At 37.5% G+C, this 63,098-nt stretch overlaps 6 protein-coding genes and 1 long non-coding RNA gene across 8 annotated transcripts in view; 4 read left to right on the plus strand and 3 right to left on the minus strand.

The window, feature by feature from the left end:
* Positions 1–827: 827 nt before the first annotated feature.
* On the minus strand, positions 828–20,981 carry LOC105386394 (NGFI-A-binding protein homolog). The gene is made up of 8 exons (XM_011556951.3): positions 20,612–20,981; positions 7,043–7,144; positions 4,615–5,372; positions 3,990–4,117; positions 3,517–3,586; positions 2,123–2,175; positions 1,654–1,729; positions 828–1,211 (listed from the first exon to the last, which is right to left on the minus strand). Exons 1-8 carry the CDS (start codon positions 20,736–20,738, stop codon positions 1,095–1,097), a joined length of 1,431 nt encoding a protein of 476 aa, XP_011555253.3. The 5' UTR covers positions 20,739–20,981; the 3' UTR covers positions 828–1,094.
* Positions 20,982–24,222: 3,241 nt separating this feature from the next.
* Positions 24,223–27,444, plus strand: LOC105386395. The gene is made up of 4 exons (XM_011556952.3): positions 24,223–24,300; positions 24,365–24,600; positions 26,065–26,187; positions 26,681–27,444. The coding sequence occupies exons 2-4, from the start codon at positions 24,420–24,422 to the stop codon at positions 26,908–26,910; spliced, it is 534 nt and encodes a 177-aa protein (XP_011555254.2). The 5' UTR covers positions 24,223–24,300; positions 24,365–24,419; the 3' UTR covers positions 26,911–27,444.
* A 666-nt stretch (positions 27,445–28,110) lies between these two features.
* Positions 28,111–32,545, plus strand: LOC105386396. The gene is made up of 5 exons (XM_011556953.3): positions 28,111–28,325; positions 28,657–28,815; positions 30,266–31,517; positions 31,644–31,712; positions 32,018–32,545. Exons 1-3 carry the CDS (start codon positions 28,244–28,246, stop codon positions 30,490–30,492), a joined length of 468 nt encoding a protein of 155 aa, XP_011555255.2. The 5' UTR covers positions 28,111–28,243; the 3' UTR covers positions 30,493–31,517; positions 31,644–31,712; positions 32,018–32,545.
* LOC125488720 lies at positions 29,093–30,267 on the minus strand. Its single transcript, XR_007266437.1, has 2 exons — positions 29,944–30,267; positions 29,093–29,615 (listed from the first exon to the last, which is right to left on the minus strand). It is a non-coding gene; the product is annotated as an uncharacterized LOC125488720 (long non-coding RNA).
* LOC105386399 lies at positions 32,539–46,020 on the minus strand. Its single transcript, XM_038106542.2, has 8 exons — positions 45,661–46,020; positions 44,940–45,126; positions 43,621–43,725; positions 38,374–38,508; positions 36,561–36,689; positions 35,760–35,928; positions 35,317–35,459; positions 32,539–34,415 (listed from the first exon to the last, which is right to left on the minus strand). The coding sequence occupies exons 1-8, from the start codon at positions 45,810–45,812 to the stop codon at positions 34,326–34,328; spliced, it is 1,110 nt and encodes a 369-aa protein (XP_037962470.2). The 5' UTR covers positions 45,813–46,020; the 3' UTR covers positions 32,539–34,325.
* A 319-nt stretch (positions 46,021–46,339) lies between these two features.
* On the plus strand, positions 46,340–54,508 carry LOC119690786 (chromatin target of PRMT1 protein). Of its 2 annotated transcripts, XM_048622008.1 has the most exons (6): positions 46,340–46,760; positions 47,306–47,460; positions 47,727–47,828; positions 49,444–49,622; positions 51,172–51,292; positions 52,789–54,508. In XM_048622008.1, the coding sequence occupies exons 1-6, from the start codon at positions 46,521–46,523 to the stop codon at positions 52,826–52,828; spliced, it is 837 nt and encodes a 278-aa protein (XP_048477965.1). In that variant the 5' UTR covers positions 46,340–46,520; the 3' UTR covers positions 52,829–54,508. The 2 variants fall into 2 exon arrangements, with proteins under 2 accessions (XP_048477965.1, XP_037962471.2); XM_038106543.2 differs by lacking the exon at positions 51,172–51,292 and having other exon boundaries at positions 46,341–46,760.
* A 4,013-nt stretch (positions 54,509–58,521) lies between these two features.
* Positions 58,522–63,098, plus strand: part of LOC105387637 (protein masquerade) — a 22,738-nt gene continuing 18,161 nt past the window's right edge. Inside the window, exon 1 of the mRNA XM_048622206.1 lies at positions 58,522–58,718. Coding sequence (XP_048478163.1) covers positions 58,619–58,718 — 100 coding nt within the window. The 5' untranslated portion in view covers positions 58,522–58,618. The remainder of the gene's footprint in view (positions 58,719–63,098) is intronic.

Genomic DNA, 63,098 nt, shown 5'->3' on the forward strand with positions numbered 1-63,098 from the left:
TGGCTTCATATTTCATATTTACATAGTATTTATAATTTTAAGCAATACATATCTAAGTATCCAAAATTAAATACAATATTTAATGGAACGCCTAAGTAGCACTGTAGTACAGTCGGGGCAAACAAAGCTGACCCCTCTTAGATGAGTCAGGTTTCTTTGACCCAGAATAAATAACTGATCCTCTAAGAAAACTGAAAAATATTTGTTACTTTGATTTGATAATCATCCGGTTGACTGAAATGAGGATTGGGCACTGTATGGAGTATCAGATGATGATGGTGATGATAAGGATGGCACAAAAACAAATAAGTTGTAATCATGATGTTGCTTTAGAGCTAATTTCTCACCGATGCTTTAAGTACCTATGGATGAAATTTTTGGATGGTGAAACCTACATTTCTAATTAGATTATATAGACCTTATTTTATTACTCATCCATTATTATTATTATGACGGATTGTATGAAACTAGTGAATTTTATTTTCATGATACAAGAAAATATTAACAATAATTTTAGTAAACAATCTGTCATTTGAATGTTCATATTTTTTATCACAATCATCATCATCTATATCCAAAGCACTTTTGACATCAAACTTAACTTGTATTTTAAATTTTGCTGTGTTTTACTTTATTAGTAGGTATGTTATGTCTGTTATGATGCTACTCAACTAGTCCCTTATGTAGGACATGTAAGGAAGTAGATGAAACGGTTGAACATATTCTGTTAGCTTGTCCACCTACTACAGAAACAAGATTATCTATTCTTGGACCAACAGAGCGCCTATCTCAGCTATGACAACATCCAGGCTAGCTGCTCCAGTTTACTCGGGAGCTAGGCTGGCTGAGCTGAAATCAAGGGGATATGTACAAAGGTTCCACTCGAGAGAGCCACGTACAGGAACTTCACCCCCTATCAGAATAGAATAGAATATATCTGTTATGTGTTATACAAGTTATCTTCATCATCACGGCAGTTGGAATAGCACAGACCGGGACGCCTGACAACTTTATCAATGTAGTCAAAGTCTACACGTCCCATCAATCATGAAATCGCCGTGGATATCCCCTGGTATGTCCTCTTCATCATCAGGTCAGTTGGAGTGGTTCCTAGCCGGGTGCGGCGCGGCGGGCTGCAGGGCGGGGTTGGCGACGGCTATGATGCTGTCTCCTCGGGCCGCTACTACTTGAGGGCGGGACTCTTCTGTGTCCTGTTGAGGAAGGTTAATAATGTTATATTTTTTTATTTCTATATTGAGTAAATAAGGTATTTTTTGTTGCTTTATGCTTATTCTAGGTCTAGGACTGTAGGTAGAAATTCTTTTCTTACAGTCTTTTAAAAACTTTGATTAGGATCCTTATCAAAATTCGTAGCTCTTTTAATCAGGATACTTTTGATGACAAAAGATTCTTAAGTAGTAATGCGTTTGCAAGAAGTCTCGGATGCACAAAATATGAGTTGCTTTGTGGAGATCCAGGAACGAAAACCATTCCTTCATTGGAAAGAGACCTTTGCCCCAGCAGTGGGGACGAGATGGGTCTTTATGTGATTATTTGGTGACTTCGTAAGTATGTCAAGAAGTTGTAACATCGATTCTAAAGCAGTAAATACAAATTCTCAAGTAGCAATTCCGATTCTCAAGTAGTACTTACAAGCGGCGGCGTGCTGATGCTGGAGTAGGAGCAGCGTGAATCCGCATCGTCGCTCTCCACTTTCACGCCCCACCACCTGGAATACACATGAATATTATTTACCAGCTGTTCCCGCGAGCTTGCCTTCGCCTTAAAAAGTTTTACTGTGGGAATTCCGCGATAAAAAGTAGCCTATGTGTTTATTTATTTAATCCAGGGTGTCAGCTAACTCCATACCTTTCATTAGTATCGGTTCAGCCATTTTGACGTGAAGAAGTTATAAACATAATAGTATCATTTTTTTATAAAACATAATACAGATATACAGAAAACAAAACTTTGTATTGCGAGATAAGTAATATTTTACTTATCTCGCAATACAAAGTTTTGTTTTCTGTATATCTGTAGGTATGTTTTGTTTGTAGGTAAGTTTTGTTTTGTGTATCTGTAGGTACAATAGGTAGGTACACTTGGGTACACTGGCACATACCCGTGGTTAGAATTGTTTTTCGCTGTATCCGGGCCATTTCCCTCCTCACTTTCCTGTAATATGAAATCACAATCAGACAAGGCATTGGAATTATGAACAGTATACCATGCCTTATAAGAAAAAGGAGACTAAAGATTATTTTGGTTTAGAACCGGTTGTAATCCAGAAATTTCACACATATCAGTAGTCTGAAGCCGGTTCTAAACTAGAACTATCTTTAGTATTCGTTTCATAATAAGGAGTTCTAGGTTTAATTTCTGAGATGTTATGAGTGCTGTTTAACGTTAAATATAAGCAGTTTTGATTGTCATGTCTACTTATTTCGGTCACTGTTAAGAATTGGGAAACTTGTGTTTAGTAACATTAGATATGGCTAAGTACCAATATTTAATAAGATACTTAACTAAATATAATCAGCATGCAAATTAAGTACAGATGCAAGAACTAAAAGTAAAATTAAAATGTGTTTCTACTTACCGAAAGAATACCAAACCTGTTAGTAAAAGCATAGGAAATAAAAGTTGCAAAAGAATAATATATTGTACATAGGCTTTTGATTCTGATTTTCATGCTTACCTTAATCATAATAAGCAATACTATATTGTCTAATTTGAAAGATTTAATTACAATACTATGAATACTACAATATAAGTATATCCAAGAAAACAAATAGGAAATAGGACGGTCTTCTGATGAGATTCTAAATAGGGGCACCGCAAGGAAAAGTCTTACGCCCACGCTTATTTATATTTTTTCTCTAACTAGAAATTGCTTTAACCGTTGTAATATCTGTGAACCTAATAAGAATACTTAAAATTTCATAGGTCCACAAATCATTTCAACAGATTAATTAATTTAAAAAAAAAGACGTAACTATTGTCTTTGAGCTAAATGCTAGGTACACCATTTTGAGAATAACCATGGCCGTACCATAAAATTAGTGGTAAGCCCTATGTGGATTAAGTTATATTAGTCCATAAACCACTGATTAAAGAAGGTATGCATAGTGAAGGTCAAGTATTAGTCCATTGGTACGTTAATGCCCAACACGGTACGATACAGCTCCGCACTAGTTTTTAGTTAGTGAGTTCTACGTTCTACATGACTGGCGTTATGTGTTAGTCCATGTCCTTTAGGCCTTGTCCACCGGTCTGTTAGTCGGTGAGGTCTACATGAGTGGTGCTATCTGTTAGTCCACCAGTCTGTTAGTCGGTGAGGTCTACATGAGTGGTGTTATGTGTTAGTCCACCAGTCTGTTAGTCAGTGAGGTCTACATGAGTGGTGCTATCTGTTAGTCCACCAGTCTGTTAGTCAGTGAGGTCTACACGAGCGGTGTTATATGTTAGTCCACCAGTATGTTAGTCGGTGAGGTCTACATGAGTGGTGTGCGGGACCTGCCGCGGCCGCTTGCTCGGCGCCTCGTCGTCGTCTCGGTCGGAGCCCGTTGAAGCCGTGGGAGGGAGGCTGGAAGGAGACAGATTTATTCTATTAGGAATTGGGTAATAATAATTATCATGATTGTATTTTTGGCATGCACAGTGAGTTTGTCAGTCATTAAAAGGATTGGCTGGTTACATTTGATACAATCGTGGACTGGAGGTTTATAAGGAGGATACAATACACTAGAGGAGACTTTAAAGCCGTTTCCGTGTCGGCCTTAGTGGCCACCGATAGAATCACAGATATACTGATGGGAGTGACGGTAAAATCTACAATATCGGTAATGTCTAATTATTCATCCATGTTATTCTGATTAGCGTGAGCCGCTGAATGTCCAGTCGAGGATGCTCATATGCCATTTCCGTTTTGGGATAACTGTCCACAGATAGATTTGCAGATATTTATGGAGTCAAGGGTAATTCCTCACCCATGCTTAGAGTAGTGCAGGCCGGCTCTCCTGACCACCTGCCTCGCTAGTGGGAACAGCTCGTCTCTCCGAGTAAGTAGCGCCGGCACGTAGCGGCACATCTGCGCGGCTGCCTCGTTCACCATCACCTGGGGAGAAGGGGGGTGGGAGTTTGAGTCTGATGTGATTGTGTCGTCTTGTTTTGATGATGACGAATTTCTTATTCACTTGGGGAGAGAGGAGTTTAATTCTGATATGACTGTATCATCTTGTCTTGATCATAATGGTGATAGGTATCATCAGAACGTATTAAAAATGGATACCTTGGATGGTGTAATAATAGTCTATCAAAATTTAGAAAGGAAATAAGATATGTAAGAACTTCAAATCTAATTTGTAGAACGAGACTTATCCTATTGGAAGGTATGTATGATATAGTGTTCTTATTAGAAAATAATTGGTATATAAGGTATATGTAATAAACAAGATACAAATACAACATAGCCACATTACTCACACATTAGTATTTTGGGATTGTACTAGTTACGTAGTTTCAAGATAAGTGTAAAATAAATCATTCTGCACACCTTGACTAAACTTTCTAGTTGCGATCTTAATCATCACACAACGATTTCCTAAACCTTACCTCATGCAACGTGAGCGGTTTCTCCGGCTTCCGCTTGCAGTCGAAGCGTCCGTAGATGGCGGCGTACTTCCTGATCTCCTCCATGCGGCGCGGGTCAGTCTCCGGCATCTGCATCACCAGCTCCAAGTCCTTGCACATCTTCTTCTTAGTGTTCTGCGGCTTCGGCTCCAACTGCGGCAGATGTTTGCTCAACTTCTCCGCCGCGGCCGCTAGCTTTGACACCTGGACGTCTAGGAGTACTGGTGTGAGTTGGACTGGAGAGGTGACTGAGGAAGGACTGGATCCAGCTGAGGCTGGCGGACACGCGCTTTGAGGAGAAAATGAACGGGTCACTGTGGACGAAATAGGAGCGGTGGGCGCAGGGGAGGTGGGAAGGACTATTTTGGTGAACGTTGACGATTGATTCTGTACAGGACTGGTGGCTGATGTGGTGGAACCACAGCTGTTGTCAGGAGCTCCGGGGGACGGACTGTACATTGGTCTACTACTCTCTGGTGAGGCTACCGTTCTGGGTAAAACATTTGGTATTGACGCTGGCATGTTTAAAAGTCTTTGGTTGCATTGCATGAAGGGGTTTTCTGTGGGACAGAGGTTGGGGACTATGGGCATTTGGAAGAGGGCTGGGTTGGTGACCCACTCCTGCAGAGCTTTTTGCAGCCGTCTGACGTGCAGCGGCTTGGACGCCATGCCCACTAAAGCCATTATTTCGAGGAATTCCTCTTCACCGGCGTCGCATAGTTGCTGGACGTCATCGCCACCTGAAATTAAGACATAGGAAACAAATTAATTTTTTCTGTACTTTTATGTGCATAAATAATTAATTTATACCTACTTACTAATAGATTTACGTAAGTATTTTTTTGGATGCTATACAACAATGATTCAAAATTAAGAACGAGTCAAACAAGTCTTCAAGAAAGTTCAAACATTCCCAAGACAAAAAACATCCCTCAACTAACTAACAAATCCTGGCCAGCATTAATATGCAAAACCATCGCAACCAAACTACATTTCACTATCATTGTTGAAAATAAAAACGTGTGATTTGATGAAAAAAAGCAACTCGAAGACGAATTTAATTTAGGCGAAAATGCAAATGAGGTTACGTGACCATTTTGCGAAGGGGCCGCAGAAAAAAAAACAAAAGGCAGGCCGGCCAAAACCCTTGCCGAGGTAATTGACGGAATTAAAAAGAAAAAATAAATTTGCATCGAGCGCCTTGCTCCGTTCTCTAGCTCAGTTTTTTCTTCGCTTATGAAAATGAGTTTTTTATTTTTAGGACGAGCAATGATGAGAAAGTGTTTTTTCGGATGTTCCTATGGCGTAGCTAGGGGCTTAGTTAATGTATTACCATATTGAAACACCTTTTACTTTTTCATACCTATCTAATAACTCGTCAAGTTGAGACTTTTTAGAAATTAAAATTAAAATAGTCCGATAAGTCTTATGGAACCTAAAATTCTGATTTTCGACCATTCGCACTAAATATTTTGTTAAAATAATTAATTGACATATTATAAGGCTTGACTCGCACAACATTAATAAATAATTATGTTAATTTCGATAATAAGGACATTTTTGAAGTTTTACAGTAAAATCACATACTTAGGTAAATTTTGTGCAATGACATCTTCTTAGGGTGTCGATGATAAATAAGCAGTAGGTTACACCAGTTTTGGCTGATGGCATGTCTTTAAGAGACAAAGACAATACCTACCTATGTGTTTATTATGAATGGAAACTTACTTAATGAACACTTATTCATATTCTTTGTCACAACAACACAATAGGACACTCAGAAAGCTCAAAACCCTAAAACAATGTTTTTCATAAAATAACCGGGGATTGAGTTCAGCACCATCGGCATAGCAGTCAGGATCATTAACGACAACACTATCCGATCGGCGTTATTATTAATGTTACGTATAACATGGTAGAAAATGCTTTTATAACTGAGTCAACATTTTGTACGGTCAGGGGCAGAGAAACTTGACCCTCCTCTCATAATAACAAAGCTTATGAGTGGGGTCAGGTTTCATTTGTGTACATTTATATATATTTGTGCAATAAAGAATCAAATAAAGACCGGTCTAAAGTAAATACCTAATTCGTGCTTCGGACGGCACGTTAAGCCGTGGGTCCCGGTTGCTGCTTCGGCAGCAGTAGCAGCCTAGTCAGAGGCCTCCGGGCGGCTTGAAAACATCTGACAGTCGGGTTGCCCACTTACCCGACAACTCTCTCAGCACAAGCTTGCTTGTGTTGAGGTCCACCAACCCGCACTTGGCCAGCGTTGTGGACTAGGCCTAAACCCTTCCTTCATTGGAAGGAGACCCGTGCCCCAGCAGTGGGGACGTAATGGGTCGTGATGAATGATGATGATGACCTCATTATAATGATAAAATTGTTTTAAATAATAAATAATACTGACCCATTTCCAACAGGGTATCATAGTAGGCGAGCAGGCTGGCGCGCTGCATGACGCGGTACAGCTGCAACTCCGCCTCGTTGGCCGGCGCTGACGTCACCACCACTGCAATGAGGAGAGACGTTTGAGTTTATGCTGGCCTGGTACTTGGTAGCTTGAGGGTTAGTCATTGAATTCTTAAGTTATATGTACTATGTAGGTTATACACTCACGGGCAATGAAAAAGTTCCAGTGACATAGCACCAAATTACTCCTAAACGGAAAAGACTAGTATAATGACGGCGTCTGCAGTATGGGAGTAGTCGGGAGAGCAGTTGCAATGACCCCATTTTGAGAAAATAAGAAAGAAAATACATTTATTTCACACACACACGGAAACAACACAAAAAATAAATAATAAAACAAATAATTTAAAAAAAAGGCAAAGGAAAATGAGCAAGGGTGTTGCTTCCCGGTGCAGAAACGGGTTCTAGCTCAGCTTGGTGCTATGATAAACCATAGCGCTGGTTTTCAGCTATTTTGGTGTCGATATTTTGTAAGTGGAACATTTTCATTGCTCGTGAGTATATTCGAGAAGCCGTGGTGTTATAAGGCTTATATCTAGGTATAAAGCCTCGTCTTCATTCGCGAGGCCGAGTGTTCAAATGCTGGCATATTTACCTAGTTACTAACGAATTATTTTCAATTAATCCAAGAAGTCCAATCACATCACGTAGGTACTGTTACGGTGGAGGAAACAGTGACATATAAAGTAAAGGGCAAAATAATATTACAATATACCTAAGTAGGTACTGCGAAAAGCGAGTGCCTCACTTGCGATTCACCTCTGACTACACCTTCGGAGATTATAGTCGTGAGCATGCATGTAACCTATGTCTTCAATGTGCATTCTGAGCATTATCCAACCGTGGATATATATACGAATTTATGATATCATCAAATTAAATCATTTCCGTAACGATCTATTTCCGAAAAGCAGCATTAGGTAGGCAGGCCGATGTAGCGTGCCCCAAACCAATTTCGTACCAACGAAAATCGCGTGAGGAGAAATACAATGGTCGAAAAAAAACTACCAACCCCTTTTTAAAGTAACCCTAGCTATTACCGAAAAGAATCGCTTCAAACCGTTACGTTAGACGCGAAAAAAATTAATGAATAAGTTCTACATAGAGGGGGAACTCTTTTGTTAGTGGAACGGGTTCAAATACGCGCCAATGTGATGTTTGCGCGGGAACATTATCGATTCGGGTAGCTGCATTAAAAAAAAATGTTGCCACCCCTCGCGTGCACTATAGGTTTTCGGGTTGAAAAAAATGTGGGGTTGGTCTAGTAGGCCCCACCCCTGCCGCAGGTAAAAAAAAGTTATGTGCTTAGAAAAAAAAGGTGTGGCTGTCTAGGTACATGTTTTTTTCATTATGTTTTTAATAAATTTGCGATTTTTTGCAGTTTTAAATTTAGTTACTGTAGGTTAGTTTGTATCTTATACATTATGAGAATTATAATTTCTCATTTCTATTGCTTATTTATTATTTTATTTTAATAAGTTAGTATTTTAACGTTTATTCAGTTAAACAGTTACCAACAAATTATGTATAAACCCTTAGGAAATATTAAAGCAAGTACTTACGACATTTTAATTTTAATTATTATTTCACTAACTACCTATTTCTCTTCCTAAAACCTAAAACATTTCTAACAAATGAACCCTATAATAATTAATGCAAAAAGTTTGCACTTGTAAAAAAAAACTTTCTCACTAGACGGCAAGATGTCCAAAAAAAATATTAGCATAATCTCTGACACGCAAAAAATAGCCAGTAGGATATGCAAATTTCGTTTTTTGGACTTCAAAGGGCTCTGAAAGGGCGATCACTATACCGCTTTGTTTTTTTCTACTTATTTTAGAGTTTTACTGTGTTAAAAATGGTCACGTAGTTAATTTACATACTTGTATGCAAATGTGTTAACTTTTTTTAACTCCCACGGTGTTGGTTTTTTAGAGTAACTAAAAAAAGTTTCTTAGATTTTTTGTCTTTTGAAAGTCTTGTATTTTTCTTTAGGGTACTTTTTTATCTTACACTAAAATAATTATCATAAAAGTATTTCATTTAAGTAAGTACACAAAATATATAGACTTTTAAATAGTAAAGCTTACCTATAAGAAAAGACAAAATTTTAACTTACTTTATGTAATAAAATAATCTAAGTACATTGAGGAAATGTGCACGGTTAGATTGTATAGTGTAAGTACTTAACTACTTATAGGTTTGATCAGGAATACATATTTTTAACAACGATACTATAAAACATTGCCAAAAAAAATATTACATCAACGGAAATAAAATTATACCGGTTATTAAACACTGTGCATAACTAGCTGTTCATTAAGCTAATCTCAAAGAGGAAGTTAAACTTTGGTATCAAACTATCAACCCAATAATTATCATAACAAAATGATCACTCTAATTACCTTCTCGTTTACCACAATTTCCAAACATCACCGTGCGAAAATACCATCAAATATACGAACCTAATTACGACTTGAAATCTGAGGATCCTTTCTCTGAGCGTCTTTAAAAAACTCACCCTCTTATCTATGGCTGAATATGCCCGCGCATATCTTAATCTTTAATACAATAATTTCTTTAGCGGATAAACAAAAACAGCTTATTGTACAACGCCTCACATTTGAATAAAGTGTGCAGTGACAAAAAATCGCCGTTCCCAGCGCTGGCAGTGGTAAAAAGGCGCTAATGACAGTACGGTGATAGAAAACAATGGAACGGGATGTGCACTCGCATACGATTAGGTATTTTTTAGCACTTGCACCGTGTGATTGATATGCGCAATACTGTCTCCGTTATGAATATTTAGCAGATAATCCGCGCAGGTTAAAAAACTTTTTAGAAGAAAAAAGTCTTTGATCCGTGCGAATACTGGCTGAATATCTACATGGTGGTTGTAGAAAAAAAAAAGTTGATCTCAGGGAATATGGTAATCAAACCTCATCAAAGTGGTTGTTAAATTACGTTACTTTTAAAATCAGAATCCTATTCCCATATGACTTCCGTTGTATCGACTTTTTTAAAAGACAATGACTTGTAGATTTACATATTGAATATGTGTAAAAAAAATTGGATTCAACAGAAAAGGAGCTTAGGATGATAATTATTTAGGATATCTTTGTTTTCTAACTTAACACTTAGGTCTGTAAGAAATACCTACTTACCATTTTATTAAGTAAGTTTAAGTTTCTGAATCCAAATAAGCACATTAAGATAATTATATTATCTTAATATTATTATTTTTAGTTCGAATAGCATTGATTAAAATTTCAGTTCATACAAAAAGTACTCATACGTACTGTGTATGTTTTTGTACTTTTAAGGAATCTAATCCTATCTTTAAAAAAATCATACATTCATGGGTCTAAGATTAGGAGCCCAATCATTGATTTTCAATCTCGGACTTGACCATATTTTTTTCCAAACAATGAAAGCGAGATTTCGACCGGCAGGTGGCGCTGACCCAAACACTTTTTCTTGTAATTAATCAGAAATACATCTGTTGCATAATTACTACCCACAAGTCCGGGATTGAAGGGTTAATCAAATATAATAAAGAAATTAGAATATTCTGACGGACATGTGTATAAAGCATTTTTTTCACATAAAAATCTTTTTTGTTTAATTACTAAGTCAGTAATTACATTTTTTGTGTAAAATTTTATGTCATGATTAAAATGATTAGAACAAAAAGGCATTTGGTCTTTAAAATATTGCACACCTGCCAAAATGAAAAGCACACACGCGTACAGGGCAGAGAGATCATTATTAATAAACATTTCTATTTAATCTTAAAATAAATACAATGGTAAGATAATCATAATTACTTAAGTACTTATTTGAATTACAATTCTAGACTAAACGTAAACAGTACTATCTAATATCCTTCCACCCAAAGGTTATCTGGAAGAAATCGCTTTAAGCGATAAGACCGCCATTTGTACACGAGTGTAAGATTTAGTTTCTTTTGTAATGTTGTGCATGTTTTTGTGTACAAATAAAGAATATCTATCTAACAATTAATTAGTTTTATTTCTAAAATTATAAAGAACCGTGCAATGCAAACACTACTTTATCAATATCAATATTATACAAAGCAAACGTAAGGAGTCCAAATGTCCGTTACCATCAAAGGGTTGACTGACTGGCAGGACAGATGGCTCGACCACGCTAGGGTTGATGCGGGCGCCAAATAAAAACAAACAACGGAAGTCTCTCTATCTATGGTTTGGGAAGCGGAAGGACCAGCAGCGGGTGTTAGAATAAAGAATACTTTTATTGGATAAAGTAAGAGTATTATGAATATTTATTAGTGAATCCTTTTTATTAATTCACAATTCATTATTAGGTAGTAGGTAGATAGGTGTATATAGAATTTAGCCCAAGTAGTAAAGATGTTAAACGGAAATCGAAACACGGAAAAAATCTGGATAACTTTTGAACTATGATCTTGGGAAATTCGCCAAGGTGCTGATTTATATTAAGTTTTTTATGTCTATAAATAAATCTTCAGATTGATATTCAAGAATTATTATAGTAAATTGACAATACAAGTGGCAAGTGGCAACCCTACGCATTCATCAATAAACCAATTTTAACCCGACCACAGAAAGACGCCCTACATTTTTTCGATCGGTATTTTTTAAGTAAAAAAGCGAAGATAGTGTTTTTTTTTCTTCCGTCGTGTAGGTGTTAAGTAAGGTACCCCTGGGGCTTCAAGTAACAATTAGACATGTTAAAATTATTGGAACATGTGTAAAAGCGTTAAGTGGCGCTCCAGGGTAAGTTTTGTTTGTGGCTTTTCAATTTAGTTCAATAACTTGCTGCCGGTATTTTTATTTATAACATCCATAACAACAACATGTTAAAAAAAATCGGTTTTAAATTTCAATATTACCTATCTGGTGTGGCGTTCAAAAGTTAGGGTTAATTTCTGCCGAACGGTATTTATGTTTAATTGGAAAGGTAGGTAAGTTAAAGAAGAAGACGACGTGTTCTGTAATGCCTAAGTAATAGTCATACGTACTAAACTAATATAATTTAACAAGTTTTGATGTTGAATATTATACGAGTATCCATTAAAAAATACCTACCAATATATTATTATTATGTTCAATTACGATTTTATTTAGTCAACGGATCGTTATTATAAATGCATAAATACAGAATAATAAAATTCTAAGCAGATGACCGCTGATCGTGAGAAACGCATCTTGTACTTGTTCATTAAGAGCTGCACCCTTCTTCTAATAAATAGATAACCCTCCGTTTTATTCCGAGAGTACAATTCCGTAACAGGACACCCGTGGTCCAGCAGACCAACTACACTTTTTGTCTGTCCACCCTTCCACATCCTCTCATTAAAACCATTAAAAACATCTTCCCGGAAAAGAAAAAATACAAATAGCAGAGGGGTCACTTATTCCCACATCTCTTGCACCTTACGGGCAGTGAAAAACAAACTTATAATTTTAATACTGGCAACCCTTCCGTGTTTTTTTCACCAAAAAGTTTTGATTCCATCCCATTCATCCTCTTCCGTGAGAATAATAAATAGAGCAAGCGAGAATTATATCCTGCACGGAAGACATTGGGAACTATCAAATGGTTGGTTAATATGTGGGTGGTTGTGGTATTCGATCGAAGCGCCACCTTTGAGGTTAGTTAAATCTTTGTAAATCTGTATTACAAAAAATGAGTGCGGAGGTCGAACAAAAACTTTTAGAATAGGGAGAGTGGACAGTTGCTCTTGGCTTCACAAAAAGAGTTATATTGCCCGAAATGAATAATAAATGGGCTTGGTACGACACGATAAAGGTGGAATTAACTAATTCATTGGTAACTTTTATTTCTTGTCGTGTCTCAAACACGCCGTTTGTCTTTGCTGTGCCCGTTTTATGACGGCAGATGTTTTTAATTACACTTTTGGTATTACTAAACATTTTTTAGTTTAAATACTATATAATAATATCGTAGTAATTGATTATTTGCGAAACTTCCTTAGTAAATATATTTAAATTATAGCTACCTTCTTTGGTTGGTAGGTACACTTTCGTAAACATTTATCACAAAATTTAGGTAACAAGTATTTGTATGAATCAGTTCAAAGATAAAACAGAACAGAAGCAAACAATTTTTTATTTGTTTAATATCAACTTATTATAAAATACAATTGCTATTCAAATCATTTCAAACTAATCACAGACAACATTCCCACCACGGTAGGTAAAATTCATTAGGTTTTTTTCTTATTATCATTCTTCGAAGCCCTCTCCCTCAGTTCCCTAGACACAGGTGATGACAAAAAACTATAAAACTACCATAGATATAGAACGGAGTCGTTCCCGCGTTTTTCTGACGCGCCGACCTCTATGGAACGTAAAAACGCTAGACTATTTGCTTTGATTTTATGTGTAGGTACGTATACCAAGTAATACTACAGGACACTAACAAAAGATTGCTACAGGAAAACTGTTTAGTGGAAAAAATCATAGTGTACAGATGATTGTAATTGTAACCTATATTTTTTTAGAGAAGCTTGAGGTTGAAAAGGGTACACTACAGAATTCCGAATTACTTTTTTACTAATATGAAAATAACGATTTTTATAATTACGAATTTCATAGTTCTGAATAAATCACAATCCGGAATTTTAAGTTTCCGAATAGCGAAAAACACGAATAGTATAATAAACGAAATTTCAAACAACAGATTTATTAAAATTACGAAAGTCAATTTTCCGAATACCTACTATATTCAAATTCAAATTCAAATGGTTTAATCGACGTAAAATTTTACAATTATTTGTCGATAGTCATCTACCACCATTTCACAAAGGCCCCGTCATTGAGAAGGAAATAAATGGCGAAAGAAACTCCTCGAGCATCTTTTCAACTTTTTCCTTATAATCTATTACAATTTTTACTTATATCTAGTACCTACAATTTTACTTAAGTACCTATATCCATTTCATTTTTTCAATAGCCTTAGATAGAGTTGACAGATACAGCCTACCTTTAATTTAAAAAAAAACCAATGAAGGCCCTATTACAAAAGAACGTATTGTAATTGGTAAGTAGATTACGTATTAGTATTTATAAGCATTTATATAAAATTTTGATTAGGTACCTAAGTATATACAGTGCCACAAACTTATCTGTTCCGGTGAGAGCGAACTAAATTGCATGATACATAATATCTCATTACTTATGAATTGTATATTTTTTAAGATTAGATGGGTTTATTAACACCGCAAGAGCGAATTAACAATACGAGCAAACTTAAAATCTTATAAAATTAAGAAATATTAGACATTTATGTGAGCTGTCACCGGAACAGATAAGTTTGTGGCACTGTAAGTATGTGTTAGTATGTTTGTATCATCGTTAAAAGGAACCGTTCTAAAGGTTAATTTAAAATGATTTTATAATCTGGGTCATATTTTTTTACTCATCGACTTGGCGCGAGTTTTTGCACCACGAAGGTTGATTCCATCGGGGAAGAGGCCAGTTTTTTGTCAAAACCGAAAGGAGGTTACTCATGATCATTAAGACTTATAAGTTCTGATACCTACGACGGGTATTGCATGGCTCGGACGAAAGAAACACCTATCATACAAACCGTGTTTTTATTAGGTTGGCCAACTTGGAATTAACTTGAATACTGCCTAACAACCTATTTTAAGTTTGCTTCGTTCGATTCACAAGAAACGGCGGTAGGTATAAAAGTTTTATAAGTAAATGAGAATAATATTTCAACAGTTTGCCCTCAAATCGAAATAGGTAACTTGAATTCGATTATGTTTGTCGAATGATGAGTTTAAAAAATGTGTTCCCATTGCATGGGGGCGTAGATTAACTTTTAATACCACCGAAAGTGTGGTAGTATAAAGTAGCCGAAGTAGCCAAAAAGCTATCTTCCCTTCTTTTGAGTAACTAATTAAAAATGTACATTTAAGTACTTACCTACATCATTAACAACCCTGGTAGTAAAATTATACTACCTAAGTAACTAATTACAGGGCGAAATTTTATCAATACTCAAGCGAAGTCAGGTCAATGTACCCATTACCGACATACATTTATAATAAACAAAGAAACAGCCACCTCACGTCATCGCACGGTCAGCTTTGATTTAATATTCGTTGCTGGTCGAGTACTATCTACATTATCGGTTGTCCAGCTGCGGAGGCAGATGTTACTAATACATAGCTTATTAAAATGATCGACATCACTTCATAAACACTTTTATTGGGTAGGTAGGCTATGTACATACTAGCTTTTCCCCATGAGTTTCAATTCGCTTTAAAAAACCCTATGTTATGAACCTAAATTACAAAAAATATGTGAGCTTTGCTGCGAAGCTCTGCTGACCTCTGTATACAGTACAGTAGGTTATACTCGTACAAAATAGTTTCTAATTAGAATTCAATATTGTTTCATAATTTTTTCATGTAATTATTGGCTCAGACTAGATTTATTTGAATTAGTTATAAGTACACTAAATTCAGTCAGCACTGTTGAACAGTAATTATTATATTTCTTAACTTTTGTCAATTTCGTAAAATGGCGCAAAAGTATCTTCACTTGGCAATATCTCATTCACACATTCCACAATATTTCTCGTTTGTAGACAGCGTTAAATATTACTTATCTTATTTAAATTAATTAGATGTACTATTTATCCAGCGAGCCATTGCCACAAGAAAGGGGTAACTTTCAATTTCATCCCCGATATAATTAATTAACGACCGCAACACATGTTTAGACGTGGTGTCTGTCCGTTTTTCACGCTTTCTCTAACCCAGGAATACGCATTAAGGTATATTAGTCATCATCTTAACCATTCACCCTTTGCCACCTGTTAGACGACATTGAAAAAAAAAGTAAAACGTCAGTTGTTCATTTTCCCGCTCTTTTTATGGCATTGAAGAAGGATTTGTTTTATTTCTTTTTAATTGTCCGCTTGGGTCATTGCGGATGAGGCTGGCTGTCATTTTTATTTTTTCGGAAGGGTTGCTTTGCTTAACTTGATTTTGAGATTTAACGATTCGGAAGTGACATGTGTTGGTTTTGTATCCATTATTTTGGTGTCGTTTTACTACGTTTTATTTGTTTTTGTTAATGGTATTTTATTTTAAACTGTGTTATGCTTCCGGAGTACTACGACGCCATCATCATGGCATTATTAATTTGATTTCACATCAATTTTGGTAAGTTTAGTTATAAAAACAATAAAATATAAGTAGGTAAGTACCTACCCAACTGAACTTATATGAGCAAAGCGAGGAGGAGCGTGTTACATAGGTGCACATAGATATCGAAATACAAAGCGGAGCGCAGCGAAGCGGAGCGTAGCGTTTCATATAATTTAGCTTAAAAAAAATGTTTGTATACGGATTATGCTGTTAATAAACACACTATTCCTAATAGATGACTATTTCTTGTTCACTAAGAAACATTCAAGAATTTGTATTTTCGGAATATTAAAACTTCGAAGTTCGTAATTTTAACAACTCGATATATAATAAAAAATCGTACTTTTGAAACATCGAAATAATAATACCTATAGCTAATGTAATAATTAATGTAATATCTAGTAAGGTATTTAGGTAAGTACCAGATTTGAAGTGAGATCGGAAAGATACCTAGTATCTAAATAATTTGGAAAACATTGACAGACCTGAGAGGTGGAAATAAAGGGTCCTCGGAACAGCCACAAATCGTCAACAACTAAGCACATTCAGTGCACATGAGCTGATCGAGTTCTTGATCTCCATAATTTTATTATACAAAGTAAGTATAAGTACCTACTAAAGCTTTTTAAATTTAATTTCATGCCTGAAGTCTGTTTGAAAGCTAACCCAAGCTATAAAAACAATTCCAACAACGAAATGCAACCTCCAGCCGCATCGCGCAACACTACAGCAGCCGAAAAGCGCGCGTAAAAATAGCCGCGCGAAAAAACGCGCGCAGATGCATTTTATTATATAAAACAAAATGGCGACCGATTCAGTGCTAGCCGCTTATTATAAATAATTAATGATTCCGCCCGCTCTTATGCACGATAAAATGCCATTACGGTTTTCATCGGGTCCGGCAAAAAAATCGCCGCCGAAACTTGTCCGAGCAAAAAACCCCGGCTAAAAGAGTGTGCGGGCATCGCTGAAATTCCAGGTGTTTCTTACCGCCACCGCCATTTGACTCTGGCCATTATCTGCGGAATTAACACAGATAAAAAACCCTCCAATTCGATATAAAGGTACGTCAGAGCCGACGACGGTTTTTGCAAGATAAATAAAGGGAATATGGAAAGAGTTCTGCGGCTCGCCTTAATGGCGTCAACTTAATAAATATTGTACTCATGAAAATTCAGCGTCGCAATATCGGTCGTACGGGCGACCAAAACCGGACAGGTAATGTGAACTCTATTTTCAGGAGCATACGACTTCATGTGCCGCTAGTGAGTATTTACCACATGCGGCTAAATGCAGAACCTCCACAAGATATCGTTTAAAAACATTTAATTCCGTCTTACTGCATCAGCTTCATCAATGTACGCAGTTTTTGCTTCACACCGAGTTTAATGACTGCTAATTTAAAAAATAACAATTTCCAATACAAAGTGGGACAGACTAATTGCACTCCGACATCTGTAAGATAATTTTGGCATTACCTAGTTAACAGTTCTTGTCGTCGCCGCCATAAAAATAAGACGTAAGATAGGGAATGTTCAAAACAAAAACCGTTTTTAATATCGTAAATGACAGATGCATCACCACAACCCGAGAAGAGTTGAATAAAAACACGAACGGACAAACAACATTACAAGCAGAGCAAAAAACACGTCTACAGCAAGACAATTAACAATGATTTGCATATTCACACACTGGCATTGTAGAATAAGCTAACTCGAGAAAGGAGTTCGGTTAAAAAGACCGCTGCTGCTGTAAAAAATATTTGCTTTTTAAACGCATCTTTGCGTAAATCTCGTTCTTTATTTAAATTGAATAAAACTGAAAGAAGTTATTGTCTATGACTATGCGAGGGTGGTTTGGCGCGAAATAAAAAGGAAGAATAATGTCTTTCCTTTCATCGTATGATGAAGAGTCTATGCTAATAAAATGAGTAAAAAAGCAAACATGCATTGCATTGCAGTGTTTGCGAAGGAAACATTTTATATTTTTTGAAATCCCTCGATTAAGTAAGCCACGGTAAGTTTTTCTCTCCATACATCAAGATATAGCACTGGCTGCATATATTTCTGTGTCCAGTGCATATAATATCCATAAGGCGTGTATAAAAATTCGCGGGAATCTCCATATTATGTAGATTTCATACTTGGTTATGTTAAAGAGTTGACATTTTAAATGAAGACATTTGTTTTTCTTCGTCCTACGGCAAAAATATTCAACTTGACTGAATAACAAGTTAGTTAGATCCATAGAACTACAACCGTGGACTCAGGGTTTCACACCCACCTTAGAAGACATCATTAGAATTTGTTCTAAATAAACCGTATTACAGATAATATATAGGTAAGTACCTAATAAATGAATAGAAGGTCATTATGAATGACACGTTCAGGTGTCCTAAGAAGCCGTTAATTTTTCAGGAGCGCGTGACTTGCTGATCTTTGTTCCATTTTGACAACCATAATATATTGAATTTAACTTTATTGGACACTAATTACTTCGTAAAAGTTAGGTATTTCGTTTAGACTTCGCGAGAGGGCCCCTGAAAACTCCCAAATATCTACCTAAAAACAAACCCATTACTAAACACAAACTACGTATTATATAAAAACGCATCAAAATCTGTTGTGTAGTTTTTAAGATCTAAGCATATTATGTTTATTTATACACGATGTACAGATGTATACTTAAAAAAACAAAATAAAAAAAACATGTCCACTAAAAGTGTAATGATTTCCGTAGCGTAGAAACCTCCGTACCCTTCCTACTATACCTACATAGAATAATAATAATAGTTATACGTTTTGCATTAGTTTCGCGTGCTGAGATCAGCTGTGTTTTTGCGTCGTCAGCTCGTTCAGTGCGAAAGTAGTTTTTCATTATTTTCCACGGTTTTTCCACCTTCAGTCAAGACTGGCGGTTTTTTGTCGTCGCGCCTGTAACGCGGGGTGTAGCGGGATCGCGTAGTCTTGATACTCCCGAATCATGTAACAATTTATTAAGTGTGCGAACTACGAATATTTGACGATTCTAGTCGATAGTAATTTGATAGGCGGTTCACTGGAGTTTGTAAGCGTTTTTTTTAGGCCCGGGTCTCCTATTTACGCCGTAGGTCGCGTCCAGCGTCACGCCGTAGGCCGCGTCACGATGCTCACTATAGGAATGTACTGATGCGGTCTCCCTCACACGCCGACGTTGGCGCGTAGACGCCGTAGGTAGGCCATGGGACGTTGATCAAAACGTTTACGTCAAAGTCGGACGCCGCATATAGCATAAAATAGGAGACCCAGGCCTTAGTTTCTAAAGTTATTGACAGGGGCGCTGATTAAATAAATACCTATGTAAATAATACCCGAGTTCTACCACTGCGCTCTTATTTTGAATTAGTTCGGTTCAAAGATTTGTGACATAATTAATTGAATTGTCATTAGGTTGAACTTAAAACGGTTTGGCAGTAAACAAAATGCGGACAGTTTTATGCTGTGTTTTAGTATATGACACACCATCTCATTCGTATATTGTTAATCTAAGGCCGCAGATATCCAGATCAACAATCAAGCGCGGCCGGTCGCGCTACACCAACATTAAGTTGCAGTGTTGCAAAAAACGTCGTCAAGACAAAGAGGACGGGGCGATGGTTAGAAAAACACAAATTACCGGTGGACCGGGTTCGATTCCCAGTGCATGTGTTTGTTCGTACTACGCGCGAGTAAAAAGGTAGGTACGAAATCGCTTCGCGGTATTAGCAGGGGGTTCAGTTTTTGTAGACAAGACTTGGATTGATATTGAAGTACCTAGGTGCTTGCTTAGTAGTAAGGTATATAGGTACTACAGAGAGCTATTATTAGTACAGGAGTTTATGAATTTATGATAAATAAAACGTTCAAGGTTATCATTGCTTACAGTTATAGCTAAGTAGTGTATAGGTATTCTGACGGAAATTCTGAATATTATTATTTTAGAACAAGTTTTTTTTATTCAAACCTGAAATAATTATGAATTACTTATTTACCAAATTGGTGCTTACAGATTAACAAGTATAAAATTTTTGGAGGATTAACGGTATTCTTAGGTTGGTAGGCTCCTATCCTAACTATGATGGTTTGAACTACTTATACCTACTTCCATGTTCCTACTAGTACCAGTTTTGAAAGTAATGCGAAAAACTTCAAAATATAGACTAAGCTATTATTAATGAACATAATAAAAGCTTTCAGATCTCCGACATTTCTTTGAAAACAATAATTAGAAAGTTTATTTTACGTGTAACGAAAAACGCTATTTCCTGAAATTTTCAACACAACGGTGACTTACTGGTGCCATTGATGTTCCTTCCGATGATCTTATTGGATCCGTTGGGCGGCGCGGCGGGGGCGAGGGGCGGGGGCGGGCGCCCCGCGGCCTCCGGGCTCTCCATGTCGCCCTGCTCGCTCGCACACATCCACCGACAAACCCGAAACAATCACTCAAAACATAGGCTCAAAGAGGAAAAGTCACAGCCTCGAAAAAAATTAATCTGACAGCTGTCAAAAGAAAATTCGCGCGGGAATGTTTGAAGGGTAGCCGTGACGTTTGCGTTGACGCGCGCGCCTCGACTGAGCGCTGAGCCCTGCGCCACGCTCCGCCCAGCACCCCACGCGACCCCTCCACGTGCCTACGGACTGCTTTCCTTGCCCTCGATCACTACATAAAAAACATAAAGGACACAGAACCGACTAAAGTTTGAACTAAACTTCGATTTTAATCCTTGCCTCGATGAGATAAGGGTTCGGGTAGTTGAGAAACTTTTGTTTGTGCATTCGAAGTCTGTATGATTTGGTTTGCAGTGTGCGTCGTCGACTTTATGTGAAGGGATTGAAGGGGTACCAGACTTGAGGGTCGGAATTTTGTTTAAAAAATGTTCGTCAGTATTTTTGATCGATGGCCTTTGCGAGCTTTCTTTCAAATCAAAAATGATTGGTATTGTTACGAAAATACATTCACGCGAGCAATGAAAAAGTTCCATTGGTATGTGTAACGTGTTACGTTAGTGGAAGGAGGATTTTTTTCAATGCAAGTGCTTATGCTTATTTGAGTAAAAAAAATCGTCATCAATTTCGCAAGTTTCACACAAACTCGTAAGGAATCCTTCGGAGCTGATGATGATGACGTAGCCATTGGTTGTCCAGACTCCAGACTGCCCCATAAGTGTTGGTCCAAGAGGTTTCTCATGATGGCGACTATGTAACACAGCATTTTATAATAATAATTTAATAACAGGAATTCTCAGATAAGTATTTTTTGCAAATCCCAAACCTCCGAGATCCCGTTGTAATGCGCGCCAATTTCAGTTTTTTTTATTTCTCAGAACAATCTTTTAGAAAGATTTTGTTGTTGATTATAATTTTTAATTTGAAATGGGTCGATCTCTGCGTGTTTAGGTTCCCGCGTGCATGGCTGACCTAATCGGTTAAATTAGGAATTAATGTGGTATAATACTTGATTTAGTCGATTACCTAAAGGTAGACGTGTAAAAAACTTAAAGCTCAACCACCGTAATTTGATATCCGCTAAGTCTAAGTTGATACTTTGGTTAAGTATTTAATTTTGCTCTGAATTTCTTATTTCTAACGATAATAGTAGGTGTAAAAGGGCAGAATATCTCTACGAAATATGGAGTAATAGATTAAATAGTTAGGTACACTGGAGTCATTATAATACTATCACAATAAAACTTAATGATTGGTGGTAGGAATACCTAGGTCGGTAGATGGCTGAATGTAGAAGCCTAGGGCAAAGTGCTAAGTATATGATAAACGCATAATATAAAAAATGTCTTTCTAATTTCCTCGTATTTGTAATGAAAAGAACAGTGTTTACCTTGGTTTAATTTAACAATGTCTAATAAAAAATACCATTATACTGAACCGCTAGTGATCCCAACGTTATTGGAAAATCCTTGCCCACGGTTTTTCCTTACGTATTCGCAAAAAAAAACGGCCATAGACAATTTTCCCACACTCTAATGCCGTTAGGTTAGTATCGGCATTTTTCTAACTGGCCAGCCACTGCAACCTTTCACCATGTTTCAAATAAAAACCCACACTGCCTTTAAAGTCTGTTGGATATTATTTACAGTAACGATGAGGCCATAAGAAGAGCGGGCCGGGATAAGCAGCAGAGCGGCATGCATATAGCAGATTTCTTTATACCAATACCAACCAAAACCAAGACTTATAAACTTTTAGAAATCTAGCCAATAAGATACAGCACGAAAAAAAATCGTAATTATTTAACCTAATAAACCTACCTACATCAAAAAATATATTTTATACTTATACCTGTTGTATTCTGCAAGTACTTTTTCTTGTTACTTATTGCAGTCCTGATATAGTAGGTAAATAGACAAATTTAAACATCCGGCCCGGCCAGGAATCGAACCTTCAGCATACTCGTACTGAACAAGTTAGATAGTATGAACACCAACCCAGTAAATCGCTCGCCTATGAAAACGTCTTGTATTATTTTCATAGCCCACACCTTTCATAGTATGGCACTCTCGAATAGATATTTTCTCACGGCCGAACCTATGTATGTATATTAATATATAGCTGTACAGATACCTCATCTGTTAATCTGTTATTTAATTATGTACTTACCTAAGTAGTTCAAACTTATCTTACCTAGGTGAGTCATATCATATACCAAACCAATATGTATACTTTATATATGTATACCTACATTTACTTACCTATAATATTATAGTCTTAAACCTACATAGCTGGGTTATGGCGGTGATTTTTGGGAAAGACCAGCAATGTCTAGCAACGATTGTTGTGGGACAAATGTATAATGATAAACTAGCGTTTCCCGCGAGATTCACCTCGCCTTAAAAGGTTTTCCAATGGGAATTCCGGGTAGGCCTATGTGCAGAAACAGATGCAGTAACACATACCAAATTTAATTTTTTTTTGTTTAAGTATATGTAAAGAATACATGGCGATTTATCTTACCCATCCAGGCAGGCATGTGTAATTGTGTATACCACAGTTAAAATGATTATCAGCATCAATAAAAACTTTTAACATTACACGCAGCGACCAGCCACTCCTCAAATAAGAATTTCATCAGCAACATTTTACGAGATCGTAATTTCGGAACGCACCATCATTTCCGAGCGGTTTGCGCGGGAAAAACGCCAAAATGGCAAAATGGCGGCGGCGAGCGGGCGCGATGCAAATTGCCTGCTGAAAAAGTAGTAAAAAGCTAAAGGAACTCATAGTATTCATCGGCGTCGCCGGTTATTGAGCGGGCTGGGGTTTTTGCCGAGATTCCCGCGGACGCATCCAGGCAGCTTTTTGCCTATCGCCTTCACGAGCTCTGGGAAGCAGCCGCGGTATCCTCGGCCCTGCAAAAACCCGCCGCCATGACGCTGCTAACCGACGCAAAAACAACGCGACATATGGATAGAATTAATGTGGAGTGGAGACTCTTTAATTTTCTTGAAGAAAGCGCGGGAGGAAACGGCGTAATGAGTGTTGCCAGTCGCAAAAACTCACAGTGTAATGACGTCGCTCATTTTTAAAGCCAGTTTTTAAATTCTGATTCTGGTTTTCTTGTTGGACTAAATGCACTCTTGTGGGCTTAGTTGGCATCCTCTTTCTTGTTGGTGCATCCAGGTCAGCGCAGTCCTATAAGAAAATATATCAAAGGTAGGTTGGTTTTAAATCATAGTAAGTTTGGTCTGCCTGCCCGTATGTAATTAAGTACCTACCTACCTACTGTAGATTTCCAATAAGATTTTTCAAGATTTCGGGGTCTTAAATGGTACAATTGTATCACAATTATTATAACTAATGTAATTTTATTACAATGCAAAGTAAAAACAAAACGCACAGCCCATTTACAAAAAAATGCAGGTAGACGAACTAAAATAATTTCTCGAATCTTCCATAATTCAACGGCTCACAAGTTGCTCACACCTCACACAACCTCCTTGCACTCCGACCTAACAACGCGACCTCATTTCAAAAAAAAAATTCAAATTCAAATTCAAATGGTTTAATCGACGTAAAATTTTACAATTATATTTCATCACCAAACCTTTTTTAAATATCCAGTGTTCCTTTTTTAACTTTCGGCAATGGAACGCTTTGATTCAATGGACTCCAATGGTTCTGACTACGAATGCTGCGGCGGCGGCAGTTGCTCCAGGAGTGATAGCATCTCGCTGCCCTTCGACCCTGGCTGTCTGGAGAACGTCATCCTCAACATTGGAGATGTCTTCGACCTTCGCGTCTTGATGTCAAGCGATCGGGTTAAAGGTATGTCGCCTTTTTGCTACGAAACTTTTTACGTGCCAACTTTAACCTTTAAGTATGGACGTGGAGTCTCACAGGCTACCTAATGTTTAAGTTTTCATAGTTTTTCCTATTTCCCCCCGCTCCCCGCGATTGAGCGGCTCAGTAGCTTTTGTTTTAGCTGCCAAATTACCAATGAGGGAGGAGGTTGGGTCGTCCGGTGAATATCACGTGAGTTTTGACCATCAAAAAATTGACTGGAGCCTGTCAGGCTACACGTCCATTGTTGTCATACAATATATTTTGTATGGGCAATTATGTTTTTTTATGATTTTTTTTTCAAAATGTGAAAAATAAGTAATGCTGGTACTTCTAAAGGTAAAGGTAATTTCAAAAAAAACTAGCACGTGTGCATGTAGTGCCTCATGTGCAAAGACGTGATATAAATAGACGATTGCCAAGAGAACTGAGGTTGACTAATGAATCGAGTTTTAGGTGATGATAATTATGGTCACAGAAGGTGTTCAGGATCAAGAAACCAGTCAAGGGTCCACAAGAGCATGTAGAATCTATCCCGCGAAAAAACATAGGATGAATACCTATGTTTGTGTTGCCTGTGTGTCTCCAAGTGTTCTAGACCTCTGTGCATTGACTGCCAATAAATTGGCGCTATTAGACTGTGGTCAATATTTTATATAATAGTTACCTGGAGCAGGTGTTTTGTGTTTTCGGTTACTTATGTATTATATTTTAAGAAAATAAGACTAATTTTGTAATAGTAATAAGTTTGATTGTTTTTAATACCAGAAAATGTAGCCTCAGTAAACCAGGACTTAAAAGTGCCATAAGTTTGAATTTTTCACATTTCTATATTTTTTTAAATAATATTTGATTACATAAGCACGTTATTTTATTGCTAAATCCTTTAAATTCAATATACAATCAGTTTTAAAGTAATCTTATATCAAATTCTCAAAAAAAAGTGTATGCATATAGGAGCCTGTGAGGCTCCACGTCCGCACTGGTGTTAAGAAAAAATGACGTCCATACTTAAAGGTTAAAATCTACGCTGAAAACCGTTGGGCCGTTACGAAATATTTGATGGTAGGTACATATAGGCTCTCTAAATATATGATTTGGTGTTAGACTTTATCGATGTGCCCAAGTCAGATTCCATTTAGATTCAAGGCACCTATAAATCTTACAGGAATCTGGCATATGTGTTATGTATTATCTAATTTTAATTTAATAACCGTTAATTAAAAATTAAACTTGCATGTAACTACCTACCTATATATTATTATATTTCACTTTCTTATATTCGTATCCTTTCTCCAAACTCAATTATGGTTTAGTGGTTTAAGCCGACAAAATGTTTAGCCCTTGACGAAAAAGAGGTGTTATGAAGTTTGTCGCATATTACCTACGCAACGTAACTTCCGCAAAGCGTCGCAGTAGCAGAGGTTTAACAGTTTCTCTGATCTCCAGGAGCTTTGCTGCTGACGGGCGGGCTAGCAGTGGCGGGCGGGCTGCTAGGGCGGCACGTGGGCGGGCAGCTGGGCGCCGCCGTCGGAGGCGCTGTGGGCGGCGCCTGCGGACTGGGCATCGTCGGTAAGTTCCTCTCTTCGATAAACTATGTCACTTTTTAGAGTCTCGGTGACAAACATTTGAGACAGAGTATATCGGCTTAGTCAGACTAGCATCAGTCACTGACCGTGCCACTCAGCGTGTTACAGATGAGCAATAAGGTACTTAGGTACTTACAGATAAATAATACGTTCTCAAAATAGGCATTAACTACCTAGCCGATCATATTATTAGTATTTTAATTTTTTGGAAAAACGCCTCTGAAGATGTGTTATGATTTTTTTTATGTTGAGTACGCAAGACAGACGCAATATATTGCCTTTTAAGAGTAGGGGTACAGCTAAGGTCGTGATTTTCCTGCCGTTTTTAAAGTTCAACAGACGGCATGACGACGACGGTTTTAAGCAAGAAGGAGGGTGTAGCCGGGCTATTGCTACAGTTCATCGCAAACTATGTGTTTTATCATTACATTCGTATTACAAAAATTACAAAATTAACATGCTATTTCTTGTTCCAGCCATATCAATGCGCGACATCTGGCAAGAAATCAAAGCTAAGCTATCTGAGCTTTTCGACATCGTCTACGATTACTTAGCGGGCATGGGCATCAACGACTACAGGAAAGCCTTCAGTTTCATTACTCAGAAGAATGCCATGTCCAAAGAGTTGGCTATGGTGGTCGTCCAGTTCACCGCTTCTGTTCTAGGCAAGAAGGTCCTATCCAGCCTGACTCAGGGGCAGGGGTAATAAGTGAAACCTCTTTATAGATTAGAAACCATAGACTTAGAGTTTTTATTTTTATTTTGACTTTTTAAATTCTATTATTGTTAGGTAGATAGAGGTAGATCTGTTAGTAGATAGTGGGTGGATAGATAGGCCGTAGATTAGCGTTAAGACAGTGTTAAAATGTGATATCTAAGTACTTAATTAAATCCAACTTGTATTTTATGGTAGTTAGGAAGTTTATATGACTTTTTTTATTGATGATATTGAGATAATATATTAATAATTTAACTGTATTTTTTCTTGAATATAACGATGTATGTACTAAGTAATTAAGATAATAATTTTAAATAAGTTACAGTTCCTTTTGTACTAATAGTTGAAAGTAGGCAGTTGACGTCATAGAACAACGCGGACTCGGGTATGGTTGACGTTAAGGGACATAAGTAATTATTGTTTTGTACGTAACTAGATGTGTAACTAATTCTGATACTTTATTTATTTAATTTAGTTATGGACGCTGGTAGTCAATAAAGTTGTAATTTTAAGAAAAAAAAACTATTTTTTCTGCCTACCCTTCTATTTATAAGTAATTTCCATGCCATTTTTTATAAGTACCTGTCCCATAGATGACGAACCACTAACCAAGTAACTAACTACCTACTCCAACCATAAAAAACTATCATCATTATTAAATTTTCATCACATTTTCTAGAGTCCTTTCGAATGGGGAATTTCCATAGTTATTGTTAGTTTATATATTTCTAGGTATGGGAATACATACTTACTAAACTACTAACTTATATATTACTATTACTATTATTTAATCAATCGGCTGCTTATAGTTACGCGACTTCGATGAAAGCAGTAAAATTATGTAGGGTAGCAAACGTTGGGAAAAATTACCACTAACGACATCTATTGTAGTTTTATAAGAGTTTTAGTGATGTCATAAAAGTTTGACGTATGGGCTGTCCCGCTTCTACTCATAGATGGCGTAAGTAGTTAACTGCGACATAAAAAAAAAACAAAATAAACAGCCGCCTTTTACTGGCAAATCAATTTTATTGGAGTCCACGCTTCGCTTTCTTTGTTTATTACCAGCTTACTTAAGTAGAATTTTATTCCAGATTTCTTTTCAAATATATTTTTTATCGGATGATTTAGTTATAATCATAATCGAATACTACACTCTAGATACATCACTAGTTTAACTTTTTTTCTATATACAAATACAAAATTTTACAGCTGTGTTGTGGTGTCTAAAATCTAAAAATAGTTAGAGAGTGCTAATAAATATAAATAACGTGTAAATTCTTGTTGATTTCAGTTTTAATTAAACAAATAACTGTCCGAAATGAATATGGCAGTGCAGCCATATTCTTATAATGCTGTTAGCTTCGATGGAAGCCCCATTGAACAGCTTATTTTGAGTCTGGGTAAGTGTTTCTAATGTTATGATGCAATTGAATCCGTTTTGGCTTGTGTTTTTCTTTGAGAATTATAGGACACAAACTCGCATTAAACATACTCCATGGTTGAATCAGACCCAATGCGAAAATTTGCCCAAATTTTGCACAACCGTTTAGGCGGGAAACGTCAAACAATCCCACTATAAAGTTTATAAGTAAATCTTTCTTAAAAATCTTTACAATAATAATATGTTCTTATTTCGAGACCTATCAAGCTACCTAGCACTCTAAAATCTTCTCATTCAGACCTTAGCCGCTACTCCACTTTTCTAAACACAACTTTCCACCCTACTTCCAGGTGACATCTTCAATATCAGGATAGTGTGGGACCAGCAGAGCGCGCTGCTGACGGGCGCGCTGGTGCTGGCGGGGGGCGTGGTCGGGGGGCTCGCTGGGGGCCGCCTGGGAGCCGCCGTGGGCGCCGGCATCGGCAGCGTCACCGGGATTGGAGCTGCTAGTGAGTACCTACTTGGAGCTGTTACTATACTATTGGCGTCAGCCTGTGATGGTCCACTGTTGGACTAAGAGCCATAACAGTCTTTGGAATTCATAATCTGTGGTTGTCCTTGGCATTGTGGTTAACTGTCTAAGGTTGTTTGTCCAGTACTCTAGGGGATGTCCCACTCTACATTGGCCTGTTCCTCAGAGAAGGTTGAACATTCATTAAATTAAGTAAGGTTTTTAAATTAATTATACCCCCATATTATATTGTACCACAATGTACTGTATTAACTTCATAGACTTAGTATATACTAGCGTATAGACGAACTGACAGCTCGATAAAACGTGACCAATTTTGATTTTTCAGTGTGTGCATTAGCTAGTGATGTACCTTTCTTTACTTTGGAGGACCATCGATAAGTTATTGAAGTTCGATGTTCGACCCTTGGAGAGTTGTTCCATAGACTGTTGTTGTCCAGATTATAATTTTGACATAGTGTAAAAAAATGCATAAATAAAAATAAAAACACTTTTGTTCATCGCTCCTTATTTTATTGACTTTTAAACAGAACAATCTTAGATATATCAGCTGTCTGACCCATATTACAGGCTCTGCCTCGGATGGCCGTGTCTGAGATGTTCCCACATATTTATTTATTTAACTGGTTCATTACAGTTTCGTTTCCTAAATTATGAAGTTTACATTCATTCTTAAGTCGAGTTGCTGCAAATGGTAGAGTTCTTCTTTGGATTCCAACCAACGCGTCCAACTTATTTCAACCACTTTCGGCTTATTATAATATCTATAGAGGGAATCTGTTGGACAAATTATAGAAAATAATTAGTTTATGTATTTGTTAAAAGATGTGCCTTGCCCTGACTTATTTTTATAGCTAACATTCAAGATAAAATATCGATAATGATATCGATTAATTAGAGTCAATCCCTAGCGTACATGTAAAATAAATTGATGAAAAATATATCCACTAAAATTTTGTAAATTATTAACAAATGGACTTCCACATACACAAAATATGAAAGTAAACAACAGCATTGGCATTATTTTATATTAAATACAGGATAAAAGACAAGTTTTAACCAAAAATATACGCGTCATAGCAGTGATGACGATTTTGGTATTTACCTGTGAAATGTGCAATTTTCAGGATTATTTCTATGATTAACGCCACAATCACTCGCAGAAGATGTTACCATTGTTGAATACAATTAGATTTACTGAAAATAAACCACGATGTACGCAAAAAATCCAAAATACTAAGGTGTTGATTTTTCGCGTGCTGAATTGTGACGCTCTGTCATTCAAAACCAGTCACAGTTTCATTGGATTCGCTATCCTTTTCTATCTTGCCAAATTTCCGTAAGGGATTTTCTTCTCCCTCGCTCGCTTTGTTCGTCTATACGCTAGTATATATTATATGATTAACTTGGCTCTCCATTTGTTACAGCTGCATTAGCCCTGCGGGAGGTCTGGACGGACATCAAGGAGAAAGTAAAGGAGTTATTCTTCATAGTGTTCAACTACCTCAGGAGGTTGGACCCCGTCGACTACGTCAATGCTATACAGATAGTAATGTCTTGCACGGGGACAAGAACGGAACTGGTCCTGACGATTTTAGACTTTATTGCTCACAAGTTAGGGAAGGAAGTTCTTTCCAGTTTGACTGCAGCTTAGGGCTGGGTAACTTATGTGTTTTAGGATTTGTTTTGTTGTTTGAAGCTCAAATTTTGTGATAAATTTTTGTAGGTTTTTTATTATTTGCTTAAATTCAATTGTTCAGAAATTGCACATGACACATAAAATGATTATTAGTAAGACATTATTATGTATGATTCAATAATTACATCTCCTGAATGTTATGCCATTTTCATGGGATTGATTGATTAGTATAGCAACAACACTATGTTTGTATTTTTATAAATATTTTATATATATTGAGTAGTTAACACTGCAAAAAAGCTGTAAGTACTTAATTTTAAAAGTATACAAATACACGCTCACGAGATTAGTATAGCTATAGGATTACTTAGTATATTCAATATGCATCAGTTGGTCTTTCTTTGTTTTAATTGTTAATTATGACCTGATTGTATTTCTAGTTATGTTAGTTTAAATCTAGATTCTCAATTCCTAGATATTGTGATGAATCTGTACCTCTACTAACAAATATGTGATTTAGTACTTAAGAGTGATCTGACAATATAGTGAAATTATTTTGGTACATTCGAGTATTTATGATCCCACTCCTTAATTACCTAGCTACTTTTTATGTAACATTTTCATACGTTGCTAAAATATTGAATTTTCACGGAAATCAAAGTTGAAAAAAGCAAAAGTTCAGAATCACGGCAGGTTCAACCAGTTCCTGTTTAAAATAAAAATAAAATGTTTAAGGAGAAAAACAAAACGGCTGTACCTATTTTAACAGCCAAGTATAGTAAAGTAGGTGTACCTACCTACCCGTTTTTAATCCATTATCGTACAAATTGATAAAGAATAGGTAAGTACATTATAACTTATTAGATATCAGCTTGATAAACCTATCACTTATCTTTAGGTTGAGGTATCAGAACGCCACTTCGACTAATAACAAGCAGTGTTTACAATAATATTACATAAATTATTTTTCAAAATGTTCCGTAAAAGTGACCCTTCTGACGCAGATATCATCTTATGTGAAAAACTAATATTGGATCTAGGTAAGTACCCACAATCCTACAGGTCTAAACCTAGTACATATCTATGACTATTGCTTAACCTAGGCTACTATATAAATTCATTATTGTTTGTCTTTTAAAACATATTAATGTTGGTGATATTTTCAGCGAGAGAATTCGATATAAGAATAAGAGATGACATCAAGACTGGATCTCATTTAGTCATCGATGGCGAAGGTAGGAATACTGCACTATACTTACTATTAACATCATTATGATATGTTGTGAGCTTGTTCGTTGAAAGGCGATATTAAATTGTAGCACAAAATACCTCATTTGTAACAATCTTTTACTATAATAATAGGTACCTACCTAATAGGTAAGCCAAAAGCAAAAATTAAGCCCTAAGCATCATGAAGTGGATTGACAGTATCTATTGATGTTATAGATAGATGCCTAGGTACAAGAAGTTACCTACCTAGGAATCTAGCAGTGGTATATACCATTAAGTTAATTACCTGGCTCTTTTCAAACTATTTCAGAGCCCAAAGAAAAGTCCCTGGACAAAGTTTTAAAAACAACGAAAGGAGTTTTGAAAGAAATGGTGATAATCATGTACGATTTTCTACGAAATATGGATTCAGACGACCTTCATAAGGCAGCAAATATACTCAGGGCTAGCCAGGGGACCAAGAAAGATGTACTTATCGCCATTTTGGAATTTCTGGCTACAAGACTGGGCAAAACTGCGATAGGAGGTAGACAGGATCGTATTGAAGCTAAACCTAAACCATAGACTAATAATTATTAGTCTATGCCTAAACGCACTCTAATTAACGAAATGACCACTAGAAAAACGATTTAAATTTGGCAGCACCGTCGCTCGATTGTGACCAATCAGAGAATTCGATTAAAAATGGCTACCGAGTCTACCAATAGCAAGAGAGCAGAAGGCAACGGTAGGTAGCGCTACAATCAAATTTTCTTTCTCTTACACCCTTTGATGTCCTTATGTAGAATGTTTAATTGATTTCAGTATTCACATACAAAATAATAAAATTTGTTCTGGATTCTAAACCTTTTATTGTGTTCTGTGCAGTTAAGTACATACTAAATTAAAATGGTAAAAGGGAAATGCATTCTATCACAATTCTAAAGAGTAGCATTAGATACTAATCTTTCTATTATATAACGTTAATAAATAGGTAGTTTATTTACCTAATCACAATTTTAAATAATTTATTGGAGCTCATCTTGTCCATACAAAATAACCATAAGTATTGGTTTATTTAAGCGCAGTCATATAATAAAGTGTTTATTTACAATGAAAAGTTGGAAGATTCAACTAGATCAGCCCCATTAAACATAAACTCTACACATAAGGAGGCATTCAGTGGGACGGTTTGGGTTTTGATAAAGCTGATAAGTAAAGGACCATTACAATTAATTATTTACCTTGTATAATCCTTAAGCATGGCTTGAAAGGCACCTTGATGGCCACTTTCTACATCGACGAACGAAAGAATATACCAAGATCTGCAGCTCTAACTACCTCGGCTATTTCTCGGTGTATTAAACGTGCCGATTGCGTGACAATTCATGTTCGTTTGTCCGTTGATTTAGAGAGTGACCTCCCATTAATACAATGTCTTTACATAAACTATTTTTCTAAAGGTAACTTTTCAAAAATCTGTACTCACGGTGTATGTAAAAAGTGCGGAAATAAATAAACTTATCACAAGATGTGTATTGCCAGGGCAATTTTTGGACACACATTAATTTAACAACTCTTCAAATTACCTAAGTTAAGGCAAATAAATAGATTATTTACTTATTGAAGCAGAAACATAACTGGTTAAATCACTGGAATAAGTAATTTACAACCTAGGGTACCTAAAGCCTTGAAATGACATGGAAAAGTCATGGATATTATTTTTTTACCTACCCTGATAGGGATTACAACCGTCAGATACAATTCCATAAAGCAGTCAAGCCTGTTTTTTTTATAAAATATTTAGTTAAGAGCTTGTTTGTTATTATATTCTCAGGACTGTAAGGGTATTCCTGAAAGGGTAGTAAAGTCAGAGGAGACTCGCAAGCCACCCGAATTTATATGAATTAATAATTTCGCATTATCTGATCTTATTTAACATGAGGCACAATTATAAATACAATTATAAGTACCTATATTGTAGCACCAGCCTAATTAAATTTTTCGTACATAATTTATAGTAAAAAAACGAACTAATCTAAAAACAACTAAGTAATAAATAATAAATTAAATAAATATTAGAGATACTGTCATGAAAATAGGAATATTGCGCCTAAAATCTAAAACATGAAGGCAAGCTGTCAAAACAAAATTCAGTCAGTTTAATCACGAGTGTGATGTCTGCGTATATAGATTATCATTTTGCATATACATAAATGTATGTATAAGTAGTTCAACAAAAAATGCAATTAAATTATTTCACTACATTCCTAATACAGATATTTTACATAGTGAATTTTACATTATTAGACTCATGGATGCTTTACAGGACCGATGTAGCCTGCTTAGTTATGTTGCTAGAGAGAATGGTTTAAGTATGGCTATTGAGAGAATGCGTTTTTGACATTCAAAATCCCATAGACATTTTATGAACACACACACACACACTCACGCCTTGTACTAATGTACTCCCTTGCGGGGTAGGCAGAGATGCATTTCTGCACCCAATTTTCGCCAGAGTGGTATGTTATGTATACATTTTATGACTGCAAAAAAAAAAAAACAACTTTACTTACTAGACACAAGCAAATGTCAAAAACGTGTTCACTCAATGGCCAAAATATAGTAGGTATATGTAGCTAGTGGTCTTCTAGCGCGGTTTTGAGCTCCATGGCCAGCTTGTACCCGAGCTCCGGCCGCCGATCCCGCCCCTCCACCATCGCCGGGACCTGGAATTTATCAGATATTACAAATTAGTGTGAAATAAAAATTATATCCGAAATTCAATTTGAAATTCGCAAATTTCACACTTATAATGTCATTGTTATTTATTGTAATAAAGGCGAAGGTTTGTGTTTAGTCACGACGTATGACGAGTCATCTGATTTGGGTTTTTACATGGTCGTTCGAGCCAGATTGTAGTTACTTTCTAGGAAAAACAGCTGAACGGTACAGCTGCAGGAAGCTGACACCGATCGCATTAGCTTGACCGATGGTCAGCGCTGACCGTACGTTCTGACCGGTCTGATTGAACCCATGCGGTCGGTCGCTCCGTCAGGGAAGCACTGAACGCGCCCCTACAAGCTCATAGCTCGTCGCTCGACCGACGGCTGGACCGACCGTTCACGCGTACCAAATCACACGCGTACCGTCAGCGTAGCTGTGTGCGGGTTCATGCACTTGCAAAGACATATCTACGTCAACCGACGGTCAGCGCTGAATGCCGACATTAGCTTAATGTTCATTGCAACTCGGCATGAATCACTATGGAAGACAACTTCAGTGAGGACTGAAGTTGTCCCAAACATAGCGTGGGACGCCCTGTAGCTCGTCGGAGGTGACGATGGCGCTGTTGTTGCTGACGATGGTGCTCTTGGTGGCCTCGATGTTTGCGAGGTCACAAATCGCGACAATCACAACGACGAGAGTGAGACGGGGGTGTCCCACGCTATGTTTGCAATCATCACTCAAATTGTTTCATAATGACTCTGTACATCAAAATTTTGACAGGTGAAAGGAAAGTATTAGTACTTTTGCCGCCAGCTTCGCTTCGCCTTTCCGTAAAAACGCCGGTATAAATCGCCTGTTTATCCGGGGTGTCTACTTCCTGCATACCGCCCTACAACGTACCTCGTCGGAGGTGACGATGACGCCGTTGTTGTTGACGATGGTGCTCTTGGTGGCCTCGATGTCGGCGAGGTCTACGCCGCGCGACGCGTCGTCTATGAGGATGGCGCGGTAGCCGATGGCTAGCGCGTCCGCTATCGTCGCTCCTATGGAAAACCATGACATAGGCATAAATAAATAGTGACAGTATTTGGGGACATCTCACACACGGCCATCGTCCGCTATTGTTGCCCCTGGGTAGTATAAGTTTCATAAGTAGGTGACTGAGATCTTGTAGGCACTGCTGTTCTCTTCATACAAGTCTCTAGTTACTGAGATGTTATACATAACTTAAACAGCAGATGCTGCATCATTGGATAGATGGCGCTTTTGCTGTTAACCTAAAATATGTCGGAGAAACAAGATGTCTTATCTTGTCTTTCCGCAGAAATTGTCTATTTACTCACCCACACAAACATCATACGCCAACCCACATATATAGATATCCGTGGCCTGTCGCATACGCAGTTGTGAGCAGAGCGTGGTGTCGGTGATCTTCTTGTTGTCCCAGAACACGGAGTAGGAGTCCACCTCGGGGTTCGTGCCCTTGTACACTTTGACTGCTCCGGGGACTATCTGGAACGGGATAAAAAAAAACTGTCAGAACAACTTGATCCATTACTAGTTTACTAACTAGTAAATTATAAAACCCATAATATATGGAAGTGGCTCCGTCTAGCGGTAAGTACTTCAGCGCCCCACGGGTCTAGCGCGCTGTGGATCAGGCTAGCAGGCTCTGATCTTCATTATGATCCAGTGATATCTTTTTGTGACTTCATAAACTTTGTGGAGCACCATCTAGCGGTGTCCTAAGTAAACTACATAAATATGTTGTTAGTCAGTGTATTACCTTGAGGTCCTTGTGAAGTATGGCGCCCCAGGTATCTTGCACGCAGTCTCTGTTTCATGGCTTCTTTGACATGTGGCGGTATTCATAAACTAATAAACTATGCGCCTCGCTAAGAGAACCTCGACTAATGACATCTAGCGGTGATTTAGTGCAGAAACTTTAGTTTAGTGAGGTAGTACCTTGACGTCCTTGTGTAGCTCAGCTCCCCAAGTGTCCTGCACGCAGTGTCGCGGCCACAGCCGCTGCTTCATGGCCTACAGCGCCATCTAGCGGCTCTTTAGTGAACTAACCCTAAGGTCTACTAATACCTTGCGCAGATCAAGGTGTTATTCCTTATACTAATAAGTATAGTAAATACCTTGAGATCCTTGTGTAGCTCAGCTCCCCACGTGTCCTGCACGCAGTGTCGCGGCCACAGGCGCTGCTTCATGGGCGGCGGGCCCGCGAACACCACCGTGTCGTAAGCTTGGGCTTTGTCCGCTGATACCTGCGGAGTATTGGCAGATTAGAGATAGATAACCTATTGTTCGAAATTCGGCCCAAACAATAATACCCTTAAAGCCGACTAAACCAAGTTAGTTCGCATTCGCATAGTTGAGCCAGTTTGCATACATGCGCGTCCACCGCAAACTATGCACTATGTATGAAAATCTGGCTCAACTATGCGAAGTAACTTAGTTTAGCCGGCAGTGGACGCCAGGCATAAAAGTCGAATTTTAAATTTCTCACTAAAGCTGAAAATAAACTTGGTGCTAATGATTATTTCTTTTCGCGGTATTATACAGCGTTTCATCAAATAAGACATCTGACACAAAAAAAAAACGCTGAGGAATGTAATAAGGTTTTGACGGATTTCTTATTCAGTGAAACGGTCTATAGTTACCTTACCACGGCAAATGCTGACGAAGAAAATTATTCATAGAATAGAATAGAATCGAAATTTACAATCATTTAAGTATATTAAAGAGAACTTAGCTGTCCAAAAAAACTTGATCTACGCAACTGTATTTTAAAATTTTCCGATACCAATGATTAATATTCCTACAGGGTTATTTCCATTCTACATAGGTTTTTTTCGGCAAGTGTAATGAGCGGTATCGACGTTTCTTCTAAGCTTAGACCTTGACTGTACAAATGAGATGCGGCAGGCGACATGTACTGGACACGCAAACTTACCTAGTAAAACATCTGAGTACTTACTTACTTAAGTTATTTTTATACATAGACGTATATTATATAGAAACTAAGCCTATCTGTGTCGAATATCTACATATTTGATATACTTAATTATTATTAGTCATTGACTTCTAGTTCCTCATCTAACCACTACTGGCTACCTATTTCGATCTACGGTGCACTATTTAGTTTAAAAAATTAAACGGGATAGATCTGATATTTTCATAAAATCCATTGGAATAGCTCTATTGCATTGAAAAGCCGTCGAGCTAAACAGTATTGTTTACAATGATGACAATCGTTTGGCCTCGATTCGGTATTTGATCGTAGGCAGACACCGTTTTTGCAACATCAAAACATAGATTATGTACAGTGCCACAAACTTATCTGTTCCGGAGAGAGCGAACTAAATTGATCCATATCTCATTATTTACTAATGAATTATATATTAATATAGATTAGATGGGTTAATTAAAACCACAAGAGCGAATTACCACTACTGGCAAACTTAAAATCTTATAGAATGAAGAAATATTACACATTTACGTGAGCTGTCACCGGAACAGATAAGTTTGTGGCACTATACAATGGCTTTACATTCATGTTGTGTTATTGTGTCAGATCCAGATCATCTAGTTACCTAATAATATATGTTAGGTATATGATACTTATTATATTCATCGGGTCAACTATTACATGCTACGTGTAAACCCATAATCACAAAAGTAAACTTACCACCCCATCAGTATTCTTACCGGCCATAACAGTAAAGTTACCGCCCTACCAGCACAACAGAAAACTTACCGCCCCAACACTAATCTTACCGCCCAACACTAATCTTACCACCCAACTCTACTCTTACCACCCAACACTAATTTTACCATCCATCACTAATCTTACCGCCCAACACTAATCTTACCACCCAACTCTACTCTTACCACCCAACACTAATTTTACCATCCAACACTAATCTTACCGCCCAACACAAAACTTACCGGGCTATTAGGGTGAAGCTCCCTCATGGTGACGTTGTCTATGAAGGACACGTGGTCGGGCGGGTGCCAGTCCAGCGAGTAGAACACGCAGTCGAAGCTGCAGATCGACAGCAGACGGTTTATAGGCTCCACTACCTGAGGATAGAGTGGAGAGAGGTAGGGTCAGAAATGGCTATAACTGTCGCCTTAAGGGCCGTCTCCACAGGCGAGGAAATCGTGACGATACTATTACCATCATCAACAAAAGTGCAATCAACAATCCTTGCAGTATTGCTTATCTGTCAAAAATCTGTCAGATTCATAAACATTATTCGTTTGAGTTTTGATTGTCAAAGGTTGTCTGGTAGAGATTGCTATAGGCAATAAGGCCGCCTTTTTGTACCTACTGTTTTTATTTTTTTGTTTTATTTTGAATGTTGACGACCGAATGGCGTAGTGGTTAGTGACCCTGACTACTGAGCCGATGGTCCCGGGTTCGATTCCCGGCTGGGGCAGATATTTGTTTAAACACAGATATTTGTTCTCGGGTCTTGGATGTGCCCGTAAAATGGCAATAGGCCCACCCCCTATTACATTGGGACTAACATAACACTCTGGCGAAAAGTGGGTGCAGCAATGCACCTCTGCCTACCCCGCAAGGGAGTACATTAGTACAAGGCGTGAGTGCGTGTTTTTTTTTGTGTTTTTTGTTTTGTATGTTGATCTATTTTGGTGCAAACAAAGAGTATTGTATTGTATTGATTGTTGATTGCTATAAAATTGATAGATTTAATTCAGATAGTAAGTTGATAAATTTCAAAGAACGTATTCCTGAATAAAATTATAAAAACTTCCTACAGCCGGTACTTGACTACATAGAATGATCCTATTGTCTGGCCGGAGGTTTTAAAAAGCCGTTACATTTTTACTGCAGAGACAGAACAACGCAGTAATTACGTAATGGCGCAATCGGTACATCGATCAACCGTTTTATTAGTCTATAGTTCGGATAACTACACCAAGGTCGTTCTGAAGAGACAAAAAATATATCTACAGAGAGACAGACAGTTTAAAAAAATAAGTATGCGCTTAAATATTTTGTAACTTGTATCTAAAAAGTATCTCTGAAATCACATGAAAAAAGAAGAAACATCGTATTCATAGTTCACACATTTTGATAAAATATCATTAATTTTACACAAAGTGAGTTGCATAAAAGATTAGGCAGGTTTGCGTACTTAAAGATCGAAAAATGTTTTCAAAACTTTCAACTTTTACAAGTCATAGCTTCAGCAATAAATCCGGCAGAACTTCCTTAGTTGAGGCAATTTGTTGAATTCCTAAACGGTATTTTGACAAAGTTGCTTTAATTTTATGGCATGTCATTGTAAACTTTTTTATTCTACATAGACTTTGTTAGGATTTATTGAATTGTAATGTTAATTTCCGGTATTCTATTTCTATACAAAAGTTCCAATGTATCCTTCAAGGATACAGTGAGTAAAGTACTTATAGGTAATTAATTAAAATTAAATTAAACCAACTCTATTCTAGCCCTGGAACCGAATAAAGAACGCCACCGCTAGTCGATAAATAATCTATTTAAAGAGCACAAATCAAATCAACCTATTTGTAATCGACCTTTTTCATCCAAAACTGTTCCAATAACACATAATTCTTAATTTGGCATGCTCAGTTCCGCCCCTCAAAGGGGTAAGCCCGTGCCAGGCACCACCCAACGTGTTAAGAACATAATTCAACCGATTTACCACCGATAGAGGTGTGAGGTTGAAAACTCTTTGGCTCAAACCTCCGAGCTCGAACCTTTGTCTGCGTTTGACAGCAGTTTGACAGGTAATTTAATTTCCCGCGCATTCGAGTTCGAATTTCAAAGTTTCAAAGGCCGTTTACGGAAATAGATCGCATGCGAACAGGCCGTAAAGAAAATTAGCACAAATTGAGTGTTGCCGAAAAAGTTTACCGATTGAGTAATATGCTTCTGACTGAAAGTTAATGGACGACGCTAAATTAAGCTTCGTTGATGTGATTACTGGGCCGTTATGTTCTTCCAAATTAATGGGTACCATTCAACGTTTATACGACCATCTATGTAGAGCTAGAATGGCAAGCTCATTTATTATAAGTATTTATCTACCAATATGTTAGGTACTTCATTCTTATATTCCTTTGGTACACATTGACTAGTGAAGTGAATACCTAAGTAATAGTATAGTACTTAACATTTAAACTTCATAATCAATAGACTTGACAACAAAGTGAAGGTGCTAAAACTTGGCTAAATACCACAGTAATTGTGTAACCGGCATGTTTACAACGGTAATCTAATCTGTAGATCATCAGTAAACGTGCCAAGAGCTACCGTGCCGTGCCTAGCCTTAATCTAGGTAACTAGGCCTGTGGTAGATCTAGATTCATCAATCCTGGCGGTGCAGCATTGCAGTGGGTTTTGTTCGTGCAAAGGCCTGATTATGATAGCTTTATTTGTAACGCTTTAGGGCTTTATAGGCTTGGCTCATAGCTCGGGACCTAACTGCTAGTTTCTAGTTAATTTGTTATATGAAGTACATATAACTTTTTCCGCTTCGCCTTAAAAAGTTTTCCCGGGGGCATTCCAGGGTAAAAGAATGCTTAATATGTGTTAAAACAGGGTGTTAGTTTACTACAGTCGATTTTATGAAGGAATCTGAACATTTTATTAGATAATAAGGTTTACAAGTTATCTAGTTTCAACTTATAGAGGTTCTACTGTATGTACATAATTTATATAGTTATAACCAGGTTGCTAATGCCATACTTACAGTCTATTGTGCTATAAATTGTAAAGCAACAATACAAACATTACGTTATGCACCATTGCTCAGTGTGAATACAAGATCTACTTATAGACACTACCTATACAATACATAGGTACTATTACATACAGTACATGTAGATATAAAATATAATACTTATAATATGTTTGTGTGGTAATCAATTTTCATTGTAAGACGAGATGATTAAAATTGATGTCTATGGGCCTCACTAGACAAACTAAAACTATAGGCACCCGTTAAAAGTAGTTAATTTTTTCTGTTGGTTATTTAGAATGTTTATTTTAGTATTTTCGGTTACTTAAACCTCCCCTATAAACCTACTAATAACTCGTGTTAGTCATAATCGTAACATTTTCATAATCTAATATTAGGTACTTATTATTGCACCTAAAGCCGACCTACCCAAACAATACGTAAGCCTAATAATAATCATATCGAACCCTAAACCCACATTTATGCTAATTTACAGACGACATTCAAGATTTCATGATACCTTTGCCATACGTATGTCGGCGGATAGATGCGTTATCTGCGATCATAAATTATGATACTGCCTATTGATGACGTAGGAAAAAATATTTGGTACTCAGCCATGACAGACAAAACTATCTGTATTAGCAAAAATAAACCACGTTTAACGAATTTGACAGCCTTGGTAAGACCTTAGAGTGACTTGCACAAACATATTAAATCTAGATTTATTGTTAAATCTCGATTTAGTGCCAAATTTTATATGGACTGACGTTTCTTAAATCGAGATTTGACACTAAATCTAGATTTAGTGTTAAATCTTGATTTAGTGTCAAATTTTGTATGGACTGACGTTTCTTAAATCGACATTTGACACTAAATCTAGATTTAATTTGTTGGTGCAAGGGGCCCTAAATCTTATAAGTACATATTATATACAACACATTATACTTCGTGATGTTTTTTTTGCGATAGTTTTAAGTGTCTGTACAACTTTGTCAAGTTGGATGAGGAAGGCTGAGGATAGTGTTTTGCGGCGCTCCCCGGAAGAGGCATATGTCCAGCAGTGGATAATCCTTGGCTGATGATGATGATGATTATATGCCAAGTAGGTAGTAAATAGAAAAAAAAGTATAAAAGTTAGCTATGTGTAGTTTTTTATAAATATAATATTGATTTGATTCGGCCCCACCTCTGACCTTTATAAATCCGTAAATTATATTTATTATATTATATTTATGTATTATATTTATGTATCCTAATATTATATGTATTTTATTATTATCTTTTATAAATTTATATAACTATTTGAATGTATTGTTATTATATATTAAGATAATTATTAAGTGACTATTTAGTTTTTAGTTTTTTCATCTTACATACTTTTTCGTTTTTTTTTTTTTTGCACATCTTTGTACTTGTTTTCCTGCACCTCCTGTAGGTTGGCTGGTAGAAAATGCTCTTAGCATTAAGCCCACCTTTTGTACATGTATTTTTATATTTGTGCAATAAAGAATTAAATAAATAAATAAATAAATAAATAAATACATAATAATATATTGTCAGCCATCCTTATCAAGTGAGTTTATTTATCACAAGCCATCGTATGAAGACACGGATACTATCGACCAAACAACGACATATTCTGATCGATAACCAAACTTCACTTCACGTAAGCCCTAATTATATTGGCCGGAAGGTTTATTTTTGAATGCGGCAAAGGTTAAAAAATACAACCATAATACTTACCTATATGTTTGTTAGTTTCTACGCTGTTTCGAGGGTACGGCTAAGGGCATGAATGGAGTGTAGAATGTAAATTTTGATTGTTTATGTAAATATGTACTTGTATGCTTCGTATGCTCTATACCGATTTCCGTTAGCGGTAATTTCGTATAATATATGAGGTCGGATATTATCAGTGATCGACCCGCATGCAAGTCAACGTAATCGAAAGGTTTTAAAGTTCCGTAATTTTCGCCACTATCACAGCTTTCACTCGTTTTTTTAATATGCTTAAGTACTTACCTACATTTAATTTTGCATACGGGATAATAATATCAATTGTCGTGTCTTCCATACTTTCCATTCATCCAAAAGATGTCTGGAAGCGATTGGCGTGCATAATTTTATTTTATTGTCTTTTCTAAATAAATTTTATTTTTTATTTATTACAGCTACAATACACAAAACGTTTTTTTTCCAATATAGGCGCATTTCCAATCTCTTTCTCAACATCACCAAAGGTTAACTGGTAGAGGTAGAGAATGCTACTATAATATTATAGTATTAAGTTCTCCTTTGTACCAATTAACTTTTTGTGACACTAAAGTCTTGTCTTAAATAATCTTTTAACTTGTCTTCTTTTAAATAATCTTTTTATTTATAAACTGTGTGTTGGTTACCTCGCATTAAATAATGTGTTATAAATAATGTTTGTCTTTGTAAAGAGTGTGTTGGTTACCTCGCTGCCGTCCTGCTGCGCATTGCACTTGCTGATGTTGAGCGTGCCCGAGATGAAGTCGTTCTGCACGTCCACCACCAGGAACGCGCTCACCGGACGCACGATCTGCAGGGCAGGCGGGGGTGGTCAGCGGTAGTTAGGAGTACTTGGCGGTAGTTAGAAGTAGTTTGGAATAGTCAAGAGTAGTCTGGAGTAGTTAGAAGTCAATAGTAGATAGGAGTATTCAGCAGTGGTTAGGAGTATTTAGCAGTAGTTAGGACTCAGGAGTAGTCAGCGGTAGTGAGCAGTAGTCATTAGTAGTCAGCATCCTACTCACTAAGGCTGCGTTCCCAGTTGACAAACAGTTTGCGGCCAACTGAAGAGGCAGCCTATCGGTCCGTAATCAAACATAATTAGCGCTGAAAAGTAGTCGCAGGTTTGCGAAGAGACGTCGCAATAGTGGATTAAGGCTGTGCGCGCACTGGATTTTTTTAGCATAATATTATTGTCTTTATAAATCTACATAATAGAAGATAACATATACAACAAGAACAAACACTCACACCTTGTACTAATGTACTCCCTTGCGGGGTAGGCAGAGGTGCATTGCTGCACCCGCTTTTCGCCAATATAACACATAATTATTTTACATACCGGTGCGCGTATAGCGATAAAAAAAATGCGGGAAAATTATTTTAATAGAGCGACATAAAAATCGTAACGCAAAGAGTCGCGCTACAAAAAATCGAAGTGCGAGGCCTACTTGGTACAGTGAAAATTAACGCCGTTTTCAAATCTAACGTGCGGATTTCAGAATTCTGAGGCTGCAATAATAATTAAAAACTAAAATAAAATTAAGATGCAAACAATTGTCAGTGAAAACATGATTATAATCAATATCATCGAATTTTATCAATTAATTAGGTAATTAAAAGATACAGGGTAAGATTTAAATCAAATGCATCATTAAAAGCAATTTAAATAACAAAATTGCGTAAGTACAATTTGGTCCACACAACTTGATCACTCTGACAAAGCACAAAAATGTAATTGCTGCCATGTTCCAAACTATCAAGTTGTTTAGAATAAACTGTACATGCATACAATTTTTCTTTGATGTAATGTGTGCGAAAATGAGTTTTATGAATCTTATCTTAAGTCATGATAAATAAGCACCAACAGTCTCTTAGTTTTAGAAAAAATATACTACTTAAGTACATGTTAAAATCCACAAAATTTTCATCTATAAGTAATTTAATGCTTTATATCGTATTCTAATCAAACTCTATTAATTTATATCCAATAAAATACATAAATACCTCAAGTCAGGGTTCACTCACCACTTTGATCCAGTGGTTCCAGCAGAACGCGAACTCCTCTCTGTCGATGAACCCGTCTGCGTTCTTGTCGAACACCTGGAAGATGTGCCGCGCGCGCTCCTCCGCCAGCGGGTAGATGTGGCCCTTGTCATTGCGGAACAGCGCCTTGCAGATCAGACGGAACTCCTCGAAGTTTAGCTTTCCATCACTGTAGAGTTAATGTTTTTGTAGGTCGGTTTTTGTCACAAATTTAATGAAGTAATGTGATGATAGTTTTTAAGATCATATTTCTGTAATCAAACTAATGTTATAAAAGGGAAAGTGGGTAAGATTGCTTGTTACTCTGTCACATAAAAACTACTAAATGGATTTTAATTAAATTTGGTGTGTAACCGGGTTTAAGAAACAGGCTACTTTTTAACTTGGAATTTTCACAGGAAAACTTTTTATCACAACTGTGTGGTTACTAAGATTTTTATTTTATCAATTGCAGTGATAGTAAAATAATATTAAAACTCCATAAAACTTATTTTATAAGACATTGATTCATACAAGGAAGTACTTCAACTAAACTAAAACTATGTCATAGTTTTTCATGACACAACATAAATAAACAGCAGTCATTTACAAGCACTTGTGAAAAAAAACTTCTACCTAATTACTATCTGCAAAATAAATATAAGTAATGTAGAAACTAGCAATGTTGAAAAACTTTTCAAAACTTTCTAAGGTTTCAACTTACCCATCTTTGTCAAATGTGTCGAAGCAGGCGTCCATGTCGAAGAGACTAGACTCGTCGGCGGCGGCGGCGGCGGCGGCCTCCGACATCGTAGCCCGCGGCGGAGTGAGCCTCCCGCAGCCCTCGCAACCGCTTATAAACTTGTCCAGCTTCATACTTCAACTTCGTTACCTGGACGACACCGAATAACCTAGGTTACCTCAGTTATGTAAGCGAATACACGGCAAAACGCTTTCGGCTGATGCACAAGAGTGAATTAATAAGGTGGAAATAGTATTAAATGTTAATTTAATTCATGAATTCAAGTACTGATAAATTTGCTGAAACTTTTTCGCGTTTGTCGCAATATTTCGCGAATTTTTCAATGTCAAGTAAACGTCACACAAAAGTCATAACATTAGACTACGTTTCAATTTTAACTCAGGCAAGACATATTTTTACAATATTTATTTTTAGATGTTCATTGGTTTGGCCTTTTGCCCTAGTTTTTAACTTATTTTACAAGAAGCTTAAATCGGTTAAAATATTTACAAAATCGCAAAATTTGTAAATCATAAATAAATGAGATAAAAATTTCGGCTTTGCACTGTTTGTTGCATATCGAATCGAAACTGAATCGATAATCGACAATGCTACATCACTATTAGTAAAAATAAAACTGTCAAATATTTTCTTCAACTTCGACGATTTCGTTTGTTTTCGCTTTTCGCGGAGGTTTGCAAAATATCGAGTTACTTGTAAACTACCACGTTTTTGTAAGCAGATTCCTGTATAGCAACCAATTTTCCCCTTCGATCGCACGATAATCTGTCCCCGGCAGTGCATATATTGCGGTAAATTGGCTTCGGCGGGAAGAAACCAAGATGGTTATTGAGAAAGTTCACGGTTTGCATTCTACCGGCATCAGCCTGAGTGACCGGTTCAGCATCCTGGCCAGCGCCCCGGCAGTGCCGCCGCGCGCCCGCAGCCAGCGCCCGCGCACCCGCCGCCACTCCGCCGGGGGCTTCCTCAACGCCATCGGATCCCTGCTGGCCCACGATGGAGTCAACAACAGGAACTTGGTCGACCAGATGGCGCGGCGCCTAGAGATGCAGTACAGACGGGTGAGAGTTGTATTTGTTCATTGCACAATAACAAACAACAGGTTTAATCATGTTGCCTTTTAGAGTGGTTGTAAAATTGTATAAAACTGTAGGTATTCCTGTTTATGAGTTCTTGGTATAGATATGCATATTGGGAGCCATAATATCAAAGTTTAAACCTGCTCAAACTTCTAGTTTTTGATTTAAGATACCACACTGCACAGAGGCTCTCTTATGCACCATAACCATAAGTTCAATTTAGTCAACTTCCCAGCATATGTGTGCATACTGGAGAGTGCAATTATCCTTGGCTCATTGGTCCATTTTACACGGAAGCTAAGCTGGCAAAGCTGAAAAAAAAAGGCCATAATGTGTGACAAAAACTAAGTGGAGTTAAGCTGGAAATGGAAACCAAGGAGATGATGATCACTGGATCATCACCCAAAACAAAGAAGGATAATGACCATACACTCTAATAAAGACAGAATGCCGAAGGCAGATAAGAAAGTGGAGCAAAAAAAATATGTTAACCTACTCAACAGCTTAACTAAGTAACCACTCCTCAGAGGGAGCTCCGTCAGCGCCTTGGCAACGCTGGGCTGCGGCGCGCGGGCAGCGAGACCAACATGCCAGGGCTGCGCCATGCGAACAGCTTCAGCAACCTCAGCCAGGCCAGCTTCCGCAGCCACAACAGCTGGAGGGGATCTAATGGGAATCTCAGGTAAGATGTGGGTGACTATATTCAATTTGTTTGTTTTATAACACTTGTACTGTGTGTGATTAGCACAGTAAGCACTATTTTAGATATTACTTGAGTCAAACACAGTCACAAGTTTATTTACTTTAGCTTAGATCCAGAATATTGTGCTATATCATAAATTGATTTAGAATTTGTTAACATTATAATTATTCAGAACATGCAAAGGATATTTTGCCACTTGATATATGCTTAAAATGATGGTAACAAACATCTCTTCCATATTCCAGTCGATCAGCCTCTTTCGGCAACCTGTCCGGGCGCGGGCGGGGGCGGCTGCGCGGGCTGGCGCGCCGCGGGGGCGCCAACCAGCAGCTGCGGGGGCGCTTCGGGTATGTAGTTTTAAATTATCCATTGTTAGTCCTTTAAATGAGCTAAATTATTGATGAGATACTTCTGTTTTAGAGTAAGTTTGGATGAAATACGAGGGCGATACCGAAATTATCGGGAATAGAAAAAAGTACAAAGATATCATAATATTATTTACTTTTATTGTTTTTCAAAGTAGTCTCCGTGACATTCAATGCACTTTTTCATTCGATTAAACCAATCATTGAAACAGTAATTCCAGTCTGAAGTGGATACTGTCAAAACAGCTGATTTGTAAGCTTCGACCGCCTCTTCTGGGCCGCTAAACCGTTGACCACGTAGCATATCTTTAATTCTTGGGAATGTAAAATAATCATTGGGTCTCAGATCAGGGCTATACGGAGGATGGTCCATCAACTCCACGTTTTCCATATTTAAAAACGTTCTTGTTTTGCGAGCGGTATGAGAGCTTGCATTATCGTGGTGAAGGATTATACGACGATTCGGGTTAGTTTTACGAAGTTCTCTTACGACTTCCGGCAAACAAACTGTTGTGTACCAATCAGCAGTAACCGTCCTTTGTTCTTGTAATGGAATCGTAGCCACATGGCCAGTTTTCGATACAAACGAAGCGACCATTTTTTTCGACACGCTGCGTGAGCGAATAACTTTTGTTGGCTTGACCTCACCTTCGAAGACCCAAACTGCCGATTGATGTTTTCTTTCGGGCTCATATGAATAAATCCACGATTTATCACCAGAGACTATATTGTAGACAGCATTTGAACTGCCTCCATTGAACCGTTGCAGAGCAGATCGACACCAATTAACACGAGCCGACTTTTGTTCCTCGGTCAAACGGTGGGGCACCCAGCGCGAAACTAACTTCTTGACACCCAGTTCTTCATGTAAAATGGTTTGAATGGCTGTCATACCAATGCTGAGAGAAGCCCGAATCTGCTCGTATGTCACATGTCTATCTTCTTTTATTAACTGGCGTACAGCATCGATGTTATCTTGTGTTACCGCTGTTTTTGGCCGACCAGTAGAAGGGACTGTGGTAAGAGAGGAACGTCCACGGCGAAACTCAGAATACCAACGATATATAGTCGTTTTACTTGGTGCTTCAAGTTTATAAATAGAAACAAGCTCGGCGAGACATTGTTCTTGAGATAAACCTCGACGAAAGTTGTGAAAAATTATTGCACGGAAATGTTCCCGCGTAAGCTCCATTTTTTACACCGACTTGTCAAATTCAAATGGTCAATACTCTTTTATTTTTTACTTTTTTTAAAATTCGAAAATGGAATTATGTTTGAAAAAACACTACATTTGATACACCAAAAAGGTTTCACTCTAATTTATTCCTAAGTATTCTATTCCCGATCTTTTCGGTGTAGCCCTCGTAGAGGCATGCATTTTATACACCAGCTCTTTCATGTGAACAGCTAGATAGTCCCATAACCGTCTATGGTCTGACAATAGGCCTTTCTCCAAGAACACCTTCAAACTATCCTCAGCCTTCTTCATTCACCCACTACCAGCTACCTGTCTTAGGTCATAGGTCCAGAAGCCTAAAGGTCTCCCACTCCTATGCAGCTTTCTTGTCTAATGATTGATTATCACTATCTATTCCAGTGTCCGTCAAGGCCGCATCACTCGCGCCTCCGTTCAACAACAGGGCGCGGCGCGGCGCGGGGGTGCGAGGGGGCGCGGCGCGCGGGGGGCGGGGCGGGGGCAGGGCACCCCCCGGGCGCAGGGAGCGCAGGGGGCGGCGCGGGCGCGGGGGCGCGGTGGACTGCGCGGCAGGGGACGAGGTAAGAGAAAGAGCGTTATGATTTAACTCATAAGTATTGAATAGCCAAGGGTCTTATAATTATCATACTGGCTGCTAGACAGCGTTCAGGCGGAACGGGGCCGCAGCGAATAGAAGAATCGACTAGTGTCCTTGTGTTGTTAACTTGCTACATAAATGCTACGAATACAATGAATGGACGAGGTGGAAAGTTTCATCATAGTTTCCGCTAGAGGCGCCACTTTCTATGCGAAAACTAACTTTCCTAGTATTATTCTTCTTTACTAGTTTTTGCAGACGATATGAAAATATATAGACCTGTTAAGTCGCTGGAAGATGTACGTCTCATTCAAGAGGATCTGAACAGTATAAAACAATGGTGTGACCAAAACTATATGTCCTTGAACGTATCTAAATGCAACCATATTAAATTCACCAAAAACATCAATAAGGTAGAATCCTCGTATTTAATCGGCAGCGGGCATATAAAAGAAGTGACTGAAATTCGAGACTTGGGGGTGATACTGGACAGTAAGTTGAGTTTTAGTGCTCACTACGACCATATTATTGCAAAATCTTTTAAAATGTTAGGATTTATAAAAAGATCATCAAAAAAATTTAAAAACTCTAACACCAAAATTCTTCTCTTTAATGCTCTAGTTAAGAGTAGTCTCGAATACTCAAGTGTTATTTGGAATCCTATGTACAATGTACACAATACCAGATTAGAACGTGTGCAAAAATCATTCACAAGGCATCTTGCATACCATGAAAAGGGATTTAGTAGAAGGAACGACTACAATTCCCGCTTAGAATATTTTAAAATGGTATCGTTAGAAAATCGTAGGCAGCTAATGGATCAAATTTTCCTTTGGAAAATCATCAACCACCAAATATGTAGTCCCGAAGCGCTCGCAAGAATATCTCTTTCCGTCCCGAGATCAAACCGTCGCCTTCCTCATACGTCAACTTTCTACATACCTGTACTAAAAGCAAATACCACCCGAAACTCCCCTGTATACCGTATGTTAATGGGGTACAATAGGATAAACGCTAGACTTCACGAAAAAAATAAAGATATTGACGTTTATCATGACTCTCTCGGCTCATATAGGAATAAAGTACTGGACGCCCTACATTTAGGTTAATTAGGTTTAGGTTTTTATTATATCTACTCATAGTTGCATGTTAGTTTAAGTAAGCTGTTGTAAGTTGTAAATATAAAAATGTTGTGTTCACCTATAATTGGGGTACATACGTGAACAATTATTGTATAAAATAATATTAAAACCTTTATGTATGATATCCTGTTGGTGTAACCTTATATATAAATAAATAAATTCAAACTATCAAACCTTACTAGGCTGGTTAAAAGGCACCCTAAAGGTAGGCGTCTACCTATCGGTATCGTACGTATCGGACCAAACTCATTCATAAATGTATAGAGAAATGGCATGCAGCAATGAAATGATCGTACTTATATGAATTTCTATACAAATGCGTCTGTTGCGTATGACGCCGAACGTTGGACGTTTACCTAAACCGTTTCCTGTTTCCATTGCCGGCGGCAGTCGAGGCCATAAGCCTGGCGGCCATATTGCGTCGCTTGGACCCCGCGTCGGAGCGGCGCTACTGGCGCCGGGCCGGGCCCGACCTCACGCGGCCCGCCAGGCGCGCGCGGCCGGCGACACGGTAACCTGTAGGGCGATCACGAAAAACAGAGCTAACGTATAGAATCTTTTTTTTTTTTTTTTTAAATAAAAAAAAATATATAAAAAAAAAATATATATATATAAATAAAAATATGTGGGGACATCTCACACACGGCCATCCGACCCCAAGCTAGGCAGAACCTGTGTTATGGGTGTCGGACAGCTGATATATCTACACAAATACATAGATAGATAGATACTAAATATAAATATCAACACCCAAGACCCGAGTACAAATATTTGCCTTTAAACAAATATCTGCCCCAGCCGGGAATCGAACCCGGGACCTTCGGCTCAGTAGTCAGGGTCACTAACCACTACGCCATTCGGTCGCAATCGAATGCGAGTGCGACTATTGTCAACTTGACAGCACTTTCGAACACTTTTTACCTTTCGAATAGAATGACCACAGAGTACATAATATTATTATGAGAATGACCTATGGAATGATAGCTGTCAAACTTTCGCAAATCTATACACCGCCATTTTGTTGTTGACAGGTTGACAGCACTTTCGAATAGTCGCACTCGCATTCGATTCTATACGTTAGCTCTGTTTTTCGTGATCGCCCTACTGCATGCGGGCGGCGGGAGAATCTGGCCGTATCGACGGGGAATACTGTGTTAGGGTGCTTATATAGAGAATCGGGTTCCCTGTACCGGTAACCTGATTATGCGAAAGCGCTCACTCATGGAGCATTTCCCGGATTTTTTTACGTCATAGTCGCTTTTGCATAATTAGGTTATCGGTACAGGTAGATACAGGAAACCCGATTTTCTATGTAAGCACCCTTAGGGTTGAGTGTAGGTCGGGATTGCCAAGCGTGACAAGCTCAAGTGTTTTATTCAATCAAGTATTCGTTGTCGCGTGGAATATGCACGCGGGACGCGGAAAAATGGCGTACAATCCCGCGTGCGTGATTAAGTCAGCACGCCATTAAAAATACCCTAAAAAGGGGTGTTGGAAGTCGAAAGACGGTCGTAGTTGTACAGAGTTGGGACGATGTTTTATAAATTCGCGAAACCTAAAACCTACTTACGTACTTTAAGTATGAGTAGCAGTACTTGCATGGTGGGTCTAAAGTCTAAACATAGTGATTTTATATTGCCGAGATTCTCTCGCCCAGAAACGGTACCATGACTTATTTTGTTTTTGTATTTTTAAATCAGTTTTTAACGGCTACTAGACATATGAGGCAATTCAAAGTTAATCCACGATAAAATCTAGCTAGTAATTATCACCTATTATACTTGTTATTTATTCACTTCTACGTTAGTGTTAGTCTTTGATCTCTCAATTTTTCTATTCATACTTTGCATTTATTTCATTTCTTAAACGATGTTTAACTTAGAACAGCCTCTGTTAAACTGAGTGTAAGGGTTGCTACACACATAAGCCTCCACCCCGTAAACACAAGCAATCAACTTGCTTATGTCTGTAGCAAGCCTTAATCTAATAGTGTAATTAATCTTTCAGGAGGCGTGAACCGTCAAGACCAGAGGCCGGTGCCTTCTAGAGAGGAGTTAGACAACCAACTGGATGAATACATGGCGTCTAGTAAATCAGCCCTGGACAGAGACCTAGATGCCTATATGAAATCCGCGATGGAAATGGACTCTGAGCTCTAAAGTGTGCGTAGTGTAGTGCATATTGGAATGGAAGAGGACTGTGGCAAAGATAAGAGATTATGGTGTTAGGTTAAGTAAAGAGTGTTGTGAGATGGGTGAGGCCTAGGTACAGTTGTCCAGCAGTGGACGACTGATGGCTGATGACCATAAATATATTATAATAAAGGGCATAGGAGTGGGTACTACCAAGATTGGGTGACCATGCATATGTTGGAGGAATGGAATTTGGTTGTACGGATATTTATGTGTATGACTTCTACCTGTATGACATAGGTAAGAGAAAGGTTGATGAGTATCTTTCTAGTTAGTCTAGCCTGCTTCTCAATGTCTGAATTGATTATCCTAAACATACTTGCTTGAATACTCCGAATTGTATTAGATTTGAAGATTTATGACAAATCTCATGAATTATCTTTACTGGCAAGTAATTAAAATGTAAATGGCATTTATTATGGAAATTATTAGTTTTACTCGGACATTGCGAAACATGCCCACAGCCCTTAATCATTGAATATCGGGCATTTATTGTAACTGTAACAGGGAAACTAAAAAAAACTATTAAGTATAAACTTATTTTTGTCTTTCGAATGTAAATAAAGTAAGATTAATGAATGTAACATTCATATTATATTATAATATAGTGGTTATACAAAATACACTCACGAACAATGAAAAAGTTCCAGTGACATATTCGGTAGTGTACACTGTACAACAAAAAAGTTCTAATATAATAAATCATTTATTGCAGACTGTAAGTCCATAAAAAGTTAGTAACATGAATTTCTTAAAATATAAATCGCGGGCTTCATGCCAGAGGGGCGTACATGCAAGATTTCGATTTTGCGTTTTTCATGCCAATCGATTCCTATACTAGTAATACACGATATGTAAGTTATACCTGGTTTAAAACTTGTTGGAGAGATCTGATGCGGAAGGAATTCTACATCGGTTTAACGTTATTTATAGAAATACACGCTAAAATAATCATTCTCTGGGCTTTCAATATTTTTTCCTAACATAAGTGTAGGTGTAGTCAAACCAAATTATCTTACCCACCATAGATAAAGGGTAACTGCATTTTTGGACTTGATATAGTTATATACTTAACTTTATACTTGTATCTCTTGCAGTCGACTACTCGATAAACTTTTTGATTAACAATAATAACATGTATGTGTACCTACTCTTTATATGACTTAAGACAAATCAAATTAAATATAATTGAGTATAATTACGATTCCATTGTACTTATAGAACTCAAAATCTATAATATACACATCTTACTCTACGACTTTTGAATAAATGTAGGCTGCTTAATTCAGTATAAGTATTAAGTTAACACAACTAAACATACAGTCATTTTCTTAAGTACCTCAGAAAAAATGTATCTTAGTTTGTATTTTATATAATTTAAGGCAATAGTTTGTAAGTTTTGATTATTTTCTAAGTTTTCTATCAATGTGAATAGTTTTCCTGTTTCTAAACTTTCGCACATGAATGTGTTTTATCCCTGATTTCATCTCATGATCATTAAGAAATTGTACCTACATATCCGTAGATATGCTTAAAAAATTGTTTATTATGAACATAGCTCGTCAAATTCGTCTAAATTCGACCACTTAAAATGTGTATATTATAGGAATAATAAAGTTATGTTTAGTGCAAAATTATATTTGTTAAGCTCAATTAGTTTTTATGTCTATTTTGTTTGACAAAATCTCTCTTGACAAAAACATTATAAACCCAAAGATATTGTTCTTTTGTCACTTAACTGTAACGGATTATATTTTTATAGTTGCCATAGCATTTTATTTCTAGTTGACTTAAGTGAGCTATAACTATAAGTTTGTACTGTAGAACTTTTGGCAGAACTTTAGTATGTTAGGTAGATACTGATATTTGTTGACTTCCGTTTCTTATTATTTAGTTAAGTGAGGCGTGTTAACTGTAAATATCTACAGAAAAGTTATTTCACTGAATAAAAAGTATTCGTAATTATTATTGTCTTTCAATTCAAATCTACAATGTTCTGAACATTGTGACAATATCAATGGTTATTTTAATCCCGTACAATACCTACTATCATAGGTATGACAGACATCATAATCACAACCCATCACGTCCCCACTGTTGGGGCTCGGGTGTCCTTCCAATGAAGGAAGGGTTTTAGGGCTAGTCAACCACGCTGGTTGTAGCCAACCACCCAGTGCGGGTTGTTGGGCCTCAGACATAACTAGCCAAACTAGGCATTCATAGCTAAATTGTTCATAGGTACAATCAAACTGGTTTTGTGGGATGTATGTAATAACATAAGTTGTTTTCTTTGAATAAAGATTTATTATTTAAAAAAAACTATAAAGTCTTGACATCAAAGAGTGCAATTTTGTTAGACTTTTTATGATCACCAGTTAGTTATTTACTTACTTTTACCATAGACTAATACACTTATCTTATACATACATTTTAAAAATCGATTGATTATGGGTTTTAAACGGATTTGTCCTTTAATAAATATATCAGGCCGATTAAATACGATCTTAAACAATTAGTTAGGATCCACTTCCGTTTTCACGACTTTATAGTTGGACTGTAGCTGTGTTTTACACGTCAAGCTTTTAAGTCGTTTAACAGCATAACACCCGTCTTTTTTCATTAAAGTTTGTTTTTTAATCTCAGATACCTACTAAATTGACTGATTCTTTACTGTTCCATTGGCGTGGCGGGACAATCGACTGTTGATGAACCGTTCAGAAAAAAACAAACTTTAGTCTTTTTTACATGATATTCTAATGTTCTCTACGTTTCGTGTGCATTACGAACTAATATTATAATTGCGAAAGTGTTTGTTTTTTTGTCCTTTCACATCACATGTAATGTACGGGTTGACTCGAGAGTAAAAATAATACGCAGGGAGCACGCGACGGGACTTGAAATGTAAATAAAATACAGACGAATTGAGAACCTCCTCCTTTTTTCCAAGTCGGTTAATAAATCGCAAAAGTATTGAATATTGGGATCCCGTTAGCTTCGCCGCCGCCCGCTGGGTGAAGTGATGATTATTTACATATTTATTGGTAATTTATAGCACTGTAGTAAATAATAATACTTGTTAGAGTCCGGCAAAGCTAACGTTGCAAAAGAAACCAAGTGCCAACGTCAAAAAATGTTTATTAGGGCAACAATTTTATTATTCTTATTTATCTCGAGAATGACGTACGCTTCTTCGTTAATTTAGGGCTAGATACCGATTCACCGAATAATCATATATAACTAATAATGTAAGTATTGTCAAAACTCGAATGAAGTTAGGTAAGTAGTTATTGTTTGTTTCAGATGATTTATTTGGTGATGTTATACGCATTGAGAATGAATACCTGAGTCTATTTGTTCTATTTGCCAGTAAATGAAAATAAAGTGCTATCTCTTCCTTTATTTAACCCGTTGCAAAGATATCGTTGTCGGACTATATTGTTTTTCACTTTACCCTCAAATTATAATATGGGTCTGCGGTCCTTCTGAAGCCTTTAAACTGATTTACACAAACAATTGTTTGTTTACCTTCAGCTCAATGATCGAGTCAATCAGTAGATATCTAAGTTGTAATGATATGTGCCCGCCATAAAACCAGGTCCCCTACTCAAGTCCATTCAGCGATATCAAAGCGATAGTGATAGTATTGCATTCTTGCACCTACATCTCTCAAATTCCAATTAGTTACCTAGGACACCTTTTCGACAAAAACGCGCATTATATTTGGGGACATCTCACACACGGGCATCTAACCTCAAGCTAGGAAGACCCTGCAATATGGGTAGGTATCGGACAGCTGATTTATCTACACAAATACATAAACACATTTACACCCAAGAACCGAGACCCAAGTACAATCATCTGTCTTTAAACAAAATATCTGCCCCGTCGGCCGGGGATTGAACTTGGGACCTTTATCACTAACACGATTTGGTCGTAGGAATATGCCTATAGCTTCGATAGATCTCGTATACACACACTATCGTTTTACAATCGGGTCGTGAGTGCGGGTAGCGCCGGGTCAGTGTTACGGTATCGCGACGCAACCTGTTTCGTTACTGTAACCGTCGCGCGCCATTCATACAACTATGCTAACGGACGGACAGATTTGCCGATAACCTGTTGCCGTGGATCGGATCACAGATTGTAGTATTTTTAGAAAGAAATACCTGATTAAACTTTCAATGATTGGGCCTGAAAAGGCGCATTTGAATGGTGGCAGCGACACTGCACAGCGAAGAAGATCCTCTACATCAAGGGATCGTCACAGGACAACGGATAGTAGATGAACCAGGCCCCAGGCGTGTGTCCCATGGGTGGATGTCTCATACGATATCTTTATCGAGGCGGTACCGGGAGAGATTGCGAAGATGGGTGGCATGTACCTAGTCCTACCTACTGCGAACAGCGGATGATTCGCTTGCGAGACATCACCGGCTACATTTCCTTCGAGGATTACAGATACAATCCTAACTTCCTAACGAATATTATAAATGCGAAAGTAACTGTGTCTGTCTGTTCTTTCACGCCAAAACTACAGAACATATTTGAATCAAATTTGGTATACCTACAGATGGTCTAGACCCTGAGAAAGAACATACCACGGGAAAACTTTTAAAGGCGAAGCGAAGCTCGCGGGAACAGCTAGTACAATATAAATTTACCGAAAAAAAAACACACAACATTACATAAAAAAGTAAGAGTAAGCTCAAGAGGCAGCCTCTATCGCTGAAAGCGATAATCGCGAAATCCTTCCTGCAACCTTTGGGTGAATGAAAGACTTATTGAATAAATAAGGAAGGCGTACACATACAGTTGTAAGACTTGTAATGCAACCGGAAGATTAGGCATGTCTACTGCAATGTACCTAAGCAAGTTAAAAGTTGTGACTGAAAAACCCATAAATGTGTAGAAGCCACTATGGCATTAAATAGCAATCTTCCGGTATGGATCAGGTAAGTACTTAAGGTGCGTGGTATCGTGGTTAGCGCACTCTCAGCCATTCACAGTGGCCACGACAAGATACACTCATGAGTAAATACTAAACAACTACTTACCTAACTATAGATTTTCCGTTAAACGCTGATCGATCGGCAAAGATTATGTCGCTCACAGATACGTCAATTTCCTTCTTTCAGGGACACCGTCGCTCTACAAAATGTTGGGTTCATGGAAAGTGGAAACACACGTGATAAATGCCTTTGTTTTATCTTAACCAAAGGATGTTCACTAGGTATGTAAGTATTAGCAATATTTTTTGCGGCCAGAAGATGCCTCCAATGATCGTATTTCTTAGGTGCAGTACCAACTTATAAATGCTAATATTGGCACAAGTTAACTGCAAAAAGAGAAATAAATACATGCCAATACATACACTCACTAAAGTCACGTGCAATGAAAAAGTTCCACCTGACGTTCCATACGTCACTGGAACTTTTTCATTGCTCGTGAGTGTACCTACTTAATTATCCATCTGTAGCAGAAAGAAAGTGTTCGCTTCTACACCCACTACTCTATGGCACCTGCACGCGCGCCGAACGAACCCCTTTCTTTCTCTCGCGCAGTGTTCCCGCGCGCTGCCCCGCGACCGCACGCGCCATGACAGTTCAGTGACAGCTCGCAGTGACAGTTGACAGTTCTGTGCCGCCATGACGCCCGCGCATGCGCGCTACGCCGCGCTCCTGCTGCTCGCCTTCCTGTCTCCTAGAGCCTGCCAGGATGACTCCTTCGCCAGCTCCTTCCTCTCAGGTATGAGTTTTCCTAAGAGTTTATTGTGGGTTGAACGCTTGTTTAATTTAACTTTGTAGGTATGGGTTATTGGATTTAGCGGTTATATTCAAAACAGATGTAGGTACTTCAAAGATTTTCAATAAATTGCGCTTAATACCTTTATAGTCTTCCAGTGCCAATATTTGGGTCAGATTTCCTGTAATTCTTGCCCTCTTAAAGCCCCTCCAGCGTTTTATAGGTACCTACATAGATAGAAATGACCTAAGCATATTTTCCAGAATTCGTTGAAAGTTCGCAAGTGAGTTGTTGTGAGTTTGTCCGAAGATTTACAGGTTGCGTGTTGAGTAGGTTAGTTGCGGGGGGTCTCCGCCGGTATTCGGACCGGGGCCGCGGGCGGAAGGTCTGTCCCACATTTGAACCTACGTGTGTGTGCGTGTATGTGTGTATGTGTGCGTAAAACATACACTTCTATTCTTGGAGCGTGTGTGTTGCGAAGAAATCGTTAATTACGGTAAACCTTATGAAAAAATCTGGGCTTAGAATTGATGAGAGCATTTTAGAAATGAAAACCGCGTGACCGCAATGAGAAAAATGCCTATTACTTATATTGTTTCCCATTAAAGTTTTAATGTGTAGGTATATTTACCTAATTACCCAGCTAACAATAGAAGACATTAACTACAAGCTAAATCAGCAGAAATAAAGCAGGAACCGGCATGTTTATAAAACTATCTTTCGATTAAGCTGAATCAACTTTCATATGTACTAACAAAATACATCTAATAAAATCGGTCTGGTGCGGTTTTTAGGATCTACAAAGAAACGGATAAATAATAATATCCGCATGTATATACATAAATTAAAACCTAAGTTAATTGAAATACATAAATACTTTTAGGTACATATAAATATTCGTAAATGCCTATTTAGCCAAATCATAAGAAGTTTGATTCTCTACTAATAAAGCTAAACGATCGTTATCGGTCTATCGGCCGGCTCGTGCTATATGGGAGCGGGTAACGGGCCACATAACCCGTTAAAATTATGCGAGGTTTTTTCAACTATATCAAGACCATTTAACACTGAGCCCTGGGCAGGCCAGCTAATCATAGATGGCTAGAGACCAGGCAGAGTTGGCGTTACTGTAAAACGCTAGGTGTTGACTTAACAAATGAGTAGCGTCGCTGTTTGATCGGAAAATTATATGTTTTCATTGAATGTGAGTACGTAGCACTAATATTATGTTTGGGTAGAGTTATCATATCGAAAATGCTATCAAGCAAAATTCTGTCCTACCTAGTTATTGTAAGAATCGTAAACAATTGGTCTATATGTTCTTTTGTAAATAAATAAATCAATGAGAACATGACACAGTAGGCATTGTCTAAATTTAATCGCCACAATAAACATAAATACTTAAATTAAACTGCATAAAACAATCAAGTGTTTTGTTTTTGATTAGATGTGTGACTGCTATTATCTAGTTGATTTAATTGTGTTTGCTACTGATGAAAACACTAAATGACAATGATCACATCACATTCAAAAGATTAGGGAATTTAAGTACTACCTATACCTATACCCGAAAACGGGTTTTTGGGCAGTTTATAATTGATATCGCTTCAAGAAATATAATAGAAGTCAGGAGTAAGATCATTATCTCTCCCTGAAATACGGAAATATAGTTAAGAATGTAAATTTTATTACTTAAGTTAATAGCATAACAAAATAGGTACAATAAGGATAATTGAAACTTTATTTGCCATAGTGACCGAAACTTATACTGCGCGTTTAATTCTTTTGTATGCGCAATCTTGAACCCTACAAGTACGTGTCATAAATTTTAATGTGCAATATAATAATTAATAATATATAAAACACCAGTTATTTATTTTAAGACAATACTTACAATGTTTCTTTATTTTACCAAGTTATAACATAAATTTCTGCTATTTTAATTTAAGGGTAGAGCCGTTCTACATAATCAGTAGGTACATATGGGAATGGAAAGCGACACATGACGACAAATAGTGAAAACGTGCAAACAACTACTAGTTTTAATTAAATGGCGAAACCTGAAAATTGCTAGACTAGATCTCTGCGTGTTAAATACTTAGATTTGTGAAGCGAAAGCTTAGGTACTAGAAAATAATGTCTGTAACTTTAAAGAAAAGCTATTCTGATTTGAATAAAACAAGGAACACACAAGCCTCAACTTTTACAAATAGTGTCACCTCGCATCGCCAACCAAGGTCTTTTCGAATTCAAAATCATATTATAAATGTTGTCAATGAGTGTTTTTTTTTTTAAATTCTACTGCCCTGTGTAAAGAACTAATACCTACTTAAGGTCGATATTGAACCCCTACTCGTCAAGAGATTAACGTGAAAATATAGTTACACTTTGACAATGCTTATCAGTAATCATCAGGCTTTGCGTAACTCCTGTAGTTCACTGCCAAAGCCTGACAACAACTGAAATCACTCACAGAACAGCATGTTACATCGATGAGTGTACACATTTCTCCGTGTAAATAAACCATTCATTTCCTAACTCGATACCTCAATTTCTCTTTTACTTGGATGATGTGATGATTCAACGCCGGTCACAGTCATAACCTGTCGTAATGTTGTCTCGCGGACATCGGCGGGGGTGAGGCGGGGGCGCGCAGCCAGCGGGGAGGGGGGACCCCCCGAGAGGAGAAAGTCACAGTCAGACTATCAGTCGCCGAATACTGGACGACAAATGAAACTGGTTTATTTAATAAGTACGTTTATTTACTTTTCTCTCTCTCTCTCTCTCTCTCAGCCTTCTGTAGTCCACTGTTGGACATAGGCCTCTCCTAATGATCGCCACCCCAAACGGTCACCCGCCATCTGCATCCAGCGGCTTCCCGCTACTTACTTTTAATCCGAGCAATTTATGGCGCAACCCGCGCGAAGCGTGTGAAGCAAAAGTCAATACAACTTGTTTTATACATCTGCAGCTGTGCAGACCTACAAATTTATATATTTGAATGACTTTTCACAAATGTTTATTGATCAATATGCTATGTTTCTTGGATCAAAAACGGTCTAATTTTACTCCTTAACACAAGCCTTCTTGTAAACTGACAGTTCATTCTATGAACTTGGGGGTTACAATTTATTGCAGAGACACCGGCGGCACCCTAAAACAGTAAAGCCTTTTCAGCTGTTCAATTATAAATCTAACGAAATGCGAAACAAGGACACTAATGAAATGTCAAAGTATACTATACTGGCGCCTGCGCAGACGGCTGCTTCCTGAAGTAACTGTCATCGTCCTCACAAGGATGCGGTAGAAAGTACTGACGTGGTGCTCATAATTAGTCGCTGGTGCCCCCGATACCTCCGTGAGTCACCTAGTCTGGGCGCCATGGTGCAACATTCATGTCTGATTCCGTCTATAAGGGTGTTGCAAAAAGGGTATACTAAGCCGAAAGCTACATGTGCAGCATAGTATATCTAAGCCCGAAACTGAAATCAGAATATGGAAATTCGCGAAAAAAAATTTAATATTCCATAGTAAAAAGTCACGTGACCAACAAAGTTTCTATGGAAAATGTTTTTTTTTTTTGCGAATTTTCAAATTCTGATTTCAGTTTCGGGCTTAGATGTACCATGCTCCACATCGGCTTAGTATACCCTTTTTGCAACACCCTGTATAGGTACCATATCATCGACAGGATAGAGTAATTATCTTGAGTCCCCGTAATTCTATAATCTAATCCTTGCCTGAATATGAATATGGTTGTCTTTAAAGTTGTAAAATTAAAACATGCCAAATTGTATCATTATGCAAGTTTGTCATGAGGTTCAACTTAACTAGTAGGTAAATTGTAGACGTAATCCTTGTTATGTTAGTATCTCCTGGGGAAGTGTATAAGATATGAGTCTATTATGTATCTTATATATATTACGGCAACCAGAGATTAACAAAGAAGTGTATTAGTATGTAGGTATATTGCTCTTTTAAAGAACCTTTTGCTTAATCTAATCATCAGTAGTTTGTAAAGATTTATATTCGTCTTGTAAGCATCTAAACGCAACTGTTTTACATTTCCCATACAAAAGACATCAACGCGTAGTGTAAATTCGTATTAAGTGTTTTTTATTATTAAATAGGTAGGGTAACGTAACGTACCTAGGGACATTTTCGACTACCCCAACTTTGAATGAAGCTATCACAGCGTACAACTAAGATATTAATGTGAAATTTTCTTTATTCGGTAGGATATATAATCTATTATCACTAGTATTTGTGCTAAAGCTTTAGCATGGCCAGATTTTATTAAATTAAGATAAAAATAAAAATGCTTGTTTTGGCCCAAGGTACGTTACACGTTTGTACCTTGGGACACTGTTTCCTATAGCTTTG

The sequence above is a fragment of the Plutella xylostella genome, chromosome 7 (assembly GCF_932276165.1).
Source record: "Plutella xylostella chromosome 7, ilPluXylo3.1, whole genome shotgun sequence".
In the NCBI taxonomy this organism is placed as follows: domain Eukaryota; kingdom Metazoa; phylum Arthropoda; class Insecta; order Lepidoptera; family Plutellidae; genus Plutella; species Plutella xylostella.

What these genes read in the sequence shown, in the direction of transcription:
- LOC119690786 (XM_048622008.1), top strand. Translation starts at nt 46,521, where the DNA reads ATGGTTATTGAGAAAGTTCACGGTTTGCATTCTACCGGCATCAGCCTG. An exon ending in CAGCTGCGGGGGCGCTTCGG is followed by an intron (nt 47,829 to 49,443) that starts GTATGTAGTTTT and finishes TATCTATTCCAG; the next exon opens with TGTCCGTCAAGGCCGCATCA. An exon ending in ACTGCGCGGCAGGGGACGAG is followed by an intron (nt 49,623 to 51,171) that starts GTAAGAGAAAGA and finishes TGCCGGCGGCAG; the next exon opens with TCGAGGCCATAAGCCTGGCG.
- LOC105386399 (XM_038106542.2), bottom strand. Translation starts at nt 45,812, where the DNA reads ATGAAGCTGGACAAGTTTATAAGCGGTTGCGAGGGCTGCGGGAGGCTC. An exon ending in GGAACCACTGGATCAAAGTG is followed by an intron (nt 43,726 to 44,939) that starts GTGAGTGAACCC and finishes CCTGCCCTGCAG; the next exon opens with ATCGTGCGTCCGGTGAGCGC. An exon ending in TCATCGTCACCTCCGACGAG is followed by an intron (nt 34,416 to 35,316) that starts GTACGTTGTAGG and finishes GATAAATTCCAG; the next exon opens with GTCCCGGCGATGGTGGAGGG.
- LOC105386396 (XM_011556953.3), top strand. Translation starts at nt 28,244, where the DNA reads ATGAATATGGCAGTGCAGCCATATTCTTATAATGCTGTTAGCTTCGAT. An exon ending in ACAGCTTATTTTGAGTCTGG is followed by an intron (nt 28,326 to 28,656) that starts GTAAGTGTTTCT and finishes CCCTACTTCCAG; the next exon opens with GTGACATCTTCAATATCAGG. An exon ending in CACCGGGATTGGAGCTGCTA is followed by an intron (nt 28,816 to 30,265) that starts GTGAGTACCTAC and finishes CATTTGTTACAG; the next exon opens with CTGCATTAGCCCTGCGGGAG.
- LOC105386394 (XM_011556951.3), bottom strand. Translation starts at nt 20,738, where the DNA reads ATGTGTGCGAGCGAGCAGGGCGACATGGAGAGCCCGGAGGCCGCGGGG. An exon ending in AAAAACAATTCTAACCACGG is followed by an intron (nt 1,730 to 2,122) that starts GTATGTGCCAGT and finishes TGTGTATTCCAG; the next exon opens with GTGGTGGGGCGTGAAAGTGG. An exon ending in GCATCAGCACGCCGCCGCTT is followed by an intron (nt 1,212 to 1,653) that starts GTAAGTACTACT and finishes CTTCCTCAACAG; the next exon opens with GACACAGAAGAGTCCCGCCC.
- LOC105386395 (XM_011556952.3), top strand. Translation starts at nt 24,420, where the DNA reads ATGGAACGCTTTGATTCAATGGACTCCAATGGTTCTGACTACGAATGC. An exon ending in GTCAAGCGATCGGGTTAAAG is followed by an intron (nt 24,601 to 26,064) that starts GTATGTCGCCTT and finishes TCTGATCTCCAG; the next exon opens with GAGCTTTGCTGCTGACGGGC. An exon ending in CTGCGGACTGGGCATCGTCG is followed by an intron (nt 26,188 to 26,680) that starts GTAAGTTCCTCT and finishes TTCTTGTTCCAG; the next exon opens with CCATATCAATGCGCGACATC.